At 57.2% G+C, this 69,301-nt stretch overlaps 2 protein-coding genes across 6 annotated transcripts; one reads left to right on the top strand and one right to left on the bottom strand.

The window, feature by feature from the left end:
• Positions 1 to 409: 409 nt before the first annotated feature.
• Positions 410 to 33,071, bottom strand: NDEL1 (nudE neurodevelopment protein 1 like 1). 2 transcript variants are annotated; one of them, XM_071573522.1, is made up of 10 exons: positions 33,001 to 33,071; positions 21,004 to 21,101; positions 19,449 to 19,602; positions 17,036 to 17,184; positions 15,749 to 15,885; positions 13,633 to 13,806; positions 12,770 to 12,861; positions 9,765 to 9,919; positions 5,938 to 5,972; positions 410 to 2,010 (listed from the first exon to the last, which is right to left on the bottom strand). In XM_071573522.1, the coding sequence occupies exons 2-10, from the start codon at positions 21,087 to 21,089 to the stop codon at positions 2,003 to 2,005; spliced, it is 990 nt and encodes a 329-aa protein (XP_071429623.1). In that variant the 5' UTR covers positions 21,090 to 21,101; positions 33,001 to 33,071; the 3' UTR covers positions 410 to 2,002. The 2 variants fall into 2 exon arrangements, with proteins under 2 accessions (XP_071429623.1, XP_071429622.1); XM_071573521.1 differs by lacking the exon at positions 5,938 to 5,972.
• A 9,880-nt stretch (positions 33,072 to 42,951) lies between these two features.
• On the top strand, positions 42,952 to 49,047 carry RNF222 (ring finger protein 222). Of its 4 annotated transcripts, none has more exons than XR_011699388.1 (3): positions 42,952 to 43,221; positions 45,567 to 48,234; positions 48,351 to 49,047. XR_011699388.1 is itself a non-coding variant. In XM_071573510.1 (2 exons), exons 1-2 carry the CDS (start codon positions 43,052 to 43,054, stop codon positions 46,258 to 46,260), a joined length of 864 nt encoding a protein of 287 aa, XP_071429611.1. In that variant the 5' UTR covers positions 42,952 to 43,051; the 3' UTR covers positions 46,261 to 49,047. The 4 variants fall into 4 exon arrangements, 1 of the variants encoding a protein (XP_071429611.1); XR_011699389.1 differs by having other exon boundaries at positions 45,567 to 48,041; positions 48,137 to 49,047; XR_011699390.1 differs by having other exon boundaries at positions 45,567 to 47,933; positions 48,137 to 49,047.
• The last annotated feature ends 20,254 nt before the right edge of the window (positions 49,048 to 69,301 follow it).

The following is a 69,301-nucleotide window of genomic DNA, read 5'->3' on the forward strand; positions in this document are numbered from 1 at the left end:
CGGGAGGGGCAGCCCCGGCCCGTGTCCGGAGGGGATGGAGCTCCCTGGGAAGGGCCCCAGCCCGGCTCCTCTGCAGAGCAGAATATCCTCCAGCTGCTCCAAGGAGACGAAAATCCCGGGCTGGCAGCTGGAGCTTCCAACACTCCCCCAGTGGGACACTGACCCCATTCCCCAGGTCAGGCCGTGCCAGGGGCACGTCCAGGGCAGCAGCAGAGGCCGGTGGGGGTCAGGAGTTTGCTCAGCCCCAGCTGTGGCTGTTCCCCCGTGCCCACATCGAGCCATAGAGCGACATTCCCAAGGGAAAGGGCACAGGATAACACGGGAGCACCTCAGCACTGGCCCCACTCTGGGGCTTGACAGAAAACCCTACAGGACAAAATAGAGCCACAGCCACCAGTTCTGCAAAATCCACTGATTCCACATTAAAAGAACTTTATTTTGGAAGATTAATCTCATTTGTTATCATTGTTTTGAAACCACACCATGTCTGTGGCACCAGGGTGGAACGGTACATCCTATGGAAACATGCCAGAGAGAGGCTGAATAAATAAAGCTACAAAGCCCAAGTTATGTACAAAGACCTCAGGCAAAGGTATTATGTTTACAAATCTATGTACAATAAAACAAATGTAAACAGTCAAATGCAGCAGAGGATGCACAGGAAGAAAGGACCATACAAACCCTAAGGGCAAAGGGGCACATCCCACCTCCCCTGCGGGGCCAGGGGGTTTCCTCAGGGCTTTAACGAAACCCCCCGCGAGCTGCAGAGCCACAGAATGTGCTGGACCAGCCCTGGGATGCCAGCGCTGCCCCACAGCTCAGCCCCGGGATGCCAGCGCTGCCCCCCAGCTCAGCCCCGGGATGCCAGCGCTGCCCCCCAGCTCAGCCCCGGGATGCCAGCGCTGCCCCCCAGCTCAGGCCCGGGATGCCAGTGCTGCCCCCCAGCTCAGCCCCGGGATGCCAGCGCTGCCCCCCAGCTCAGCCCCGGCTCCATCTGCCGGTGCAGTCCGGGAATCCACCGACTCCGAGGCACAAGGACAGAACCCACACGATGTGTTACAGCTCGAAAGACCCACAAGGTGCCACAGTCGCCCACAGGGCCACAGCGCCCGCAGGGGACACTGCACCGCCCAGTGCCACACTCGGGGGCAGCACAGCACGGGGTGGTGGGCACAGGGCCCGGGGGTCCATGGGCAGTGGGGCAGCTGGAGCAGGGGCTTCCTGATGCCCTCCAGGGGCTGCCGTGGAGCTGTGAGGGATGGAGGCTGGGGCAGGTAAGGGGACACCTGAGGGCACAACACCTGGACACGGCCCTGCCCAGGGGCAGGAGTGAGAACAGCTCAGTCCTGCCAGCTCCCACCGCAGCACTGGGGGAGCTTGTGACAGTCACCCCCTGTGCTGCCACCTCCCTGCCCTGCTGTGTGCCCACCTGTGCCAGCTGGGATGGCCCATCCAGGCCGGGCAGCTGGACCTGCTCATCCAGCCCTACCTGCTCCAACACGGTCACTGCAGCTGTGACTGGCACAGACCCGCGGCCGCTGCCCAAAGGGCCACTGCCCAACCTCCCCCGGCTCTTCCCAGAGGTCTGAGCCTTCCAGCAGGGCAGAGCTCAGGACGCTGCAGTGGGCAGGGAAGGGGGAGCCCGTCCCAGGAGCAGCCAGTGCTCGTGTCCAGCCTAAGTCAGAGACAGAAAGCAAAGGGCCGAGGGCTGTGCCCCACACAGAGCCCCGAGCAGCAGCTCGTGGGGCACAGAACGGCCACGACAGCGACAGAGAAAACAAACTGTATTGACAGCACGGGGAGGGCCGTGAGCTCAGCGTCTCCTCTCGGGGTCATGTTCCAGCGGGGTGGGAATGGGGACGAATTGGGAGCAGTTCTTCTCTGGGTGGGCTGAGAAAAGCAAAGGCAAGTCCCGGCGCTCCCTGCCGCGGTCACACGCTCAGGGGCAGCATTCCCGGCGCCGAGGACGGGCGGGAGCCGCCCAGGCCCTGGTCGAAGCCGTTCACTGCCCTGCGAACAAGAGAGAGGCGTCAGGAGAGGGGCAGCCCCGGGCACTGCCCAGCTGCTCCCAGCACCAGCGGCCAGAAAACTGACGCTCTCCTCCCCCCCAGCCCTGGCAGCCTGGCTGTGACCAGGACAGGGCCCTGCTCAGCCCGGAGCTGGATGTGCCCACCCCAGAGCTGGATGTGCCCTCCCTGGGGGGACAAGGGGCTCCTGCCAGAGCTGAAGCCTGTGGGGCTTCTGTGGGTCTGTGCAGCTCCTGGGCCAGGCCAGCTGCTCCCGGGCTTTGCTCCCACCAGCAACGACCTGTCCCTGTCCCTGTCCCCGTCCCCTCCCTGGTACTCCTGTGTCCAGAACGGGCAGAGGCCCCTGAGGAAGGTGCAGCCCCCCAAGGCATCAGTGCCACCCCTGTCCTCCTGTCCCTCAGGGTTGGGCACACAGACAGACAGACAGACAGACACACACACACAGACAGACACACACACACACAGAGACAGACGGACACATATAGACACACAGACACACACACACACACATACATAGACACACAGACAGATACACACACAGACACAGAATCACAGAGTGGTTGGGGTTGGAAGGGAACTTAAACTACCTCATTCCACCCCTCCCTGCCAGGGACACCTTCCACCAGCCCAGGGTACTCCAACCCCTGTCCAACTTGGCCTTGGACACTCCCAGGGATGGGGCAGCCACAGCCACCTGTGCCAGGGCCTGCCCACCCTCACAGCCATGAATTCCTTCCCACTATCCCATCCATCCCTGCCCTCTGGCAGTGGGAAGTCATTCCCTATGTCCTGTCCCTCCATCCCTTGTCCCCAGTCCCTCTCCAGCTCTCCTGGAGCCCCTTCAGGCCCTACCAGGGGCTCTCAGGTGTTCCTGGAGCCTTCTCTTCTCCAGGTGACCCCCCCAGCTCTCCCAGCCTGGCTCCAGAGCAAAGGGATCCAGAATCATGGAATGGGTTGGGTTGGGTTGGAAGGGACCTTAAAGCCCATCCAGTGCCACCTCAGCCATGGGCAGGGACACCTTCCACCAGCCCAGGCTGCTCCAAGCCCTGTCCAACCTGGCCTTGGACACTTCCAGGGATGGGGCAGCCACAGCTTCTCTGGGCACCTGTGCCAGGGCCTGCCCACCCTCACAGGGAAGGATTCTGCCCCAATATCCCATCTATCCCTGCCCTCTGGCAGTGGGAAGCCCACACTCCCTTTAGCCCAGCCCAGCATTCCCAGCAGCTGGAGCCCCTGGGCAGGGATGCAGAGCCCCTGCCAGCACAGCTGCTGCCCATGCAGGGCACCACCAAACCCTCCCAGAGCAGCAGCTGCAGAGCCAGGACCTCTCTGCCTGTTCAAGGACACCTCCCCCAGTGACAGCTCACACTGAGTCAGGCTGGCCTCCTCCCCCTCTGGCTGAACATCCACTCCAGCACAGCCTGAGACACGTCCCAGCACCAGGCCAGAGCAGGAGAAAACCCTTTTCTTTCCTTCTCCCCACTCAGCTGCAACTGCAGCTCCCACTGGAGTGTTGCTTTGCTACAATTCCAAGGCAAAGGCTGCTGGAGAGCTTGAGGGACAAATGTATTTCCCTGTTCCTGTTGGATGAGGGGCACAAAGCCAACCTGATCCCAACATTACTCTGCCAATCAGTTACCAACTGGAAAACCCTCTGCCAAGTAGGACAGGGAGAAAAAAAACCACCACAAAAAACCCATCACCAAACAGGATTAAATGTGGTCCTTTTGGAAAGGGTTGGAGAACAGTGACATTCACCCTCAGGAGCCTGGAAGTGTTTGAGGAGTCATGTTAAAGCTCTATGGATTTGCCACTTCTTGGGTGCTCCTTCCACCCCCCTGAGGCTCCCACACAAGCCATGGAGCCACCAGAGGCTCAGCACAGGCCCAGGCCCAGAATCCTGGACTGGGCTGGGTTGGAAGGGACCTTAAGGATCGTCTTGTTCCACCCCAAGCGTGGGCAGGGACACCTTCCACCAGCCCAGGCTGCCACAGAGGCAGGAGCAGAGGCCACAGAGGCAGGAGCAGAGGCCACAGAGGCAGGAGCAGAGGCCACACAGACATTCCAGGACCCTGCCTGAATGCCCTGGGTCACAAATAACCCCCTGGTGCCCCAAACAAGAAGGGGACTGGGCCCCAAAGCAGGGCCAGGGCAGCACAGGTGGGAGCACTGAATGTCCCCAGAGGCCCCAGCACTGCCCAAGGGGACCCTTTCTGCTGAAGATGGGAAAGAGAAAAACCCCATTTAGAAGCTTTTTGAGGCTTCCCCACTGTTTGCTAATGAAAATAGTGAAGCAGGGAGGCAGGTCCCCCCAGGATCAGCCCCTGGAATGAGCTGCCTGCCCTGCTCCTCACATCCCACCAGCCCAAACCTGCTCTCAGTGCAGAAACAAAGGGAAAGCAGCAGCTTGGATTTGCTGGGGCACAGGAAAAGGCACCAAAGGGCAGCAGCAACTGGGGGTACTGGAAGCTGGCACTAGGGCTGAGCTTAGGGAGGTCTTACCCAGCCTTGGATTTCTGGTGGCAACATGAAAATATACACAAAAAAGGGGAAAGAAATCAGCATTACTCCAGTGAGAACCAGAGTTAAGGGAAAATTAAATACCTTAAAACAGAACAACTGTTAAAAATAACCAACAAATTGTCCTGCCCAAGCTCCCAGAAGTGAGCTGGGAAGAGCTTTGTGCTCAGTCTCCAGGGGCTCAGATGGGAGCAGCACAGGGAGCTGCCCACAGGGACCGACCCAGCCTGGCCACTGTCCCTGCCCTGCCCCTCAGACACACCCTGAGGTGCCCATGCCATGCCCCTGCCCAAGAAACCAGGCTGCAGAGCTCCAGACAGAGCCAGGAGCAGCTGGAACTGCCCCTGCAGTGGTTCCTGATGGAGGGCTCTGACTCCTGGCCCTGCAGTGCCAGGGGCCTTGTGCCCATTTCCATCCTCTCTCTGCCCTGATTGCTAACAAGGGATTTGGACTCATTCAACTGCATTTCAAGCTGTATTTTGTACTTTGCACCTGATCTCCAGGACTCCCTCAACTCCAAGTATCCAACAGAACCTGAACAGAAGATTCTCCTGCAGCTGAACAGCCTGGCCTGAAGGGCAAATGGAGCTGCTCAGAGCACACCTGGAGACCAGACCCACAGGAAAACCAGAGGACAAGTGAGTTTTGAGGCAGGCCAGGGCTCCAACACACATCACTGCCCCTCCTGAGCAGCAGCAACAGCACCAGGAGGTTGAAGAACACCCAGCAGAGATGTGAGAGGATGAGAGGGGCAGGAACCTACAGTTCTCAGCAGCACAGGGGACCCTCCACAGCTCCTCCAGAGACCCTCTGTCACTGCAGGGGGAGCCCTGTGTGCAGGACCCCCATCCCAGAGCCTGAGCCCCCTGGGCCTGCCCAGCCCTGCTGGCACCTCTGTGCCACCCCAGGTGCTTCCAGCTGCCATGGCTGTGCTGGGCAGGGCTGGTGACACCCACACCCCTCAGCCACACTGCCCTGCCCTTGGGGGCCTTCCCCTCAGCCAGAGGCTCATCACCCACACACCAACAAGTCAAGAGCCCCAAAATGGCAAAGGCAAACCAGGACCAAAGGGCAGACTCGGAAGATGAACTCCATTAAGAGCACAACACTCCTCCTGTAGCCCTGCTGAGCTCCAGCAGAATCATGCACTTATTTGAAGTATTAATTAGCTGAAGAAAGCAAGCAGCACCCAGGCTTATCTTGGCAACAGGGCACAGCACCAGAGAGGTTTATTTAAAGGAAGGAGAAGGGATTAGAGCCTGAGGCTTTGACCAGGGCCTGTTAGTGTGGTGTGACACTCAGAACTACCTCGTGCAGGTCCCAGAGCCCCAGCCCTGCCCCAGCCCCATCCCAGCACATGCAGCAGAGCAGTGCAAATGAATTCATTTACCCAGGACCAAGGTGGGGAATGTGACCTTCTCACGCCTAGTGGAGAGAAAGGGAGAGTTTATGCACACACAAAAGACATTCCTGAGCACAACCCCTGAGGCAAGAACTGGGGCAAAGCAAAGGTGCTAAACTGAAGCTCACCAAACCTCTGAGCTCTGCAGAGGTCACCTTACAGGATCACTGCCCTGAGCTACCCACAGGTCTCTCTTTTCAGGAACCCTTTGATAAGGTGGCCCAAAAGAAGACCCAGATGGCACAGCCTGGTGTAGGATGACCATGTGCCACGTGCAGATACACCCCCTTCATAGAATCACAGAATCACAGAATGGATTGGGTTGGAAAAGACCTCCCAGATCATCAAGTCCAACCCTTGGTCCAACTCCAGTCCCTTTACCAGATCATGGCACTCAGTGCCACAGCCAAGCTCAGCTGAAAAACCTCCAGGGATGGGGAATCCACCCCCTCTCTGGACAGCCCATTCCAATCCCTGAGCACTCTCTCTGCAAAGAAGCTTTTTCTGCTCTCCAATTTCCCCTGGCAGAGCTTGAGCCCATCGTGCCCCCTTGTCCTATTGCTGAGTGCCTGGGAGAAGAGACCAACCCCCACCTGGCCAGAACTTCCCTTCATGGGACTGTAGGAAGAGTACAACAATCTCCTCCCATTCAAACTTCAGCTTGTTTTAATAAAACAAAGCCCAACTGATTCAGATAAATAACTAAGAATAACCATCACCTTCAAGGACTTTGGCATTCAAGAGTGCAGGAAGGGGAACAAGGAGTTACTGCCCTGAGGAACAAGCACCCAGACTGGCTGTCTCAGTGCCAGGCCCCTGCAGAGCCCATCAGGGCCAGAGCAACTTTGTCCCAACTGGACTGACTTTAGTAACCAATTAAGAGCAATTACAACAGCAAAAAACCCAAATATGTATCCAAGAACATCCCGGGGTGCTGTTCTGCCATTCCCTGGCATCTGGACAGAAGCAGCATGTTCCTGAAGGAACAAGTCTGCAGGAAAATCTTACACCAGACTCTGGGGAGTTGTAATAAAGTAGGGAAGCCCTGACTCTTCCAATTCTGCAGCAAAGAGAATGGTGTCCCCTCCAGGCCTGCCCTGGGCCAGCTCCTGCCTCCCACTGCCTCCAGCTGCACTGACAGCACCAGCTGGGCCTTCCCCACAGCTGGGGATCCTCCAACACTTTAACCAGCCAAGGGGCAGGGGGAGGAAAGTCAATGGGGCTGTGCAAGGCTGTGGCTGAGTTACCTTTGTCCCAGTCCCACCACTCAACAACCACCCGCTCTTGAGGCAGAGGCTGCAGACTGGGGGGTCAGATCTACACTCACACATGGGGCAGGGAGCAGCAGGGGCAGGGAGGAGAGGCTGGGGAGGGAGCAGGGAAGGGGACAGGCAAGGGGACAGGGAAGGGCAGGGCTCCCCTCGTGCCCAGCTGGCACGGCCGGAGCTCAGGCACTGCCCTCTGTGGGCACCACAGGCTGACCCCACCTGGGCACAGCTCAGTCCAGCCTCCAGTGGCACAGGTTCTACACAGTACCACAGCAGGCACTGCCAGCACCCCTGGGCACAGATGGGACACCAAGGTGAGCAGGACTTGGTGTGAGGGGCAGCCCTGGGCACTGACCCTGCTGGCACAGCACACGGGGTGCAGAGGGCAGGGACAGGACAGGGCTGTGCAAGACCTCCAGCAACCTGCAGGTGAGCCCAGCAGCCATTCCACCCCTTCTCCTCCTCACCAACACCCTCCAGCTCTGCTGCAGCTCCTTCAGGAGCCTGGGTTTCCAGGCCTTTGCCAGCCACAAGCTGCTCCTGCCCCCAGGCAGGCAGCCCAGGTACCAAGTGTGATGCCAATCTGGGTAATTAAGAGTGACCCCCACCCCAGAGAGCTATCAGCTCATTCCTCACACCACCACTCAACACAGCCCCCTCAGAGCTGCCCTAATCCCTCCCTCAGCCTTGCAGCACACACACCCCAAAGTCTCATCTGGACATCATGACGACTTTAAGTCTCCCACAGCAGGGGCCAGCAGTGGCTCTGAAACCTCTGCTGCCCCTTTCTGAGCTGCAGCTCTCCCAAAGCAGGGGCCAGCAGTGGCTCTGAAACCTCTGCCTGCCACTCTCTGAGCTGCAGCTCTCCCAAAGCAGGGGCCAGCAGTGGCTCTGAAACCTCTGCCTGCCACTCTGAGCTGCAGCTCTCCCAAAGCAGGGACGAGCAGTGGCTCTGAAACCTCTGCTGCCACTCTGAGCTGCAGCTCTCCCAAAGCAGGGGCCAGCAGTGGCTCTGAAACCTCTGCTGCCCCTTTCTGAGCTGCAGCTCTCCCAAAGCAGGGACCAGCAGTGGCTCTGAAACCTCTGCTGCCCCTTTCTGAGCTGCAGCTCTCCCAAAGCAGGGGCCAGCAGTGGCTCTGAAACCTCTGCTGCCCCTTTCTGAGCTGCAGCTCTCCCAAAGCAGGGGCCAGCAGTGGCTCTGAAACCTCTGCTGCCACTCTCTGAGCTGCAGCTCTCCCACAGCAGGGGCCAGCAGTGGCTCTGAAACCTCTGCTGCCACTCTGAGCTGCAGCTCTCCCACAGCAGGGGCCAGCAGTGGCTCTGAAACCTCTGCTGCCACTCTCTGAACTGCAGCTTGCTCTGCTCCCACCCAGCAGGGAGGGGCAGCCCTGAGGGAGGCTGAGGAAGCTCTGCTGCCTGCTCTGTGCATGGCTCTCCCCAGACTCCCAACAGCTCATTTCAGTCTCTAAAATAAGTGCAGGATTGAGCAGTAGGAGCATTAACCTGCCCTGGGCTGAACTCTGCCATGGAATGTCACCACTGCAGGGGGCAGGGATGGTGTTTGCCCAGTGAATCCAAGCCCCAGCAGCACTGTGCTCACACAGATCCCAGAGGAAGCTCTGCCCACTGGGGAAGATCCTCCTGTGGAAGCACTTCCCAGATCCCAGAGGAAGCTCTGCCCACTGGGGAAGATCCTCCTGTGGAAGCACTTCCCAGATCCCAGAGGAAGCTCTGCCCACGGGGGAAGATCCTCCTGTGGAAGCACTTCCCAGATCCCAGAGGAAGCTCTGCCCACAGGGGAAGATCCTCCTGTGGAAGCACTTCCCAGATCCCAGAGGAAGCTCTGCCTACAGGGGAAGATCCTCCTGTGGAAGCACTTGCCAGATCCCAGAGGAAGCTCTGCCCACAGGGGAAGATCCTCCTGTGGAAGCACTTGCCAGATCCCAGAGGAAGCTCTGCCCACAGGGGAAGATACTCCTGTGGAAGCACTTCCCAGATCCCAGAGGAAGCTCTGCCCACGGGCCACTCACATGGGGCAGTTTTTCCTGTGCAGGCAGTTCCTGGCTCCGGGGCTGGGGCAGAGCAGGGAGGTTGTGCCCCCCCAACAGCCAGAATTGCACCATCAGTGACATTTCTCTCTTCCCTAATGGAGAGGGAAGTGAGCACCCAGGGCCCCACCCTCCTGCCTGCACCCAGCTGCTCCAAGGGAACCTCCACAGCCCCAGAGCACACCAGGAGCTATGGCAACTCCGCCTCTGCTTCCCTGAGATCCTCAAAGGGCACATTCCTGCCTGTGGTTTGGTATTCCAGCCCCCAAGCATCAGGCAGCAGCAGGACAAAGCAGGCACTGCCACCCTACCAGTGAGACAGCCATGTGTGCTTTGCTCTTGGCTCTCCAGGAATCAGCACCATCACCTTCCCAGTGCCCTGGAGGCAGCTCCAGGAATTGTTAGTCCTAGAGCATCAAAGCTGTGGTGGGGTAGGGACCAGGCAAGGAAAGGTGCTGCCCCAGGGAGCACCCTGAAGGCAGAGCTGCCCCTCACTCACCCTTTGTCGAAGAAGGAGGTGTGCCCTGGGTGGGGGTACTTGGTGCTGCCGTTGCTGTTCATGACGGCGCTGCTGACGTTCCCTGAAATGTAGGATTTCCGTGATGCCTGGTCCTTTGCAAAGTTCCTGCAAGCAGCTAATTTGGATTCTAAGGCCTGGGAGAGGGCAGAGAAAAATAAGGTCAAAACAATAATGCCATGAAGAGGAGGTATTTTGCTGCTTGAGGTGAGGCTTCATCCTGAGCCCAGATTGCTACGGTCAGGACTCTGTGAGCACCTTTGGCAAAGAAATGGGAATAAAGCTGTCATTGCCACAAAGGACACACAGAGATGCTGATGCACACTGCCAGGAGTTACCCAGCTCCAATGTGAACCCTGAATTATTACCCAAGACAAGGAGCCAACTCCCAGCAGAAGTTACCCAAACTTCTGCCTTCAGCAGCTGCAGAGAGGCTGCCATGGCTAATCAGAGCACTAAGAGCCTAAAGCAGAACCCTCAGGTTTGGAGAGGGACTGTGTGTTTGGGAAGCTGACTCTTCCACCAGGACAATGCCTCCTGGCATTTCTTTCTCAATCTTGGCCTGCAAAATAAAGCCAGTTTATAAAGCCCCACTGGCACAGCTCGGAGCAGAGGTGTCAGGGCAAAGCAAGGGCAGCAGCTCCACCAGGTTGTACCTCATCTCTGGTACTGCCAAGCAATCCTGGGGACATCTTACAAAGTGAGAGTCCCTGCCTCAGCCACTGACTCCTGGAAGGAGGAGGAGCAACACCCTGATTCTCTCCTTCACTCCAGAACATCAGCTGTCCATTTAGCCACTATCCCAGACTGGGCTTATCCTGAATGTCCATCTGGTCTGGCACAAAGTCCTTCCTGTGCATGGGGGCATTCACACGCCTGCAAATGCACCTACTGGAGACTACAATTGATCTCAAACATGGGTTTGGACCTGTTGCCCACAGAAAATATTCCATTAACAGGTCACTGACAGGCTGTCACTGGTCAGTGAGCACCACACAGTCTCCCAGGAATCCATGGAAGCTTCCCTAGGGAATATGGACTGTCCAGGCAGCTACAGATAACCCTGTCTCTGGCACTCACAGCTCCTCCCACCTGGCAAGAGCCACTCTGATCTGGGCCAAGTGATTCCCTGTGCCTGCTGCAAGCAGGGAAGCCGAGGGGGAACTTCCTGCAGAGACAGGGAGTCTAAAGCTTGGGGTGAGGCACAACCCAAGCCCTGAGCATGCTGTAATTGCTGCTACCACGTGCCTGAGGGGGCCGGTGTGCCAGCGGGCAGCAGGGGCTGGCAGGAAGGACGCTCATGTGGCATTTCCTGTCCTTGCAGAGCAATCCCATGGGATTGTGGTTAAGCTCCCTAAATCCCCTGCAGACTCTTGCTCACAATGATCCCCTTTTAAACATGTCACTCCTAACCCAGAGCTGTCCTGCTGCCCTTTCAAACGCAGGCCAGGCTTGCTGGCTCCAAATGGCAGCAGCAGGGCAGCTTTTCATTCCCAACTTTGCTAAAACAACTGTCTGCACTGCAGCTGCTGCCCAGCTCAGGGTGGGTACACTCACAGGGAGCCAGCAGGGCCTGGCACTGAGGCTGTCCATGTGCCACCCAGGCACAGCCACTGAGGCTCATCAACATCAGCTCCTCTGAGCTCAAAACTCAGGTCCTTCTCCAGCAGAAAACCCTGAATAACACAGCACCAGATGTCTAAACCACTTCTTCCCTGCTTACAGAGGTAATCCCTTTAAAGGCTCACACATTTCACTTCCCTATCAACTACAGATGGGAACATTTGGCTTTCTCCTGATTTATTTTCTCACTTTCTTACAAAAACTTTCTAGACTTGTTTTAAATTTCAATATCTGTGAACAGCTCTGCCCAGGACAGGAGATCTCACACGAGGGCACCCTGATGTGCTCCTCTCTCAGGCACCCAGAGCCTGAGGTGCAGCTCAGCCTCAGGACAGAGGGAATCCTAGAATGGATTGGGTTGGAAAAGACCTCAGAGATCATCAAGTCCAACCCTTGGGCCAACTCCAGTCCCTTTACCAGATCATGGCACTCAGTGCCACGGCCAAGCTCAGTTGAAAAACCTCCAGGGATGGGGAATCCACCCCCTCTCTGGGCAGCCCATTCCAATGCCTGAGCACTCTCTCTGCAAAGAAGTTTTTTCTGCTCTCCAACTTCAATTTCCCCTGGCAGAGCTTGAGCCCATCGTGCCCCCTTGTCCTATTGCTGAGTGCCTGGGAGAAGAGACCAACCCCCACCTGGCCAGAACTTCCCTTCAGGCAGTTCCAGACAGTGCTGAGGTCACCTCTGAGCCTCCTCTTCTCCAGGCTGAACACCCTCAGCTCCCTCAGCCTCTCCCCACAGCACTTGTGCTCCAGTCCCTTCTCCAGCCTCGTTGCTCTTCTCAGTTGGGTTGGAAGAGACCTCTGTGATCATCAAATCCAACCCTTGATCCAATCCCACTGTGATCACCAGCCCAGGGCACTGCGTGCCCTGGGCTGGTGATCACAGTGGGGTTGGATCAAGACATGGTGGATTCTCTGTCCCAGTCCCTTCTCCAGCCTCGTTGCTCTTCTCTGGCCCCGCTCCAGCCCCTCAATCTCTTGCCTCAACTGAGGGGCCCAGAACTGAACACAACACTCAAGGTGTGGCCTTCCCAAGGCAGAGTCCAGGGGAAGGGTCACTGCCCTGGGCCTGCTGGCCACGCTGGTTTTCATCCTGCAGCCTCAGAGAAGGGAAGAACAAGGAACTGACAGTGTCCAACCTGAGAGACCTTTAGCCCCAAATACAAATTCCATCACCCCAAACTGGCATCAGCACTTTAGTACCAAGATTTACAAATCAAAATAACACAAAAAAAATACATTCCCACATCCTAAACAGTGAATGTGGGTGATTTGGAAGACCCAGCACAGGCCAAGGCTGTGACAGAGCACAAGGACAAAATCCCCAGGGAGAGCCAGAGCTGGAGAGTTCAGGGCACTCACCCCCACTTTCCGTAGCAGATCTCCCACAATGTTGAGTGCAGATATTCTGGCTGAAGGAGTCAGTGGGCTGGTACCAAACCCATTTGGTATAGCTGCAAACACACACACATGTTATTACATGATGTTATTACATGCTCCACTCCTCCACAGCTCAGGGGTTTTTAACATTTAAATAAATCAGCTTCTACAGAAAAGAAAGGTAAATCTCAGATCCTGCTGCAGACACTTGATACAGTCACCCCACAATAACTGCAGGAGCACCAGCCAAGGAGCAATGACAGAGCTTAATTCCTGCCCACTGCCTTCACTCCCATTAGCCCCACAGGCAGAGGTCATGCACTCCCCATCTGCAAGGCTGCTGCCCACAATCCATCTAACCCACCCAGGGCTCCCACTGGAATCTGCTCCTTCTCATCTGAAAAATAATGTGTTAATCTCTGTGACTGTCTCCAGCCTTCCAGATGGAGAAGGACTGGACTAAGATCCCATGGCTCATGGAGAAAACAGGAGCCCTGAAGAGCCAGAGTGGAAACAGAGCCTTGGGAGTGCCTGAATTGCTGACCCCTCACCCACCAGTGCTGCTCCACACCTGAGCAGGCACCTCAGGACTGCACCTCCCTGCAACCCCAGACACCCTCAGGGCTCTCCTGCAGGCACCCACTGCAGAGGGCAAACCCCTGCCCCAAAAAAACTTCATTATCCTTCTTTTTAATGCTATTTTCCCCTACCCCTCAAATGCCCCTGATGCTGCCCTGGGATTTACCCCCAGCTGTGGGACCCCCTGCAGCCACCCCCACATTCCCAGTGGAGCCCCTGGGCTGCCATGGCTGGGGACCAGCTGGGCACCCTGCCAGGAGTGGTACCTTTGGGGGAAGGAAAACTGTTCTCTGATCCTTTTCCCACGGGTGTGGCTGGCAAGGAGAGAGAGGCCTGCACAGCAGAGTCCATCTTCTCACAGTCCAGGGTGGGAGAGCTGGGAGCTGATTTCCTGGTCACCTCCTGCTGCCTCTCCCTCACTGCCAGCTCCTGCCGTAGGTCTGGGCATTGGGGGGAGGAAAAAACACAAAAACACACATTAGAGACTCAATTCTCTCCCAGACACTCTCTCTGTTCCCTTGGGAGGGAGGAAGAGGAGACACTTGGCAGCAATCCTGGGTTAACTGGACTCTGCAGCAGTGGGCACACCCCTGGGAGCAGGCACAGCCCAGTGCCAGCCCTACCCATTCCAGCTGGGAGCAGGGGGGCAACACCCAGCCCTGCCAGGCCCAGGGTGCTCCCTGGGATCCTGGCAGGTGCCTTTGCCCCAGGAATTCCCCCCATGTGCCTGGTGGGATCCATGGAAAGCGTGGCACAAATGCCTGGGCTGCACCCAGCAGGGGTGGGAAAAATGGGAATGACCTACTGCTGTGCTTCTCATTCCTGATGTTATTCTTCCAGTTAATACTCCACAGAATTCCACACCAGCCAAAGCCAGTCCAAGGGTTGCATCCAGCTTTTGGAGCAGGCTGGAGAGGTTGGGTGGTCCAAAGGACAGGGACAGACTGGAGACCTCCTCCCCATCCTGCAGCTTCTCCCTTCCCTTCCCTTCCCATTCCCACACCTTTTTGCTACAATGAGCACCCAGCACAGCTCAGCAATGGATCTGTAAATCCTCAGAAGGGCCCAGATGGAAGCAAACCCTACAAGGGAGATGTTCCTCTCTGGGCAGAGCAACTGACTTTTCACACACCTCTTATTCCTTGCCTTAACCTGCCACAAGCTGCAAGAGCAAAATGAATGGTACATTACAGCTTTTAAGCTGTCAGAAATGTTTAGAACTGATTTTAGGTAAAGCAGCAGAGCTGAAATGAAAATTTGTTTGGGCTCCCAGCAAAGGATCTGAGGCTGTTCAGTCAGAAATGTCAGACTTGAGTTTGGTATTATATCAGTTCTTTTAGTGGCTACTGTTCCTGCTTCTGTCAGGGGGAATAACAGGCAGCTCTGCTACACCAACAAATGCTAAAAATTTCCAAATGACTCATCTAAGAAACAAGATGTCTTTTTGGCTGATTATTCCAGTGTTCTAGAAAACAGTCCCTTGGGTTTCACTGTTTTTTCCAGTTATTATTGCCCCAAGCTCAAATGACAATACATATATTTCTGCTGAAATATTTACATATTGTAAAACTCCCCTCTTCATATTTATTACAAACCCCTTGTGCTTCCAACAAAGCTTTCCATTTCTGGGGCACAAACTTGGCTCAAAGAGGAGAACAAGAATAAAATATCCCAGTCTGCTCAGGTGAGTTTTCTTACACTCAGGAATTATTTTAGAAAGTCTCACTTGGGAAACAAAGTTGAACACCACTAATCTCTAAATGGCATTACTGGCTCTTCACGGGCTCGTGAGCAGATTCACCTCCACTGGCAGAGAAATGAGTTTCCCACAACCATTACAAATGTTTCCCCAGGATCCTCAGTGTGAAATCCACTGGGGAATTCCCAGCTCCTGCTCCTATCCCAGAACATCTCTGATCTCACAGGTTTAAACACAGCCTTTACTGGAATACCTTAAATCAACCAGGCAATTTCCAAGGGGTTTAGAAGGAACAAGGAGACAGGATTTTTCAAGCCAGTTACTCCATCATTTACCCTGTATTTCCCTGTCATTTCCTGTGCTTTCCCTTCCTACACAAGGCATAAAACCACCATAAAATGAAGCTTCTGAAGCACATTTCCTCAATTCTATGGTATCTGTGCAACAGACTATTTGTGCACTCATTTGTGTTAAAAATCCTCAATTAATCTGATATTAATTCTGCCCTACAGGAAGAATTTTTTCCTCTTGGCTACACAGAACATATAAAAAACATCCTGTTGGTAATTCCTAACACATCCAATGCAAGTTTTATCCTGTGAGGCTTTCCAGAAACATGAGCTTTGGTTGCTCCACACCCCTTTTAGCAAACCAAGCCCCAGAACCCCCCAAGCAAACCATACCTCTGGCTTCATCCTTTAACCTCTGCACAGAAACCAGCAGCGACTCCTTGTCATCCAGCTCACTTTCTAAAAATGCATTTCTCTCAATGGCTTGGTTCAGCCTCTGCTCAAAGTCTTCCAGAGAAACTATTGTTGCCCTAGAAACAAAATCCAGAATATTGGGTTCTTCAGCTCAGCCAACAGAAACATGATACAAGAAGAATGTTAGCAGGGCCTACAGTCACACTGAGCACTTGAGAGCCATGGAAATGCTGCTTAGAAAGGGCTGATCAAAGAAAAGATGGGAAGAACATGAGAGCATCTGGCTCTGAGATGTACCACAGGGTAGTAGTGCAGCCATGCCCATTTCCAGTCCTGCTCCAAAGCCCATTTCCAGTCCTGCCCAGTGCAGCCATGCCCATTTCCAGTCCTGCTCCAAAGCCCATTTCCAGTCCTGCTCCAAAGCCCATTTCCAGTCCTGCCCAGTGCAGCCATGCCCATTTCCAGTTCTGCTCCAAAGCCCATTTCCAGTCCTGCCCAGTGCAGCCATGCCCATTTCCAGTCCTGCTCCAAAGCCCATTTCCAGTCCTGCCCAGTGCAGCCATACCCATTTCCAGTTCTGCTCCAAAGCTGTACAGGGAATGAGCTCTGGGCAGGCAGAGCCAGCATGGAAAGCAGAGCACTGGGGTATTGCCTGAGCCAACTCCTTCCAAACTCAGTGTCAGAGGTTAGTCAGGAGCCTTGTGCAAACAGCACCTCAGCTCTCTTTTTCCCAGATAGCCAGAGGCTCATTCCTGCTCTGCCTGAGTCAAAGGCAGAATTCCCATTCAGCAGAAGGGAAGCAGGACCTCCTCCCACACTGGGTGTTCCCACAGCAGCCTCTTCCTTCAGGCCTCCCAGCTGCTCTGGAGGGGACAGCACACTCCTCTGGCCTGGCTTAAATTTAAAAGGGACTATGTAAAGCAAGAGCAGCTGACTGCAAAGGGGCCTGGAGCCACCAGGACACAAATCCAAGCCACTGAGCTGGGGGTTCCAGGGCAGTGGCCTGGCTGGCTGTGGCCCTGCTGGCACAACTTGCTCCTCACAGGAGCAGCAGCCACAGTGTCCCACTGCCTTCCCAGGAACAGCTGCTGGAGGTGGGATCCAAGGGCAGCTGCACTGCTCAAACAACCCAAAGCCTTGGGCTTGCTGGGTGATTTTTGAATGTGTGTGATTTTCCCTTTTAAGGAATAATCAAATGATCCCTCTGAGTGGCAAAGCAAGGCTGTAGCGCCAGCCTGGAGGGAAGCAGAGCCCTGCAGCCCTCACCTCTTGGCACGCTCCAGGTCATCGTTGGCCTGTTCCAGCTCCCTCACATACTTGTGCAGCTGGTCCTTGATGGCCCGGGTCTGGCTCAGGTCATCCTCCAACAGCGACACCTGCTTGTAGCTCTGGGCATACTGGTGCTCCAGCTTCTCCTGGGGAGGGTTAGGGGGAGAAACATCAGCCACATGCACTGCCCAAGGAGCAACATGGGACAAAGAAAGGCTCCCAGTCTTTGCAGGCTGCTGACTTGGGATTGCTGGTAATGCAGAGCACAAATTGGAGAGGAGAAGGAACAGGCTGTGAACATCATGAAATCACAACCATCTCTCCAGGACACAGCTGGCTCTCACATCCCTACACCTGCTCCCACAGTCTGCACTGAGAGCTGCTCCAGAGCCTCAGCAAGCAGGGAGAAATCCAACTGCACAGCCTCCCCTTTTCCCTCTGAGCCCAGAAACTGCCTGACGTGGCCACGAGCAAAAATGAGAGCCACTGGAATCTGCTACAAAACCTCCAGGCCCACCAACTCCCCTTTGTAAGAACTCACTGCCAAACACTCCCCAGCTCTGAGGGCACAACTACTGACCTCACAGAACATGTCCTGACCTTCCCAGTCCAGCTGGGGATGATACACACAGTAACCCCATGAAAAACCAAGGAGACCTTCTGGGCAAAAAGACTGGTTTGCAAAGAAAGATGACAAGGCAGTGGCCTCAGCAAACACATTGGTGTTGCCCCCTGTTGCTGTCCTGTAACCTGATCTCTTTCTACGATCAGGTGACCCACCTGGTGGATGAGGGGAAGGCTGTGGGTGTGTCTATCTGGACTTCAGCAAGGCCTTTGACACTGTCTCCCATAATATACTCCTGGAAAAGCTGGTAGCCCATGGCCTGGACAGGTGTACCCTCTGCTGGGTCAGGAGTGGCTGGAGGGCCGGGCCCAGAGAGTGCTGGTGAATGGAGCTGCATCCAGCTGGTCACCAGTGGTGTTCCCCAGGGGTCTGTGTGGGGTCCAGTCCTGTTTAACATCTTTATTGATGATTTAGATGAGGGGATTGAGTCCATCAGCAGCAAATTTGCTGATGACACCAAGTTGGGAGGGAGTGTCGACCTGCTGGAAGGCAGGAGGGCTCTGCAGAGGGATCTGGAGAGACTGGAGAGATGGGCTGATTGCAATGGGATGGAGTTCAACAAGGCCAAGTGCAGGTCCTGCCCTTTGGCCACCCCAACCCTCTGCAGTGCTCCAGGCTGGGCACAGAGTGGCTGGAGAGCAGCCAGGCAGAGGGACCTGGGGGGACTGAGGGACAGGAAGCTCAACAGGAGCCAATAGTGTGCCCAGGTGGCCAAGAAGGCCAAGGGGATCCTGGCCTGGATCCAAACTAGCGTGGCCAGCAGGCCCAGGGCAGTGACCCTTCCCCTGGACTCTGCCTTGGGGAGGCCACACCTTGAGTGTTGTGTTCAGTTCTGGGCCCCTCAGTTGAGGCAAGAGATTGAGGGGCTGGAGCGGGGCCAGAGAAGGGACTGGATGTGGCACTGAGTGTCCTCTGAAACACCTCCAGGGACAGAGAATCCACCATGTCTTGATCCAACCCCACTGTGATCACCAGCCCAGGGCACAGAGTGCCAGAGTGATCCCAGTGGGGTTGGATCAAGGGTTGGACTTGCTGATCTCAGAGGTCTCTTCCAACCCAACTGAGAAGAGAAGAGCAACGAGGCTGGAGAAGGGGCTGGAGCACAAGTGCTGTGGGGAGAGGCTGAGGGAGCTGGGGGTGTTCAGCCTGGAGAGGAGGAGGCTCAGAGGTGACCTCAGCACTGTCTGGAACTCCCTGAAGGGAAGTTCTGGCCAGATGGGGGTTGGTCTCTTCTCCCAGGCACTCAGCAATAGGACAAGGGGGCACGATGGGCTCAAGCTCTGCCAGGGGAAATTGGAGAGCAGAAAAAACTTCTCTGCAGAGAGAGTGCTCAGGCATTGGAATGGGCTGCCCAGAGAGGGGGTGGATTCCCCATCCCTGGAGATTTTTAAATGCAGATTGGCCGTGGCACTGAGTGCCATGATCTGGTAAAGGGACTGGAGTTGGCCCAAGGGTTGGACTTGATGATCTTGGAGGTCTTTTCCAACCCCATCCATTCTATCATTCTATGATTCTATGAAAGCTCCTGCTTGGCACAGCCTTGAGAACTCAGAGCACAAACTCCATGACAAGAGTTTCATGGTGTGAACAAGAAAAATTCTGCCAGGAATTTCCCTGCTAAGTCATTGGCCTTATATGCAGGACATTCCTCCAAACCTGGACCATAAACAGACAATCCCTTTACTGCACTTGGATATTCAGTGACCAAGAACAGAGCAGATGATCTGAAGGGAGATTCAAGACAGACCCCAACAAAGAAGCAACACCATTACAGAGCAGACCTACCTTTAATGTTTCCACTTCATACTTCAGTCTTTGGTTATCTGCCTGCAGATCCCTGTTCCTCTGCTCAGCTTGCACTAGCTGTGCCTCCAACTCTGCTTCCAGCTCCCTGCTGCCCTCCTGGAACTCAGCCAGCTCTTCACGAGCCTCCTGGAAGCTGCAAGGAGAGGATTTCAGCACTGGGAAAAGCCAACATCTCCCAAGTCAGAGCACAATCTGCAGCTCTTCTCAAATAAAAGCTGAAAAAGCAGGAGTTTTAATGCACTGAAGTGTCATTCACAGACTTCTAAGGGGAAAAAGAAAAATGGGGAAATGGAGAAGTTACATTAAGCTCAGCTATTAAAGGAAATTAATTCTCTCCTATCAAAACCAGCAGCAACCTTAAATGTCTGTGGGAAATCAAGGCTTTTTACAGGATTCATGGGAGCCTGGAACCACCTTGTACTCCATCAGCTTTCCCAGCTTTCAGAGACAGTGAATTAAGCAAACATTTCACCTGATCTGGGTTACAAACTGAAGAGACACCAACAGTTTCTGCATCTCTGCACTACCTGGAAGTTTAAAACCCATGAGGAGTCTGCAAGCCAGCACACACCCACCTCAGTCCACTGCAGTTATTAAATACTGGAAGTAGCCACTCCACATACTTTGCTTATTAAATTTGCATCTTCACCACAGGTAATTGCTCAGCCCTCAGCAAAGAGCAGAGAGAGCCAGCCAGGCTTTAGGAAACCACACACTGGTGTCTCAGAGAGAATTTCCTGACACCCCAGAACAGCTCAGGGTTCTCCACATGGACAGGCTCCTCCACATTCCCAACCCCTCCCTCCAAAACAAACCCCAAACCAAACTGAAGAAGCAACTTGCACCTTGGGCTCTCAGGGCTTGAGAGAGGTTTTCACTGGCACATGAGTTACACTGAGGGCACACAAAGCTTCCCAAAGAAAACAAACTGGGAGCCTCCTCCAATAACCCCCACTCCAAAACAACCCTCAAAAAGCACAGCATTACTCAAGACAACAGCCCCTCTTGCCACTTTTGGTACCCCGTGTCCCCCAGAAGATACAAACCATTGGTACAGGCAGGACTAGGAGGTACAAAACACTTCAATAAAATGCAGCAAACCCCAAATCAGCCACTTTTCATACCAGTAATTCCACCACAAGAAGCTGGAGGGAACAGTAACGACACAAGGCAAGCCCAAAGGTGCCTTCTCAGGATAAAACATCCAGATACCACTTAAGGCAGCACTTTAATTATCCCAAGGAGCACATGATCATGAAAGGGCTCTCTCTGCTCTTGCTCAAACATGCTCAAAACATAGCCTGGGGTTCCTGGCAGGGTGACACTGTGCAAGAAACACTCAGCTCCCACAAAGCTGGGAATATTAAAGCTGGGAATTTTAAAGCTGGAAATCCTTTACAGAGAATTCTCTTTTCACAGATTCTTTCTGAAATGTTTATTATAATATAATAGTCCTGGTGTGGCCTTGCAGAGAAAGAGATTAAACAATGTCCTGGTCATTAAGAATCAAATCCAGCCTATAAATCCACCATACCTTTGTTTGTACTTCAAGGAAAGCTCTTTCCAATATGCAGTTTCCTCCTTTGGACTCGAGAAAGTTGGGATTTCTTCACTGTCCATGATCAACACGACCTGCAGGGCACAAGCACAGGAACACACTCAGGATAAACACAGAGCCCTCCCAAGTCCTGGGCTGCTCTGCCACTTGGAACCTGCCTCAGGATGGTGATGATCCCCACCAGGAACCATCCAGCACACAGACCTGCCCCAACAAGCCATGGAATTTTACTCAGCTTCTGGAAGTGCAGCAAGGAACAGGACCAGAAATTTTGGCTGTACTTTGTGCCTGCCACCAAAACACCAGTTGATGCCATCTCGGACCACAGCTGGGACTACACTAAAATTTACAGCTATCCCTGTTCCCACTTGAGTTCATAAAATGTTCTTCAGAGATTTTTTTCCTCTGTCACCAACACTGCTGTCAGGGCTGCAAAGGTGAGCAGTGAACGAGGATGGACACTGAGATAACCACTAACAGTGTGTGTGTGGACCAAAATTCAACTTGAGTCGAGTCCTGGCTATCCCTGCTGGGTAAAACCTGCAGGTAACTGAGGTTATCCACAGGAATTTGCTCCCTCCAAGACACACACAAAAGAAGGATCAGCCTCTCATACAATGACATGGTCACACTACACAGCAGAGTTTCCATCCTGCGGGTGTTCAGAGGAGCCAAGGCAGGGATGGCACCCCTCCATGAGGACCACCTTTCCTAGACCTCTGGATGCCACTGGCACATCCCTGCTTGGTTCTCAGCCAGCACCAGAGACACAACCCAAGGTGGGCTTTTTATCCACTGCTCAGGAATGGAGCAACAGAGAAGAGCAACGAGGCTGGAGAAGGGACTGGAGCACAAGTGCTGTGGGGAGAGGCTGAGGGAGCTGGGGGTGTTCAGCCTGGAGAAGAGGAGGCTCAGAGGTGACCTCAGCACTGTCTGGAACTGCCTGAAGGGAAGTTCTGGCCAGGTGGGGGTTGGTCTCTTCTCCCAGGCACTCAGCAATAGGACAAGGGGGCACGATGGGCTCAAGCTCTGCCAGGGGAAATTGAAGTTGGAGATCAGGAAAAACTTCTTTGCAGAGAGAGTGCTCAGGGATTGGAATGGGCTGCCCAGAGAGGGGGTGGATTCCCCATCCCTGGAGGTTTTTCAGCTGAGCTTGGCCGTGGCACTGAGTGCCATGATCTGGTAAAGGGACTGGAGTTGTCCCAAGGGTTGGACTTGATGATCTTGGAGGTCTTTTCCAACCCAATCCATTCTGTGATTCTGTGATTCTAACACAGAGTGCAGGGGACGTGGGGCACTCAAGGCCACACAGCAGTCCCAGAGCTGGTGCAGGTGATGAGGTGGTGGCTGTGGCCCTGCCATGCACAGCAGGACCAGAAGGGCTCAGGTCACAGGAGATGGACCATTGCTGAGCAGTCCTCAGGCAATCCCACAACTCTTTTAGGCATCTTTTTTCCTCCCTGAAAAGCCAAGACTTAAATATTGTCATTGACACCCAGAAACAGAGTAAGGTGAAACCAACTCCTGTGCTTAAATCAGAGACTGCAAACAACATCAGCCTCATTGATCAGGAATAGCTGACCCAGAAGCCCTGACTTTCACACTCTAATGGGCATCACTGTCCTCTCTCAGCAAACTCTGTCCCTTCAGGCTAAAATTGTCACACTGATGTGTCCTGCATCTCAGTGACCCACATTTCTGACACCTCTAAGTGGGACAAAACAATCCCATGCTCCTGTCAGAGGGCAGCCAGGCTGGCACTGAGCTCCAGGCACAGCGGGGCAGGGCTGGCACGGGGCTCTCCAGCTGCCCCAACCCAAGGGCCCCCTTTCATCCAGGGGGTGCCAAGCACCTCAAAAACACCCCAACCCTCACACTGTGCTGATTTAACTTCACAGCTTTACTGGAAATGCAGATTGTCAGGAGTCACATCTCCACTCTGCCCCAGAGAACTGATGGGGTTCCCTTTCCTGCATTTCCCTGGGCTGAAAAACAAACACACCTGGGGAGCCATTCCAGCAACAAATTCCAGACACAGGTTTCTTTGGGAGCAGGTGCCTCAGCTGTTACCAGGGCAGCTCCATCACACCACAGGGCCAAATCCCAAGCCCTGTGCAGAGCCTGTTCCCAGTGGATGTGGAGCCCACGTGTCCCTGCCCAAGGGTGCATCCAGGAGGGCACACACCTGAGGCTCAGGAACTCCTGGACAGGGATTCCAGCTGCCAGGATAAGGCAGAGGTGACCAGCTCAGGCACTACTGCTGGGTCTGCCCACAGAACTGGTCCAGCACTGATCAAGCCCCTCCCTAAAAGCCTTTTCCCTTTCCCTGCACAGCACTCGGCTCTGAACTGGCACACTCAGGAGGGCTGGATCAGTAGCGAGCACATTCTTCCCAAAATAAATGAGCCAAAGCACAACACAGGCTCAGCTCCCACAGCTCCAGGGGTGAGCTGAGCTCAGGAGCTGAACAGCCAAGGCAGCTGTCAGCAAAACCCAGGATGTGGTTAGAAAAAGGCTTGTAGGAGGAAGCAGATTACATCATTTCCTAGAAGTGGCTGAGATGAACGCAGGACTCCTTCCTGTCTGCTGAGGGCACACCCTGAGACATCAACACCCACGGGATCCCTGCGAGCACAGCAGGCTCTGCCGGGGCAGGAAGGGCTGCTGGGCACTCACAAGGACAGGAGACACTTTCCCCCTCACTCCTTTGCCCAAAGACTCCTTCAGACCCAAGGGGGAGGAGATTCACCCTGTCATGGCTCAGGTTCCCCAGCAGAAACCCCTCCTTCACAAACCCACCCAGAAGGACCCAGCTGACCTTTTCCAGCCTGGTTAAACGGGGGATAATTCATGGTTGCCCCTGCTCCATGTCTCCCACCAAGCCTAATGCTCTGAGCAGGGATTTGGGATAAACTGCATCAACACCTGCCCCGATGCCAACACCAGTGTGCACTGCTGAGCTCCAGCAGCCACACAGCTGGATCACCTGTGTGCCCTTCCATGCATGAGGAGCAGGAGAAGGAGAGAACAGCTCACAGATCCTCACAGAACAAGGAGAGAAGAGCACACAAATACTCACAGAAGGAGAGAAGAGCACACAGATCCTCACAGAAGAAGCACAGAAGAGCACACAAATACTCACAGAAGGAGAGAAGAGCACACAGATCCTCACAGAAGAAGCAGAGAAGAGCACACAAATACTCACAGAAGGAGAGAAGAGCACACAGATCCTCACAGAAGAAGCAGAGAAGAGCACACAAATACTCACAGAAGGAGAGAAGAGCACACAGATCCTCACAGAAGAAGCAGAGAAGAGCACACAAATACTCACAGAAGGAGAGAAGAGCACACAGATCCTCACAGAAGAAGCAGAGAAGAGCACACAAATACAGAAGGAGAGAAGAGCACACAGATCCTCACAGAAGAAGCAGAGAAGAGCACACAAATACTCACAGAAGGAGAGAAGAGCACACAGATCCTCACAGAAGAAGCAGAGAAGAGCACACAAATACTCACAGGAGAGAAGAGCACACAGATACTCACAGAAGAAGCAGAGAAGAGCACAGAGATACAGAAGAAGGAGAGAAGAGCACACAGATACAGAAGAAGCAGAGAAGAACACACAGATATTCACAGAAGGAGAGAAGAGCAAACAGATCCTCAGAAGGAGAGAAGAGCACACAGATACAGGAGAGAAGAGCACACAGATACAGAAGGAGAGAAGAGCACACAGATATTCACAGAAGAAGCAGAGAAGAGCACACAGATCCTCACAGGAGAGGAGAGCACACAGACACAGAAGGAGAGAAGAGCACACAGACACAGAAGCCGAGAAGAGCACACAGATACAGAAGGAGAGAAGAGCATACAGATACAGAAGAAGCAGAGAAGAGCACACAGATACAGAAGAAGCAGAGAAGAGCACACAGATACAGAAGGAGAGAAGAGCACACAGATACAGAAGCCGAGAAGAGCATACAGATACAGAAGGAGAGAAGAGCATACAGATACAGAAGGAGAGAAGAGCACACAGACACAGAAGCCGAGAAGAGCACACAGATACAGAAGGAGAGAAGAGCACACAGATACAGAAGGAGAGAAGAGCACACAGATACAGAAGAAGAGCACACAGATACTCACAGAAGAAGGAGACAAGAGCACACAGATACTCACAGACAAGACACCAGCCTGAGAGCTGGCAGATGCCAGCAGCTTCCAACGCTGCCTCTGGCACACCCAGGGCCACAGGCAGACCCCTGGGCTCTGCCAAGCTCTGTCCATTCCCTTGGGATTATCTGAGCACAGGGATGTGCCTGCAGGGAGCGACTCCCAGGCCTTATCAGAACACAGCCAGCCCATTTCAAACATCTCACGTGTGGGAGAGAGGATGCCCACGGAATACCAAGGGTTTAACAAAAACTGCTTTGCTTCAGCCTGCTGCCAGTTGTGCCAGCTCCAGGCATTCCATGAGGAGCTGGGAACCAGCACAGCCAGTCCTTCCTATTCACAGGCTCCTTTGCATACGTGGCACTTGCAGAATTAGGCCTTTGACCAACAACACTGAGGCTTTCAGGACACAGACAAGACAATGCAGCAGCGTCTTCCAGGGAAAATGAGAGCAGTGCCCACTCAAATTCATTCCAACACAGCTTAGCATTCACACAGTGCCTGGGAAAACACAGCTCTGTGGGCACAGCTCCAGCTCCAGAGAGCTCCCAGACAGGAGGGACGTTCAAAGCACGGGGGCTCCTTTCGAGCCCCCCCTACGAAGTCAGTGGGAACAGGAAAGAACTTTTCTGCACTGAAATCACTCTAAAAAACCACAGTGTGTAGGTTAAGAACTTGTCTAAATGCAGTGGGGTTTGTCCAGGACCAATCTGTTTTGCCACCTCCAAAAGCATCCTCAGCACTGTCTGGAACTGCCTGAAGGGAAGTTCTGGCCAGGTGGGGGTTGGTCTCTTCTCCCAGGCACTCAGCAATAGGACAAGGGGGCACGATGGGCTCAAGCTCTGCCAGGGGAAATTGAAGTTGGAGAGCAGAAAGAAATTCTTTGCAGAGAGAGTGCTCAGGCATTGGAATGGGCTGCCCAGAGAGGGGGTGGATTCCCCATCCCTGGAGGTGTTTAAGATGAGACTGGATATGGCACTGAGTGCCTGATCTGGTAAAGGGACTGGAGTTGGCCCAAGGGTTGGACTTGATGATCTTTTCCAACCCAATCCATTCTATAATTCTGTGATTCTTACAAGTGAGAGGTGCAGATACCACAAGAGCCAAAGGCTGAATCCAACAGGCAGCAGAAACAACTAAACTAACACAGACAGGATTTTCCAAGTGACTTAAGGATTCTTGACCCGAACTCTCTGCAGAGCCACCTTCCAGCTAAGCCATGAAAACACAAACACAGCTTGAAGTGTAACAGTGTAACCTCAAAACAGCTTCCCCGGTGCTCCATGTGCCAGGAGGCTGCTGAGAACCTTGGGATGAAATCTGAGACCCAAACAAGGAGCTTGAAATGTAACACGATGTTTCAGCTCCCACCCACCCCTCCCACAGCCCAGATCCACTCCTGCCTGCTCCCGAAGTCAACTCAGTCCCTGAGGCAGCAGAGGAAGGAGAATTGGGAGCACTGCTCACTGTTGCAATTCACCTCTCTCCCATTTAAAACCAGCTTAGAAATATTGCCATGGAAAAGGAATGAATATTATTTACTGCTCATGAACAGGTTGTTTCTCTGCACATTTTCCTGCTTTCTTCCTCACCAACCCTGTTTGCCTGATATCTGCAGACACAAACATGAAAAACCAAGAGAGGCAAAGATGGCAAACCAGAGTGCTGAACTCCCCCATGAATGCTCTGCCATCCTTCCCTCCCCTCAGGGCAATGCCAATGTCCAGTGACCTTTGGAATTAAACAAGTAACCACCTCAAACAGGACTTCATCAAGCAGTTCTGCCAAGCTCACATGGGGCCTGCAGTTCCCAAGGTAACAACTCACTCTACCACAGAAGTGCCAAGTGCCTGTTTTGTGCCACAGTCACCGAGGGCTGGCACCATCCAAGCTGCCAGGAAGGACTGTCCCCAACAGCTCTTCTGCTGCCTCTTCCCCTCTTTTGCTGGTTCACAGGCAGAAAAGCAGAAGAAACCTTGTTTCCATCATCCTTCACCTTCTCAAACCGTGACAACCAACAGGTAACCCCCACACTCCTGGAGCTCTTGATTTTCCCCCCCAAACCCAGACAAGACTCAAAGCAAACACCCTGAGCCCTCTAGCAAAACTGAAAGCAAATGTGAATTGTCTGTCACTTATTAGAAGATGGAAAACAAACCAACCAACCAAAGCCACGGATTGGATTTCACCAATCAATCTGTGCTTGTTTTGCTCCCCCTGGAACAGGAGCTGGTGGATTTCCATACATTTTGGATGCCTGCCTGTTCAGAGACTCAGCCTGCCTGAACCCAACCTGCTCCTGCAATACTATTTTTGAACTGAATGTTCTCGAGTGAACCACAACAAATGCCTCCCTGCCTCTTGCAACAGCAGCACAGGAGCTATCAGGAAAGGAAGAAAAAGTCACAGAGCCCAGAGTCAGCAAACACACCTCCTGCTGCAATAATAAATCCTGCATTTCCAATCTGGACAGCACAGGAGGCAGGAGATAACCAACCTCCTGGAACTTTGTGCCAAGTTCAGCCTGAAAGCCTTTAAGACAACCAAGCAGCTCACAGCAAAGCCTTGTTATCTCAGCAGCCTCATTCATCAAATATAACAGGTCTGCTCTGCACCACAGGGCCAAGACTCCAACCCCTGGTGAATCTCTGATATCAAATCACAGGAAAAATCCCTGCCTGAGGGAGCCAACACTGGGGGGGAGCCTTAAAACCAGAAGAAATGCACTGGTGCAAGAAGACTCTTTGCAGAAATCAACTACCAAAGGGAGCAGAATTTAGTGCTGAAAATATATTAACAAACAGGGGAAGTTTAAGACATTCCACCTGTATTTGTTCCCAACTAACAGCACCAAAATGCCTTAAAAAGGAAACCTGAAGAGGCTGATGCAGGTTCAGTGTGTGCAGAGGTGAAGGAAAGGCCCCTGGAGAGAGGAGTGTCCCAGAACAACCTGGGCCTGACCATGAGAACAGTTTGCTCCCAGCTCCATTCCCAGGGACCCCAGAGGGATGAATCCACACAGAGCAGCAGGGTGTGGGATAAACAGCAAACTGAGAAGGCAATTCAGGCTGTGAAAAGGACACTCTTCATCCTGATTCAGTCTCTGCTCCCTGGAAAGCCACCCCTGGGAAGGTCTGTGAGCCAAGCTGAGCACCAGGAGCGCTGATCCCAACTCCCCAACAGGCTGGAAGTGGAGCTGCCCTGTCCCTGAACCCCCTCTGGAGACCATCCACCCACCCTGCCCCTTCCCCAACTCACAGGTTTCTCTACAAACCTTGAGGAATCCCAGAGCCCCCTCCCCAGAAGCCAGGAATTTCTGCCAGAGCTCAGAACCCCCAGACAGCCCCGGGCCTGCACCCAGTGACAGCACTCTGTGACCTCAGCAATTAACTCTATCCCCACGCCAACGTTTCCTGGCAAGGGAGGGGCAGAGGGGAAGATGCTTCTGGACACTGCAGCCTGCCCAGTGACCAAGGAATTCCAAGGGAAAAACACTCAGCTCAGCTCAGCTCCCTGCCAAGAGCAGTCCATTCTGCTGTTTGACATCCTCCCAGTGCCAGGGGAGGGGAAAACTGGTCAGATACTCCCCAAAAGGCTGGCACAGAGCAGCCCCCAGCAGAGAGGGCTCTGCAGAGAGCACTGGACAACAGCAATGGTGAAAATAAAACCCTGTGTGGAGAAGGAGAAGGAAGGGAAGCAGCACAATCTGCTCCTGAGCTGTGCTGGCACAAGAGCCCTGGATGGACACAGCACATCAGGAAAGGTCAGCTGTGGTGGGTGTGTGTGGCTGTGCCCACGGGGCAGTGCAGCACAGCACTGAACACACTCCTCTGTTTATCTTCATCGTGCTTGTGGCTTCACAAACATCAAGGACTGCAAAAATACACCATTTCCTTCCTCGGTCTGACCTTCCTGGCACTTCAAACCCAACTGTAACAGACTGAGGGAATAATCTGTACTTTGTTGCTGTACTTTTTGGCAGTTTGCTGCCAGCAGTGTCTCCAGAGACAAGACTCCTTGTGGCACCAAGGTCACAGACATCATCAGTCTCCTGCCTGCTCTCCACTTTCATCTTTTGCTTTTCCTTCTCCACCAAATGAGGAATTATCTTACATACCTGCAACCTCTAAAGAGTCAGGGAAGAAAAAAACACCTGAGGGCTTTCCCCTGAAGAGGGGGGAAGGCAAGTCAGTAACTCAAGCACTTTGTGTCTGAACACATCCTTCAAAAATCCAGCAATCTTGGGTTATAACCCTCTGGGACTCCAGTGACACGCTGGATTAAATCCCCACATGTGCAAACCAAAGGGCTCTGAGTATACAAAGGAAATACATAAACACAGCCCAGGAACAAAGCAGGACACAGGATCTGTCCCAGGGCAGACCTGGCACTATTAATCCAAAATCCACATTACCTGCCCACACCTGGCATGGCCTGAGCAGCCACGGTTAACTGGCACTGCCAACCAGCCTGTGTGTGGACTGACACTGCCAGCACACCAAATTTACCTATAAATGTATAAATAAATACAGACTCACAGAACCCCTGAGGCTGGCAAAGCTCTCCCAGCCCCTGGAGCCCACCCTGTGCCCGATGCCCACCGTGGCAAAGCCCTCCCAGCCCATGGAGCCCACCCTGTGCCCGATGCCCACCGTGGCAAAGCCCTCCCAGCCCATGGAGCCCACCCTGTGCCCGATGCCCACCTTGGCAAAGCCCTCCCAGCCCCTTGAGCCCACCCTGTGCCTGATGCCCACCTTGGCAAAGCCCTCCCAGCCCCTGCAGCCCACCCTGTGCCCGATGCCCACCTTGGCAAAGCCCTCCCAGCCCCTGGAGCCCACCCTGTGCCCGATGCCCACCTTGGCAAAGCCCTCCCAGCCCATGGAGCCCACCCTGTGCCCAATGCCCACCGTGGCAAAGCCCTCCCAGCCCATGGAGCCAACCCTGTGCCCGATGCCCACCTTGGCAGAGCCCTCCCAGCCCCTGCAGCCCACCCTGTGCCCGATGCCCACCTTGGCAAAGCCCTCCCAGCCCCTTGAGCCCACCCTGTGCCCGATGCCCACCTTGGCAAAGCCCTCCCAGCCCATGGAGCCCACCCTGTGCCCAATGACCACCGTGGCAAAGCCCTCCCAGCCCATGGAGCCCACCCTGTGCCCAATGACCACCGTGGCAAAGCCCTCCCAGCCCATGGAGCCCACCCTGTGCCCAATGACCACCGTGGCAAAGCCCTCCCAGCCCATGGAGCCCACCCTGTGCCCGATGACCACCGTGGCAAAGCCCTCCCAGCCCATGGAGCCCACCCTGTGCTCGATGCCCACCTTGGCAAAGCTCTGCCAGCCCATGGAGCCCACCCTGTGCCTAATGCCCACCGTGGCAAAGCCCTCCCAGCCCATGGAGCCCACCCTGTGCCCGATGCCCACCTTGGCAAAGCCCTCCAAGTCCCTGCATCCCACCCTGTGCCCGATGCCCACCTTGTCCCCCAGCCCAGAGCACTGAGTGCCACGGCCAGTCCTGCCTTGGGCACCTCCAGGGCTGGGCACTCCAAACCTCCCTGGGCAGCTCCTTCCAAAATACATAAAAGCCTCCCAGTCTCTTTTCTGCCCTTGGACAGCTCCTTCCTCTCACAGTCACTGGTATCTCTAACAAAACACTGACCTTGACAAGGCCACCAACACTCCTCAGTGTCCAGGAATTGCTTCTTGCAAGAGGAGGGGGAAGAAAAAACCAAAACCAAAAGGAAGATGAAACTAAAACTCCTCGAATATCCCGGGAGCTCCTGCACAGCTGCCTCACACATTTAAGCACCTCTGAGGGCAATACATGTCACAGGCAGCCCAAAGTGTGCCCTCCTCGGTGAAGCCAGGCGGGTTCCAGGGGGGCAGGGAGGGCCTGAGTCACCGTGGGAGGGAGGGACAGCTCTGTCCCCAGGGCAGGGACACTGTCACGGGAGTCCCTCGGGGGTGGAGCTGCTCCTCCCGCCCTGTCTGTGCCACTCGGGTCATGCTGGCACAGCAGGGCTCGGTGTCACACGGACCGAGGGGGCTGTCGGGGCTGAGAGGGGGGTGGCAACACCATGAGAACAACCACAGGGGATTGCTGAGAAACGCTCAACAGAGCTCACCGTGGTGGCAAAGCCCTCCCAGCCCATGGAGCCCACCCTGTGCCCGATGCCCACCTTGGAAAACCCCTCCCAGCCCATGGAGCCCACCCTGTCCCCGATGCCCATGGAGCCCACCCTGTGCCTGATGCTCACCTTGGCAAAGCCCTCCCAGCCCCTGGAGCCCACCCTGTGCCCGATGTCCACCTTGGCAAAGCCCTCCCAGCCCCTGGAGCCCACCCTGTGCCCGATGTCCACCTTGGCAAAGCCCTCCCAGCCCATGGAGCCCACCCTGTGCCCGATGTCCACCTTGGCAAAGCCCTCCCAGCCCATGGAGCCCACCCTGTGCCCGATGCCCACCTTGTCCCCCAGCCCAGAGCACTCAGTGCCACGGCCAGTCCTGCCTTGGGCACCTCCAGGGCTGGGCACTCCAAACCTCCCTGGGCAGCCCCTGCCAGTGCCTGCCCACCCTTTCAGGGAAGAAATTCTTCCTAAACTGACCCCACGCCGCGGGTCAGGGATGGCACAGGGATGGCACAGGGGTGGTCCAGGGATGGTTCAGGGGTGGCTCAGGATGGCCCAGTGGATGGCCCAGGGGTGGCCCAGGAGATGGCCCAGGAGATGGCCCAGGAGATGGCCCAGAGGATGGCCCAGATGATGGCCCAGGAGATGGCCCAGATGATGGCCTAGAGGATGGCCCAGGAGATGGCCCAGATGATGGCCTAGAGGATAGCCCAGATGATGGCCCAGGAGATGGCCCAGATGATGGCCTAGAGGATGGCCTAGAGGATGGCCCAGGGATGGCTCAGGGATGGCTCAAGGGATGGCTCAGGGATGGTGGCCCAGGGATATTACGGTCGGGATCCCGACGGTGACACTGCAGTGCCCACCCCAGTTCCACGCCGGTGACACCCCGGTGCCACTCCGGTGACACAGCCGGGACACCGCAATGACACCCCAGGGACACACCGGTGCCACTCCGGTGACACCCCAGGGACACACCGGTGCCACTCCGGTGACACCCCAGGGACACCGCAGTGACACCCCAGGGACACACCGGTGCCACTCCGGTGACACCCCAGGGACACACCGGTGCCACTCCGCGGGCCGGGCCGGGCCGGGGGGGGTCGGTCAGGCCCGCGCAGGGCGGTGGCCGGGCTGGGCCGGGCCGCGCGCTGACGGACACCCGCATTGGCCAATGGGAGGCGGCGGCGTTGAGCCGGCAGCCAATGGCGCGCGGGGGGCGGGCCGTGCCCCGTTGTCAGCCCGCAGCCAATCGCGGCGCGGGGCCCGCGGGGAGCCCGGACAGACACCGGACAGAGCCCGGACTGACCCCCGGACAGACAGACAGACCCCCCGGACAGACCCTCCGACCCCTGCACAGAGCCCCGGACAGACCCACGGACAGACCCGGGACAGACCCCGGCCAGAGCGCCGGACCCCCGGCCAGATCCCCAGAAAGACCTCCGGACAGAACTCAGACAGACCCCGGACAGACCTCCCGACCCCCGGACAGGCCGACAGACCCCCAGACAGACCTCCGGACAGACCCCCCGATCCCCGCACAGACCCGCAGACAGATCCCCCGACCCCCGGCCTGACAGCCCAGTCCGACCCAGCCCTGCCCAGTCCGGCCCAGCCCAGCCCAGCCCAGCCCGGCCCGGCCCGGCCCGGCCCGGCTCGGCCCGGCCCGGCCCCGCGGCCCCGCTCACCGGAGCGCATCCCCTGTCACCGCCGCCGCCGGGGCCGCCTCATCCGGGGACCGACGGGCGGGGCCGCGGCCTGATGCAAGAGCCGGGGCGGGGCGGGGCGGGGCGGCTGTGATGCCGGTTCCGATGCCGGTTCCTGTCCCTATCCTTGTCCCTATCCCTGTCCCCATCCCTGTCCCCGTCCCCGTCCCCGTCCCCGTGCCCGTCCCCGTCCCCGTCCCTGTCCCTGTCCCTGTCCCTGTCCCTGTCCCTGTCCCTGTCCCTGTCCCTATCCCTATCCCTATCCCTGTCCCTGTCCCTGTGCCTGTCCCTATCCCTGTCCCTATCCCTGTCCCTGTCCCTGTCCCTGTCCCTGTCCCTGTCCCTATCCCTATCCCTGTCCCTGTCCCTGTGCCTGTCCCTATCCCTCTCCCTATCCCTGTCCCTGTCCCTGTCCTTATCCCTGTCCCTGTCCCTGTCCCTGTCCCTGTCCCTATCCCTATCCCTATCCCTATCCCGGTCCGGCCTGTTCTTTCCTGTCGGTCTCAGGAACCGTCGGCGCCCCCCGCCTCGCCCAGCGGGTCCCCCCGCTCGCCCCGATCCCACCGGCGCCCCCGGCCCGAGGTGGTCCCGCCCCTCTCCCTGGGCCGTGCTCGGGATCTCCCCCTTCCCCATCCTCCGCCGCTCCGTTCCCGGTGCCCCCCGAGGGGCGGACCCAGGCACGGGCCGCTGGACACCACTCCTCGGGGCCTGGAACATCCATCCCTCGGGATCCGGGACATCCATCCTTTGGGTCTTTGGACATCCATCCCTCGGGGCTTTGGACATCCATCCCTCGGGTCCAGGAACATCCATCCTTTGGGGCTTTGGACATCCATCCCTCGGGTCCAGGGACACCCGTCCCTCGGGGCCCGGGACACTCATCCCTCGGGTCTTTGGACACCCATCCCTCGGGGCCCGGGACACTCATCCCTCGGGTCTTTGGACATTCATCTCTCGAGGCCCGGGACACCCATCCCTCGGGGCCCGGGACACCCGTCCCTCGGGGCCCGGGACACCCATCCCTCGGGGCCCGGGACACCCATCCCTCGGTGCTTTGGACACCCATCCCTCGGGGCCCGGGACACCCGTCCCTCGGGGCCCGAGACATCCATCCCTCGGTGCTTTGGACACCCATCTCTCGGGGCCCGGGACACCCGTCCCTCGGGGCGAGCGGCGGAGCGGGCACGGGCAGCTGCTCCTCCTTCCTCCCCATACCTCCCCACGCCGCTGCCTCTCTCCTCGCACGGCTCGTCTGTCCCAGGGAACTCGCTGTGGGCAGAGGCTTTTGGATGCCCCCAGAGCCCCCCGCTGGCCTTGAGCCAAGCCGGGCAGCCGACAGAGCCCCCGCGACCCCCGCCGTCCAGCCTGGCTGTCTCATTCCTTGCCTTCCCGCTCTGGCCCGGGCTCCTCAGCTGCCCCATCGCTGCCCTCGTGACCCCCCCGCGTGTCCCCGCAGTCCCCGGGCAGGGCAGGGCAGGGCAGGGCAGGGCAGTGTCCCCGCAGTGCCGGGGGGCGGGCCCTGCCCCGCAGCCCGCCCGCAGTCCCTGGCACTGCCCTGATACTGGAGCTTGGTTTGCGTGTTTCATTGCCTGTCCCTGTAATTAGCTGCCGGCCTGTCATTAGCGGCAGGCGGTGCTGTGGGCTGCCCTCGTGCTTCCCTCGCTGACGGCGGCTTGGCCGTGCCCGAAACAGCAGCCGTGCCAGCTGCCCCACCATGGCCACCTCTGTCCCCATACCTGTCCCCGCAGCCTCTCCTGTGCCACGTCCTGCCCGTGGGATTCTCCAGGGTGGATGCCCTGAAGCTTTTCCTGCCTTTCCCGTGGGTGCTTGCAGACAGCCTGAGGGATGGAGAGCACACCCCGCTCCCTCCCCAGCAGGGTGTCCAGCCAGCCCTGGCTGTCCCCTGGCACCTGCCCGGGCCGTTCTGGGTCACCCCGTGTGACCCGGGTGTCGCACAAGGCGACGTGCGGCACCGCACGGCCCCGAGACACCGCTCCTGGATTAGAGGCTGCCAGAGGTGGGGAAGCCACAGCGTCCTGTGAACACTCATCCTGGTGGCAAACTGCCCTTGGAGCTGCCTCATTCCTCCTGGAAACCCAGCCTTGCTCCCAGTATGCTTGTTCCCAGTGTGCTTGTTCCCAGTGTGCTTGTTCCCAGTGTGGTTTGCCCCGTGCTCAGTCACGCCTGGCTGGTGCTGGTGCTGCTCACAGCCTGGACCACCCCACACCCCCTCCACCTGAACATTCCCTTGGCTCTCTGAAACCCCCTCTGGAGGGCAGAGAGGGAGATCGAAGTGGCCATGCAGAATTTGGAGGATCTGAAGGATAGCTGGGAGAACATCTCCTTTCTCAGGATCCAGCCTTGTGCTGCTCCAGGTTGGGAGCAGCCAGTTGGTGTGCTGGGGGACTGCACAGCCCAGCTCTGGGCAGACTGGGTGGCACTGCCATGCTCTGGAGCAGGCTGGGCACCCGTTCCTGTGCTCTGAGGGAGGCTGATGCCCACCACTGCGATCTGCAGCAGGCAGAGTGCTTGGTTTTCCCACTGAACTTCAGAATCCATAAGGAAACGTTGCCTTGTGAATCCCACATGGTCTTGGTGCAGCTTTTTCCTCCCTACAGCTTTCAATGCCAGAGCAGCCCCTGTGGTGGGACAGAGGTGTGGCTCCAGGCTGGGAGGTTTGGGGGTACCTTGTTCTGCTGGATAGTGGTCCATGCTGGGTGTGCAGGGATCTGCCACTTTGCTTTAATGAGCACAGAGATCCTGCCTTGGGAGGCAGCTGGAACTGAGCTCTGAGAGCAAAGAGGGGTCTCCTTTATAGAAAGGCCAGGGCTGTACCTATTCAACCCTGAATTAATTCCTCAAGGGGCATCCATGGAGCAGCACAGCCCTGTTTTTTCTCTGGTGGGATCCTTTAAACCCCATCCTGTGCTTCTCAGTCCCTCCTTCCCAGCCTGGGTGCTTAGATTTGTGAAATAGCTGTGGCCTCTCCTCACACCCCTGTCCCATCCTGCTGCTGACACTGAGCAGCATCTCCACAACCAGAGATGGAGCCACCAGCTCCACCAACGGCCCTTTGACCAGCCGGCTCTGTCCCAGCCCCGTGACAAAGGCACAGCACCGGTGGGGGCCGTGTTTCCCAAGGGTCCCGGTGTTCCTGCCTGGTTAACAGCGATTTTAAGTCCCTGTTTGCGTTGAGGTGGCCCCCATTGTGTGCGGGGCTGTTCCCAGGCGCTGCCGACACAAAGCAGCAGTCACTCAGCATTAGGGATGCACAAAGGCTCCCGCTGCAGCGCCGGGGCTGTGTTTCCCCAGCAAAAACCCCTCTGAAAGGCCGGGGAGAGACACGGATTGGAGCAAAAGGGGGTCTCTCATAGGATGGGGGTCCCGGCGTGGGCAGCTCCCTGGGGCAGTGTGTGGCTGCCAGAGGTGATTTAATCACGGGATGGGTGGGGGGGATGTGGGGACCCGTGGGCAGCTCCCTGGGGCAGTGTGTGGCTGCCAGAGGTGATTTAATCACGGGATGGGTGGGGGGATGTGGGGACCCGGCGAGGGCAGGTCCCTGGGGCAGTGTGTGGCTGCCAGAGGTGATTTAATCACGGGATGGGTGGGGGGGATGTGGGGACCCGGCGAGGGCAGGTCCCTGGGGCAGTGTGTGGCTGCCAGAGGTGATTTAGTCACGGGATGGGTGGGGGGATGTGGGGACCCGAGGGCAGCTCCCTGGGGCAGTGTGTGGCTGCCAGAGGTGATTTAGTCACGGGATGGGTGGGGGGATGTGGGGCAGGGTGGGCTTTGCCCAAGGGGAGACAGGTGGGGCACAGGGCGGGGGTGTTTGCCCTGGGGGATCAGTTATGGGCTGGGAATTACTGACCCAGACACGGGGTCCCACAACGTGCAGGTGCATCTGAGTATCATCACCTTGGAGAGACACTGGAAAAGGTTCAAGAGGGAGAAATAACCACTGGGACGGGTGGTTGGAGAAGGGCAGGGATTTTCTCAGTAATTTCTGTCTTGGAGGGATGTTTGGGACCAGTAGATCTTACCATCTCCAGGAGCATCCAGGCTGGGGGGTCAGAGCTGGGAGCAGCCCAGCCAGAGAGGGGGACACAGCTCTGACTCTGGCAGCTCTAATCCTGTCTGTCTGGACATCCCGGCTGGTGCGACCACCTTCTCACCTTGGCACTCCCGGACTTTTCTCCATTGCATCCTGGACTTGGTTTTCCTGGTGTGCAAAGCTCATCCGAGAGCACCACCTCCTGGGCACGGCCGAGAGCGCCGAGGGGAAGCTGAGGGAAGAGCTTTTGTTACACATTTTGGGCAGTGTTGGCTAAACTGGCATCCTGCTGACGGGTCCCCATCCCTCCCGGTGCCCAATGGACACACCCAGAAGGAAAAAAACCACCAGTTTTCCCATTCTAATTCAAGCAAAGCAAGTGGCACGGGGGAAGATGGGTGAGCTCGAGGGCACCCCAGACCCTTTGAAGAGTTTGGGTGCTCCTGAAGTTGTCTCACTTTTCCAGCTGTGTGGGTTTGTTTTGACAGCATGAAGCTGGATGTAACTCAGACCTTGGACCCTCCATCTGCACAGTGCAATGTTGGGAAAGTCGTTCTTCTTCCCTGAGCTTCTTCCCCAGCTGGGAATATCTCCCTGGGCTGGCATCAGACATGGATTTCTATTTTTTTCTGCCTTCTCCTCATTCCCATCGATGCCAACCACGTGCTGTGTTTGAGCTGGGGCTGGGAAGGGGACAATGGGTTGAACAGAAATTCAGGTTTGGGAAAACCTGGGGGAGTTTGGGAGAACTGGCCCTGGCCTGGAAGGGGTGGGGTGGGTGCCAGGCTTTCCCAGGGGCATGGGCATGGGGAAAAGGTGCAACCAGTGTCACTAATCCAGCATGGAAAGGAGCTGCAGGAGAGAGGGCAGGGGCAGCCTCCCCCCTCACTGCCACCAGCCCTGCCCTGCAGCTTCCCTGGGGACATGGGAGGCCACTGGGCAGGGACACCAACCCATCAGAGCCACCATTCCATGGACCATTCATGGCATTGAGAGAGGACAACACAGACACGGCTCAGGGATCCCCCCCAGAAGGTTTTGGCTCATTTAGAGAGTTTCCAAGGCAGAGACTTCACTCAGCTCTGCCCTGGCAGGTGGCTGGGTTGTGCCTGCATGGCAAAGCTCCCTGAGCAGATCCTGCCACAGGAATTCATCCAGGATTGTCCCACCAGGATCCTGGCCCCAGCTGAGTGAAGGGTTGTGGGACATTGCTCATTGGTTATGGTCTGGGGAAGAGCAGTGTGGATTTGACATGGAAATACGGAGAGCAGCAGCCTCAGATAGAGAACAATCTTCTGGCTTCAAATAAAATATAATAAATACAATAGCATTGTCCCTCCTCCACACCTGGAGCTGTGAGGAGGAAGTTTGGGTGATGCTGTGGAACACAAGAGCTGTCTCTGCAGCACCCTCCTGATCTGGCGAAAGGCTGCAAAGCTCTGCCCAGATGCTGCTGTGGTTGCAGGAAAGGGACCTTGGCCACCCAAAATCCTGCAGCAAGGGCTCTCTGTCCTCCTCTGGGCCAGAAATTCCCTTCATTCACTGGCAGCCACAACCTCAGAACAGAGAAGGTCTCACCTGTGGTCTCTGGAGAGGAGCTGAACCTGGTGCCACCTTCTTGCTTGGATCAAAGCAGTAAGACAGGTGGCCCTCAAGACCACTGGCCTCTGGAGCTGGTGGACAGGGAGAGGGAGCTGAACAGCCCTCCTGTATTCCAGGAGGAAATAGTGACCGACTTACTGAGCCAGCTGGATCCTCACAAGTCTATGGGACCAGACGGGATCCATCCCAGGGGGATGAGGGAGCTGGCAGAAGAGCTTGCCAAGCTGCTCTCCATCATCTTCCAACAGTCCTGGCTCTCTGGGGAGGTCCCAGATGATTGGAGGTTGGCCAATGTCACCCCAATCCACAAAAAGGGCTGCAAGCAGGACCCTGGAAACTCCAGGCCTGTCAGCCTGACCTCCGTGCCTGGCAGGGTTATGGAGCAGTTCATCCTGAGTGCAATCACACAGCACCTTCAGGGTGGACAAGGGATCAGACCCAGCCAGCAGGGGTTTAGGAGGGGCAGGTCCTGTCTGACCAACCAGATCTCCTTTTACGATCAGGTGACCCACCTGGTGGATGAGGGGAAGGCTGTGGGTGTGTCTGTCTGGACTTCAGCAAGGCCTTTGACACTGTCTCCCATAATATACTCCTGGAAAAGCTGGTAGCCCATGGCTTGGACAGGTGTCCCCTCTCCTGGGTCAGGAGCTGGCTGGAGGGTCAGGCCCAGAGAGTGCTGGTGAATGGAGCTGCATCCAGCTGGTCACCAGTGGTGTTCCCCAGGGGTCTGTGTTGGGTCCAGTCCTGTTTAACATCTTTATTGATGATTTAGATGAGGGGATTGAGTCCATCATCAGCAAATTTGCTGATGACACCAAGTTGGGAGGGAGTGTCGACCTGCTGGAAGGCAGGAGGGCTCTGCAGAGGGATCTGGAGAGACTGGAGAGATGGGCTGATTGCAAAGGGATGAAGTTCAACAAGGCCAAGTGCAGGTCCTGCCCTTTGGCCACCCCAACCCCCTGCAGCGCTCCAGGCTGGGCACAGAGTGGCTGGAGAGCAGCCAGGCAGAGGGACCTGGGGGGACTGAGGGACAGGAAGCTCAACAGGAGCCACCAGTGTGCCCAGGTGGCCAAGAAGGCCAAGGGGATCCTGGCCTGGATCCAAACTAGCGTGGCCAGCAGGCCCAGGGCAGTGACCCTTCCCCTGGACTCTGCCTTGGGGAGGCCACACCTTGAGTGTTGTGTTCAGTTCTGGGCCCCTCAGTTGAGGCAAGAGATTGAGGGGCTGGAGCGGGGCCAGAGAAGAGCAACGAGGCTGGAGAAGGGACTGGAGCACAAGTGCTGTGGGGAGAGGCTGAGGGAGCTGGGGGTGTTCAGCCTGGAGAAGAGGAGGCTCAGAGGTGACCTCAGCACTGTCTGGAACTCCCTGAAGGGAAGTTGTGGCCAGGTGGGGGTTGGTCTCTTCTCCCAGGCACTCAGCAATAGGACAAGGGGGCACGATGGGCTCAAGCTCTGCCAGGGGAAATTGAAGTTGGAGAGCAGAAAAAACTTCTTTGCAGAGAGAGTGCTCAGGGATTGGAATGGGCTGCCCAGAGAGGGGGTGGATTCCCCATCCCTGGAGGTTTTTCAGCTGAGCTTGGCCGTGGCACTGAGTGCCATGATCTGGTAAAGGGACTGGAGTTGGACCAAGGGTTGGACTTGATGATCTGGGAGGTCTTTTCCAACCCAATCCATTCTATGATTAGGTGATCCTGGTGCCACCTTCTTGTTGGGATCAAAGGATCCTGGTACCACCTTGTTTGGATCAGAGGATCCTGGTGCCACCTTTTGCTTGGATCAAAGGATCCTGAAGCCCCTGTGCTGAGGGGTCTGAATCACTGGCCATGGGCTGGACTTCTTAAAGCCTTGGAAGAAAAGGTGACAGGCAGTGCTTAGGGACTCACTTGGCCCCTGAACTTGGTTCCTTGTCCTTCAGGCAGTGGCAGACCCAGTTCTGCCACTCAGGAAAGACACTGCCACATGTGAAAGTGGGACAAAGGCACCTGGAAAAGCCAGGCCTGGGAAAGAAGAAGGGGCTGGGGCTGTGATCTGCCAGAATCCTTTGAGTCTGGCGTGGCCAAAGCAGCAAGGGGAGGCAGACTCGTTTTTCCAGTGCCTATGTATAGAGCCATGAGCTCAGAGTTTCCGACTCAGAGAGCACTCCAAGTATGGGAAACAGGAATTTCCACCCCACCTCAGTGCCAGCAGAGAACAAATTGAGGTGGGGACATGCTTGGCTGCCCCAAAGCTGCTCTCACTGACCCAGATCATTGTTCAGCACTGGAGATCTGGGTGTCTGCAAGCAGCCCTGGCACCCCCAGCAGCTTCCAGGAGGCACCAGGCCAGGGGGATGCCCACTCCAGGGGAGTCAGTGCCACCCCTGCCTTGGCAGAATCTCTCTGGAGGGGTTTCAGCCTCAGTTTCTCATCTTCTCAATAAAACTGGGATAACAAGAGTGCCTTGGTCTCCGAGCCTAAGAGAGGTGTGGAAGGTGTTGATGTGCTCAAGGGCTCCTTCCAGTGAGAAGGGCTTCTTGGCTTGAGAGGTCACCCCTGGGTCACCAGGCTGCACTGGTGGGGCTGCACCCACCTTTCACCTTCCAGAAACCAGCCCTGTGTTGTAAGCACTGCAACTGCTGCACCCTCGAGAGGCTGATACTGCTGCCCACGCCTGAGCCTGGCCCTGGCACGGCACCGGCACGTGGAGCCACCCCTGCTGCCCACAGAGGCACTGCAGGCTGGGGTTTGGGTACCAGGGGGCATCTCCCCTCCTGCCTGCCCCACAGACCCTGCAGAACCCTGGGTACCTTGCTGGGGGAGCACAGGGTTGGGATTGTTTCTGCAGAGCCCCAGGGCAAAACCTTCCTGTATCACAGTCACAGCAGGGAGTGGGTTGGAAGGGACCTCAAAGATCATCCCATTCCACCCCCTGCCATGGGCAGGGACACCTTCCACCAGACTTCCACCGTCCAACTTCCACTGATGGGGCAGCCACAGCTTCTGTGGGCAACCTGTGCCAGGGCCTGCCCCCCCTCCCAGGGAGGAATTTCTTCCCAATATCCAATCTCAGCATACTCTCTGTCAGTTTGAAGCCATTCCCCCTTGTCCTCACTCCAGGGCCTTGGAAATAGTCCCTCTCCATATTTCCTCTTGGCTTCCTCTGGGCACTGGAAGGCCACAATTAAGTCACCCTGGAGCTTCCCTTCTCCAGGCTGGACAATCCCAGTTCTCCATCCTTCCCTCCCAGCAGAGCTGCTCCATCCTCTGCCCATCCTGGTGCCTCCTCTGGCCGCTCTCCAGCAGCTCCATGTCCTTCCTGTGCTGCCCCCAGGGCTGGAGCAGCTCTGCAGGGGAGGTCCTACATGTCTGGGTTTCTCCTGAAGGCTTTTCCTGATGAATACTCCAGGATTTCTGGGGCATTCAGACCACCTGACAGCTCCTGTGGGTTGATGGTCACATGTGGTGTCACCTCTGCTGTTCTGGGGACCTCCTGCAGATGTGGCAAACAGCAGATCCCTGTGGAGCCACTCACAAAAGAGAGTGTGGTTTGGCAGCCACGTGGCCACTGCCCAGGCTGGGGGGCACAGGGTGCCTGGGAGGGGTTGGCCTTGAGGCAGGAGCCATCCATCCTGCCAGCAGAAGCTGCCTCTTGGCTCCTTGCCCAGCATGGCAGCACCCTGGGACAGGTCTGGCTACTCTGGTTGGGTTTCCAGCCTGCACGTGGCCAGATGGTGACTCATGAGCCACCTGCAGCTGCTGAGATGTCCAGGCAGGGGCTCCTGCCCACCCTGAGGCCCCCGAGCTCCTGCTGTGACTGGACCGCAGTTCAGAGGGGCTGGGAGACCCCCAGGGCAGTGCCCCCCTGCCTGGCAGAGGGTCTTTGCTGGGCCATGCCCTGGCTGGTGGATGTCTGGAGCTGTGGAGCAGGGAGTGCAGGGCTGGGGGCTGAGTGTTTAGGGGATCAGGAGGGGAGGGAGCTTGGGGAGAAAGGTGTGGGCAGGGTGAGGGGTGGGAGGTGGGGGTGAGGAGCCTTTGGCAGGAGCCCAGGCTGGTGCAGGATGGTCCTGCTCAGCCAGCTCTGCAGCAGCAGAGGGGTTTGGGGTCCCAGCACCCCCTTCAGTGCCAGTTTCCCCGGGTTTGACCCCAAGGAGGAGCCTGGGATGGCTTCCCTTCAGAGGAGGGAAGGCAGGACAGTGCTGCAGTCCCTGCCCTGCCTGACGCCAGCTCCTCGCCCACTCCCTGCCCCATGTGGGCCCTTTAAAACCCAAACGGGTTCCTCCACATTCACTCCCTGGGAGCTGTCCCTGTCCCTGTCCCTGTCCCTGTCCCTGTCCCTGTCCCTGTCCCTGGGCCGGCACTTGTACAACACCCTCAGGAGGCAACACAGCCAACCCCTGCGACTTATGCCCTGGTGCCCAACACCTGGCTGTTATCAGGTGCCCAGGTGCCCAACCCCTGGGTGTTATTCAGGTGCCCTGGTGCTCTCCTGGCTGGTGCTTGCTGGGGCACAGCCAGCCCTGCATCTGGGGACAGCAGCGCATGGAGGGGCCCCTGCCCTGGGGTCCTACAGCAGGTAAGGGGACTTTGGGGCATGGAGGAGAAGCTGTGTGGGGTTGGGATCTCCTTCTGCAGCACTTTGGGGGAGCATCGACTCTCTGATCCCTCCTAAAGCAGGGCAGAACCATGAAACTTTCTTCTCTTGGAACTTTCTTGGGAGGGGTTGGCTCGTTGTGCTCCTGTGACCATTCCAGGGCATGGGTTGACTCTCCTTCAAGAGGAGACAGGAGTCCAGGAAGGAATGGCAAACCCTCCAGAATCGTTTGGGAGGATGTCCATGGCACAGTCATGTGTGAGAAAAGGGGTGCAGGTTGGGTGGGGTCTGAAAATGCAACAAGGTCTGGAAAAACCTGCAGGTTTTATGACGCTCTAGTTTCTGAACTAGTCTAGGAGAAGGGAGCTGAGCTGAGCTGAGCTGAGCTGAGCTGAGCTGAGCTGAGCTGAGCATCCCTCCTCTCCCCTCTGCCCTCTCTGCTCCCCCCTGCCACCTCTGAGGCACCACGGGAGTGCTCCCTGTGCCAGGGGATGCAGGGCAGAGCCTCAGCCTCAGCCTCAGCCCCTGCCCTTGGGGCACTCAGCAGCCCCACACTGCCCCTGCCCTTGGGGCACTCAGCAGCCCCACACTGCCCCTGCACTGGGGGCACTCAGCAGCCCCACACTGCCCCTGCACTGGGGGCACTCAGCAGCCCCACACTGTCCTGCATTGGGGGCACTCAGCAGCCCCACACTGCCCTGCCCTTGGGGCACTCAGCAGCCCCACACTGCCCCTGCACTGGGGGCACTCAGCAGCCCCACAGTGCCCTGCATTGGGGGCACTCAGCAGGGGCACTCAGCAGCCCCACAGTGCCCTGCATTGGGGGCACTCAGCAGCCCCACAGTGCCCCTGCATTGGGGGCACTCAGCAGCCCCACACTGCCCCTGCATTGGGGGCACTCAGCAGCCCCACACTGCCCTGCCCTTGGGGCACTCAGCAGCCCCACACTGCTCTGCCCTTGGGGCACTCAGCAGCCCCACACTGCCCCTGCATTGGGGGCACTCAGCAGCCCCACACTGCCCCTGCATTTGGGGCACTCAGCAGCCCGACACTGCCCCTGCACTGGGGGCACTCAGCAGCCCCACACTGCCCCTGCACTGGGGGCACTCAGCAGCCTCACAGTGCCCTGCATTGGGGGCACTCAGCAGCCCCACAGTGCCCTGCATTGGGGGCACTCAGCAGCCCCACACTGCCCCTGCATTTGGGGCACTCAGCAGCCCGACACTGCCCCTGCACTGGGGGCACTCAGCAGCCCCACACTGCCCCTGCACTGGGGGCACTCAGCAGCCCCACACTGCCCCTGCACTGGGGGCACTCAGCAGCCCCACACTGCCCTGCATTGGGGGCACTCAGCAGCCCCACACTGCCCCTGCATTTGGGGCACTCAGCAGCCCCACACTGCCCTGCATTGGGGGCACTCAGCAGCCCCACACTGCCCTGCATTGGGGGCACTCAGCAGCCCCACACTGCCCCTGCCCTCAGGCACTCAGCAGCCCCACACTGCCCCTGCACTGGGGGCACTCAGCACCTCCACACTGCCTCTGTACTGGGGGCACTCAGCAGCCCCACAGTGCCCTGCATTGGACAGCTTCATCCAGGGGCTCATCCCTCTTCCTGTGTGATTTTACAGCCAGGGATTACTGTCCCTGAGGGCTCTGGAGCTGAGATCTTCCCATCCTCTCTCTCTTGACCCAAGGGCCACGCTGAGAGGATTAATGTTCCTGGGAATGACTTGGCAGGGGCAACAGGCAATGGCAAGAGAGCAGGAGGAGGAAGGAGGAGAGATGAAGAGATGGATCGTGCTAATCATTGCCACCAAGACCCTGATTTGTGTGCACTTTTGGGCACTGCAATATAAGAAAGATATGAAGCCATTGGAGAGGAGGCAACAAAGATGGTTGAGGGCCTGGAGGGGCAGCGTGTGAGGACACTGAGGGCACTTGGTGTGTTCAGCTGCACAAGAGGAGACTGAGGGGAGACCTCAGTGCAGGGACAACTTCCTGGGCAGGGGCAGAGGAGGGGCAGGCCCTGAGCTCTGCTCTGTGGGGACCAGGGACAGCACCCAGGGAATGGCTGGAGCTGTGCCAGGGCAGGGTCAGGTTGGATCTCAGGGAAAGGTTCTTCCCCCAGAGGGTGGTGGGCACTGAGCAGGCTCCCCAGGGCAGTGGGCACAGCCCCGAGGCTGCCAGAGCTGCAGGAGTGCTGGATGATGCTCTGGGGCACAGGGGGTGACTCTTAGGGCTGAGCCTGTGCAGGGCTGAGGGTTGGACTGGATGATCCCTGTGGGTCCCTTCCAGCTCAGCACATTCTGTGCCTCTCCCTCGCAGCTGGGCAGTGCCCGTGGCCGCACCAGGGATGTCCGAGACTTCTCCCAGCAAGGAGGGGCCCCCGGCCGAGTGCCCCGTGTGCTACGAGAAGTTCCACCCCCTGGAGGCCACGCACCGGCAGCTCAGCTGCGGGCACAGCTTCTGCCACGACTGCCTGGTGAAGTGCCTGCTCTCTGCCAAGCTGGACGGGCACATCCAGAGCAGCATCATCTGCCCCGTGTGCCGCTACGTCACCTTCCTCAGCAGGACCAAAGCTCTGTGGCCGCCCAGGGCAGGCACCAATGCCTGGGCACTGGAGATGCCTCTGTCACCCTCCTCCTTGTCCCAGCTCACCAAAACCGAGGCCAGCAACACCCTGGTGGTGCCCAGTCACTTTGTGATGCCGGTGCAGAGCTTTGCCCAGTGCTGCAGCACTGGCACCGGCCCCACGGCCTCGCCGGGGCTGCCGGGGGCGCTGGCACGGGAGGCTCACATCTTCATCATCAGCGACCACGGCATGCCCCTGGTGGACACGGACTGCAGCTCCCTGGGCAGGAGGAGCAGGGCAGACACGGGCAGCTTGGTGTCATCCAGCTCAGCCCTGGGGCTGAAGTGCTGCCAGTCCCCCATGGCCCTCGCCGTCCTCCTCATCCTCACCGTGGCCATGCTGACGGCTGTGCTCCCTTGGCTGCTGCTGGTGAAGAGGGACTCGTAGCAGGGGTGGGATCTGCTTGGGTACCTGAGAGCTGTCACTGATGCTGGGACAGAGCCAGGCCTGGAAGCTCTCTGAACACTCCAGGAAAAAGCCCAGAAGCTGCTTCAGGGGAAGCTCTCTGTGGCTGGGGACTGAATGGACTTTCAGCCCTTCCTGCAGATCTCCAGGTGCTCTCAGTGTCACCGCAGGCATTTGCAGCCTCTTTTCGTTAAAATATGGCAGGACAAACCCTGCTAGTGGGTTCCTCAAACCCTGCTAGTGGGTTCCTCAAACCCTGCTGGTGGACTCCTCCAGTGTCTTAGTGGAGAGGATCCCCCTGCACCCTGTGACAGCGTGGGCAGGGATTGGGGGGTGCCACATCCTCTCTATGCCAGCTCCAGGCAGGCTGTGGCTGTGGCACCCAGGTGGTACTCAGAGCCTGGGCAGAGCCAAGGGGTTGTGTGTTGGAGGATCAGGGCTGCCAGGTTCTGGGGCTGTTGGAAGTGCCCAGGCTCACAGGCTGTAGGGGCTGTTGGGGTATGTGGTGCCAGAGTTTCAGGCTGGAGAAGAATCTCATGGCTTTTCACCCCAGAGATGGATAAATCGCTCCCCAGCCCCTGGGCACAAGGGCAGTGAAACCAGAGGGTGGAGAGAGTGCTCCTGGCCCCTGTGAGCTCCCCCTCCCTCTGCCAGCCAGTGCTCCCCTCCCTGCAGTGCCAGGGGGAGGGAAGGGATGCCAGCTCATCCCCCAGGCAGTCCCAGCTTTGCCCTCCCTCACCTCTCTCTGAGCTCCCCTCCCTCACCTCTCTCTGAGCTCCCCAGGACTGTGCCCATGCCCCTGGTGTCAGGGCACCCCTCCTGCCATGGGGGTCCAGGGGCAGCTGCTGCGCTGTGGGGTGGGGAGTGAACCAAAGTTCTGAACTTGGGATCCCACCCTGCTCTCCTTGCTGGAGTGCTGTGCCCTGGCAGAGTGACAGTTCCTTGTCCCCATATCCCAAACCTGAGAGTTCACACCCACTGGCTCAGTTTGTCCTGAGCCAAACAGGTCTGGCACTGCCCAGGACCCTCCACACCTCCTGGCTGTGCCCCTTTTGGGACTGGCCCCAGCTGAAAGAGCCTCATCCCCTCAGCCCGGGTTTGGGAGGGCAGTGACCATTAGGGATGCACGGCTGAGACCCAGAGGGCACCGTGGCTGCTCTCAGGGCAGGGGGAGAGGGGGCTGCTGGGCACCCCTGTGCCAGAGTTGCCTGCTGGTGCTGGACACCCCTGTGCTAGAGCTGCCCACTGGTGCTGGGCACGTCTGTCTCAGAGCTGCCCGCTGGTGCTGGGCACCCCTGTGCTAGAGCTGCCCCCTGGTGCTGGGCACCCCTGTGCCAGAGCTGTCCCCTGGTGCTGGGCACGTCTGTGCCAGAGCTGTCCCCTGGTGCTGGGCACGTCTGTACCAGAGCTCTCCCCTGGTGCTGGGCACGTCTGTACCAGAGCTCTCCCCTGGTGCTGGGCCCCTCCTCACATCTGTCCCCAGTGCCTGCAGCACCATCCCCTTTGGCCTCCTGACCCAGCCCCTGGTCCCGGGGGTGCTGCTCCTGCCGCCTCATCCAGGAACGGGTGCCCAGAGCGGGCACTGCCACGGGCACCCCAACGTGAGCAGCACAGCCCGTGGGAGGTGACAGTGGGTGTAGGGCTGGCAGTGGGAGGTGACAGTGGAGCAGTGGGAGGTGACAATGGGTGGAAGGCTGGCAGTGGGAGGTGACAGCGGGTGGAGCAGTGGGAGATGACAGTGGGTGTAAGGCTGGCAGTGGGAGGTGACAGTGGGTGCAGGGCTGGCAGTGGGGGTGACAGTGGGGTTGGAGGGCTGGCAGTGGGGGGTGACACCAGGTTGGAGGGCTGGCAGTGGGAGGTGACAGTGGGGTTGGAGGGCTGGCAGTGGGAGGTGACAGTGGGGTTGGAGGGCTGGCAGTGGGGGGTGACACCAGGTTGGAGGGCTGGCAGTGGGAGGTGACAGTGGGTGCAGGGCAGGCAGTGGGGGGTGACAGCAGGTTGGAGGGCTGGCAGTGGGAGGTGACAGTGGGGTTGGAGGGGTGACAGTGGGGTTGGAGGGCTGGCAGTGGGAGGTGACAGTGGGGTTGGAGGGCTGGCAGTGGGAGGTGACAGTGGGTGTAGGGCTGGCAGTGGGAGGTGACAGTGGGTGTAGGGCTGGCAGTGGGGGGTGACAGCAGGTTGGAGGGCTGGCAGTGGGAGGTGACAGTGGAGTTGGAGGGCTGGCAGTGGGGGGTGACAGCAGGTTGGAGGGCTGGCAGGGGGAGGTGACAGTGGGTGTAGGGCTGGCAGTGGGAGGTGACAGTGGATGGAGGGCTGGCAGGGGGAGGTGACAGTGGGTGTAGGGCTGGCAGTGGGAGGTGACAGTGGGGTTGGAGGGCTGGCAGTGGGGAGTGACAGTATGTTGGAGGGCGGCCACAGAGGTCCCATGCTCCCAAGGAGAGGTTCTTGTTCAGGGTGGGACAAACACGGACAGAAGTGTCACCAGCTTTGGGATAAGCCAGAACATTCCAGGGCAACGAATAAGAACCTCTTGAGGCTGGAAAGCAGGGAGCAGTTTGGGCAGAGGAGCTGATGGTGGCCCACCCGACCCTCTGGGGTTCATGCCAGGGCACACTGCCCTGATGTGCTGCTGGCCCTCCCTGGGTGTCACTGCTCTCACCCCTGTGCCCCAGTTTCCCCACCCAGTCCTGACCCTCAGCCCTGCACTGGGCAAAAGTGTTTGAGACACCACACTGGAATGGAAACCCTGTTTCATAAGAATTGATGACCTGAGAGTGACGTGTCTATGCCTCATTATTTAATAATAACCCCTGTTATTAGTCTGTCTAGGGAACTGGTGCACCGTGCCAGGGCAGCAGCCCCTTGCAGATCTGCTGGGAGGGGCAGAGGAGTCCCCTGGGGCAAGGCAGCCCTGGAGAGGTTTGGGCAAGGCAGAGGGCACAGGGAAGAGCTGGGTTGGGATGGGATGGGTTGGGATGGGGTGGGATGGGATGGGTTGGGATGGGATGGGGTGGGATGGGATGGGATGAGATGGGATGGGATGGGATGGGGTGGGGTGGGATGGGATGGGATGGGGTGGGATGGAGAGGGATGGGATGGGATGGGATGGGATGGGTTGGGATGGGGTGGGATGCGGAGGGATGGGATGGGTTGGGATGGGATGGGGTGGGATGGGATGGGATGGGATGGGATGGGATGAGATGGGATGGGATGGGATGAGATGGGATTGGATGGGATGGGGTGGGGTGGGATGGGATGGGGTGGGGTGGGATGGAGAGGGATGGGATGGGATGGGATGGGATGGGATGGGATGGGATGGGATGGGATGGGATGGGATGGGATGGAATGGGATGGGATGGGATGGGTTTGGATGGGATGGGGTGGGATGGGATGGGATGGGATGGGATGGGATGGGATGGGATGGGATGGGATGGGATGGGATGAGATGGGATGAGATGGGATGGGATGGGATGGGATGAGATGGGATTGGATGGGATGAAATGGGATGGGAAGGGAAGAGAAAGGGATGGGATGTAGGTGTCTTGTGCTGTGTCAGGATCATGAAGAGGGGACCAGGGATGGAGGAGGGGATGTCAGCTGTGGACTGGAGCCCCGGGGGTTGGGTTCAGGGGCATCACTCCCTTTGGAGGCATGGAGAGTGTATTCCACAGGGTGGCACTGCTTGGCCAGGGATGGCTGTCAGGGCTGGCACGGGCTAGGGACAGGCAGCAGGAGGCTGGAGATACCCTTGGAATGCCGTGCTGAGCATCCCCTCGCTGTTCTAGGGGAGGCATCTCCTGTGCCATGGGCACGACCCAGGGCCTGTTCACAGCAGCATCTGTCACGTCTGGTGCTCAGGAACAGCTGTGACCCACAGACTCCGAGCCCTCCCCAGCCTCACCTCAGCCCCGGGCACTCCCCATCCCCGCCTCAGCCCCGGGCAGTGCCCCCCGAGCCCTCCCCATTCCCGCCTCAGCCCCGGGCAGTGCCCCCCGAGCCCTCCCCATCCCCGCCTCAGCCCCGGGCAGTGCCCCCCGAGCCCTCCCCATCCCCGCCTCAGCCCCGGGCAGTGCCCCCCGAGCCCTCCCCATCCCCGCCTCAGCCCCGGGCAGTGCCCCCCGAGCCCTTCCCAGCCTCACCTCAGCCCCGGGTAGTGCCCCCCGAGCCCTCCCCATCCCCGCCTCAGCCCCGGGCAGTGCCCCCCGAGCCCTCCCCAGCCTCATCTCAGCCCTGGGCAGTGCCTCTCATGGGTGCTGCTCCCAGAGGGGCATGTGCCTGCTGTTTTAGGTTGGAATCTGCCTGCATTTGGGAAAGCTGCTCCCAGAGCCTTCCTGTGCAGATGGAAATGCTGCCATCATCCTATTTGATTGCTGTTAAAGCCTTTCTGAGCCCTTTTCTGCTGAAAGTCCCTGGGGTGTGTTTGGGTCTCCCCAGATGCTGCACAGCTCATCCTCTCACCAGGCATGTGCCAATTAGAGGACACTGGGGCCACTTCCAGCTCAGTCCTGAGGAACTCAGTGATTTGGTTTGTCATGGTGACCTGATGTCCCAAGGATAATCCATGGCTGCAGCTCTGGGACATGGATTTCATAGGATGACAGAATGGTCTGGTCTGGAAGGGACCTTCAAGACCATCCAGTCCCACCTCCTGCCATGGGCAGGGACACCTCCCACCAGCCCAGGGTGCTCCAAGCCCTGTCCAGCCTGGCCTTGGACACTTCCAGGGATGGGGCAGCCACAGCTTCTCTGGGCACCTGTGCCAGGGCCTTCCCACCCTTATAGGGAAGAATTCCTTCCCAATATCCCATCTAATCCTGCCCTCTGGCAGTGGGAAAACATTCCCTGTTGTCCTGTCACTCCAGACCCTTGGAAATTGTCCCTCTCCATCTCTCTTGCTGACTCCCTTTCCAGCACTGCAAGGCCACAATGAGGTCACCCCAAAGCTTCTCTTCTCCAGGCTGAACAATCCAATCTCTCCCAGCCTTCCCCTCCAGCAAAGCTGCTCCACCCTCTGCCCATCCTGGTGCCTCCTCTGGCCTCTCTCCAGCAGCTCCATGTCCTTCCTGTGCTGCCCCCAGGGCTGGGGCAGCTCTTCAGGGGGGTCTCACCTGAGGGGCAGAGGGGCAGAACCCCCCCTGTCCTGCTGCCCACACTGTGGGACCAGCCCAGGGCACGGGGGGTTCTGGGCTGGGGCAGGTCCAGCTTCTCCCCCACCAGCAACCCCAGGTCCTTCGTCAGAGCTCTCTGCAAATGTCCACCCTGTGCATCCTCCACTCCCACAGTCCTGCCTTGGCTCTGCTGGTCCCTCAGAGATTCCAGCACGGGCCTGTGGGCAGCTGACCACTCACTTATGGCCAAACTGGTGAACAGCCCCGTGCAGTGCCTGGCACAGTGCCCACTGCCTGTGTGCTCCCAACACAAGCATCTGCTTGGGATCTCAGCTGGGAGCTGCTGGTGGTCTGTGCCCACAGCCCGGGTGCCCTGGCTCCATTGTGCCAGCATGTCACTGGTGCACAAAGTCCCCCTGGCTCACGGCCCATCCTGTGGCTCCCAGGAGTCCCCTCCAAGCCGGCTGACCTGGCCCAGCACTGTTCCCCCCTCTTCCCTTCCCATCACTGGAAAGGTCTGGAGTGTTCCATCCTCTGTCTCATGGGAGTCTCAGGTGACACTGGAGCCGTGTCCCCCTGCCCACAGCAGGACCCCAATGTCCAGGCTCTGTTCACCAACAGTCAAAGGCCACCCAAGGCCATGACCTGTGGAGATCATGGGCCAGGTGACCCACAGAGCCCATCATGGCAAGTATTTCCAGTGTGCATGTGGGGGAAGCCAATGGCTCTCTCCTGAGGATGAGGAAGGCCAGTGTGTGTGCACACAAAAACGAGTCTCAGCTGGTGGTATTGGCACAGCTACAGGGCCAGGGACACACTCTGCAGGCAGCCCCAGAGGAGGGGACCTGTCCCGGGGGGACAGGGACTCTGTAGGACTCAGGGATGAAGACAAAGGACTCTCTGATGGAGCAAGATGCTCTGTGAGCCTGGTGTTGGTGTGGGACTGCTCTGCAAGCACATGGCAAGAAATAAAGTCCAGCCTGGGCTGGTGGTGGGTGTTGGTGTGGCTCTGTGTGTCCTGGTGAGTCCTGGGGTGTCCCCATGCCAGCCAGGGAGCTGCCTCTGTGCAGGGGGCACGTGTGTGACTCCTGAGGTGTGCCCCATGCACGTTTTCATGCCCATGTGTTTTGCTTCAAGCAGGTGCCAAGGCACATCTCTGTCTCAGGGAGCATTTGCCAAAGAGACACTTGGGCTGCAGGGAGACACTGGGCATGTCCCACCCCACAGCTCAGCCTGGGGGCTGCAGCACCAGCTGCCCCAGGGAGGGAACTGGTGACACGGCCCTCTGCTGGCCAGCACAGCCCTGCTGTGACCCTGCCTGTGCTCTGCTCTTAAAGCAAACCATAATCCCCTGTCCTGCATGGGTTGGTTTGGAGACACCCCATCCCTCTGAACCCTGCAGTGCCCACACCTTCACTTCTCCATGATAGTGGGGCTGGAGCTCTCCCATTGCTAGGGCAGTTGCTATGGGGAAGGGCCTGTTGCTGGTGCAGTTGCTATGGGGGGCCATTGCTAATGTGGTTCCTATGGGGGATCATTGCTGAGGTGGTTGCTATGGGATGGCCATTGCTATGGCTGTTGCTGTGGGGTGGCCATTACTATGGCGGTTGCTATGGGGTGGCCGTTGCTAGGGCAGTTGCTATGGGGTGGCCATTGCTAAGGTGGTTGCTATGGGGGCCATTGCTAGGGTGGTTGCTCTGGGGGCCGTTGCTAGGGTGGTTGCTATGGGGTGGCTGTTGCTAAGACAGTTGCTATGGGAGGCCGTTGCTAGGGAGGTTGCTATGGAGTCCATTGCTAGGGTGGTTGCTATGGGGGCTGTTGCTAGGGCAGTTGCTATGGGGAAGGGCCTGTTGCTGGGGCAGTTCCTGTGGGGTGGCATGAGGGGGCCGTTGCTAGGACGGTTGGTATGAGGGGGCCATTGCTAGGGTGGTTGCTATGGGGGGCTGTTGCCAGGGAGGTTGCTATGTGGGCCATTGCTAGGGCAGTTGGTATGAGGGGGCCGTTGCTAGGGTGGTTGCTATGGGGGGCTGTTGCCAGGGAGGTTGCTATGGGGGCCATTGCTAGGGCAGTTGCTATGGGGAAGGGCCTGTTTCTGGGGCAGTTGCTATGGGGGGCTGTTTCTAGGGTGGTTGCTATGGGTCCTGTTGCTAGGGCAGTTGGTACAAGGGGACCATTGCTAGTGTGGTTGCTATGGGGGGCCGTTGCTAGGGGAGTTGCTATGGGGGGCCATTGCTAGGGCAGTTGCTATGGGGGCCATTGCTAGGGCAGTTGCCATGGGGGGCCATTGCTAGGGGGATTGCTATGGGGGCAGTTGCTATGGGAGGCCATTGCTAGGGGGGTTGCTGTGGGGGGCAGTTGCCATGGGGGGCCATTGCTAGGGCAGTTGCTATGCGGGGCAGTTGCTATAGAAGGCCATTGCTAGGGCAGTTGCTTTGGGGGGCAGTTGCTATGGGGGGCCATTGCTAGGGGGGTTGCTATGGGGGGCAGTTGCTATGGGGGGCCGTTGCTAGGGCAGTTGCTATGGGGGGCAGTTGCTATGGGGGGTCATTGCTAGGGGGGTTGCTTTGAGGGGGCCTCCACCCCTCTGCCTGCTGGGCACAGCCCTGTGCCAGGCATGGCCATTGGGATGGAGGTTCCAGAGGACTCCAGGCACATCCTGGGGATGTTTTCCCCTTGGTAGGAAGGTTTGCCCATACAGAGCCTTCTGGGGGTCTTCTCCTCCCATGAGAAGGAGGGGTACAGAACCTCCCCATCAATGTGTTCTCTCCCTCCTGGAAGAGGAGTCTCCTGCACTCCTGCAGCCTCCACAGGAACCCCATCTCCACCATGGTCACAAGGGTTTCATAGTCTCCTTTGAGCAGAGGGCACCAAACCCACTCCAGGTTTGAGCTTAAGTGGTGGAGCACCAGTTTGAGCTGGGAGAAGAGCTGGGTGACAAGTGTGTGGGATGGATGGATGGATGGATGGATGGATGGATGGATGGATGGATGGATGGATGGATGGATGGAGAGTCAGGTCAGAATGGGTGTTAGATGGAGTTGCCTCTGCAAGGATGAAAGGCTGTGAGGTGAATGGATCAATGGGAGGATCTCCACAGCTCTCCATGTGGGAAAGGCAGAAGGTACAGTGGACGTGGGGAAGATACAGAGGATTATTCAAGGCCACCTTGCCATGACACTGTGACCTTCCTGAACCTCCTCCTTGAGCTGTGAAAACACCAAAGTTATGCTTCCAGTTCTGGGATGTGCACAAGGACAGGAAGGGGCTCAGGAAGGCCTGGCCAGTGTTGTAAAGGGACACAACCCGACCATCTGAGAGGCTGGCAGGTGTTCTGCTGCAGCCTTTAACAGCTTCTCCTGCAAAGTGTCCTACCAGCAGCTGAGTCATCATCCACCGCTGTCCCCACCCATTACCCAAGGCAACCTCCTCTGCAGAGGAGCTGTCCTGCCGACAGTGAGCACATCCTGCTGCCTGGGCTGCACTCCCAGGTGTCCCTGTTCCCTCCTTCCCTTCCTCTGCCTGGAAGAGCTGGGGAGGTCTGTCTGCAGGCCATGCTGTGCTCCAGCTATGCCAGTTGGTCCCTCTTCTTCTCCCTGTGCCAGCTGATCTCAGCTGGGCTGGTGTCCCTCCACCAGCACGGACAGGCCTCCTGGCACACCCCAGCGTGTGCCATTTCCCTGGCTGCAGAGCCCACCCTGCCCTTCCCACACTAACAGACCTTTCCATGATGGCAGCAGGGCTCTGAGCCCTGGGTAATGGCTGCATAATGCATCATTAGCAGGAGAAGGTGGCATTTTTATGGCATGGGGATGGGAGAAGTGGGAATTACGCAGGGCCCAGGAGTGCTTCCTGGCCAGAGATCATCAGCAGGATCCATTAGGAACCAGGCTCAGAGAGCCCCAGCTCCATCAGCAGAGATCTCTCCATCAATAATTGAGCAGGAGGCTTCTCCAAGCTGCCTCCCCTCCCTGCCCCCAGCCTGGCTCCAGTCAGGGGCTGGGGTGGGGCTGGGCTGGCTCCTCCAGTGTGGCCAGTGTGGGACATGGTGGGATGGGAGGTGACACCGACCCAGTTGGGTGTCCCTTGTTGGCTCCACCTCTAGGACGTGGCAACCACCCTTTTCCACCAGGGACATCCCATCCCTTTGGCTCAGTAGTGCCCACACCTTCACCTCCTCCACCATGGTGGGGTCTCCTCTGCCATCCATGCCCAGTGGGCACAGCCCAGTCCAGGCAGGGCCTTTGGGATGGAAGTGACACAGGACCCTTTCCCCTGTGCCAACACACAGGGCATGGGCCTGGGCTGGGCTCTTCTCCTGGGGCTTTGCAGGAGAGGGAGTTTTCTGAGCCTCCAATGAGACCAGAGCTCTGGCAGTGCCCGAGTGGCTCAGCCAGTGCCCCCCTGTGAGATCAGTGCCCATGGCAGGGAGGGCTCTCCAGGATGAGATCCCCAAACCCTCAGCTGAGGCATCCTGGGGACAGGAAGGGGCTGGAGCCGGTCCCTTGGTGAGGGGCTGATTTCTCTGCCCTGTGCTGTTGGCAGCACAGCACTCAGACCTGCAATTCTCAGCATTGCCTGGCACCAGCACCAGGGGACTCATCCTGCTCAGCTACCCAGGAGGTTTTACACTTCCCTGTGTCATTCTCCCAGATTTTTTTGTAAAAAACTCAGTGATCTACCTCAAAAAAACCCCCTGGAATATTATCAAAGATCTGCACTCTCCTTCCAGTAATGGCTGGCAAAGACCAGCAAATGCATTTTCTGGGAAGAGCTTCTTTTGAGCAGGTTTTGCCTTAAATGGTGTCCCATTTTGCAGCACCAAACTGAGCTGGGAAAACCATTTTCCCTGTGTGCAGTGTGATTTCTGTGCTGGCTGATGGTGAGTGTCCCCCATGGCCACCGGTGGCAGGGCTGTGCCAGGCAGGGCTCAGAGGGGCTGGGGTGGGGGTGCCCTGGGGTGCTGTGGGGCCAGCCCTGGGCACCAACACTCTGTCAGATCCTGGTCCAGGAGCCCTGACGTGTCTTTTCTGCAGCCAAGCTGAAGACACTCAGGGTTTGGAGTCCACCATGGAATGCCCGAGGGTTGGAGACAGGGGTTTAGTGAGGAGTTACATGCTGAGAAACATTCCCATGGGATTGGAAAGCCTGGGATTACTTTATTGTACTGGATTTCCCCTCCTGCCTTGTTAGATGCCCCGGGTGGTTGGAGCTGCCACCCCCTGAGGCAATCCAGGATTGTAGGGGGCTGTTGAGACATCAGGTCCTTGTGGGAGCACCTCCTTGGGGACAGCTGATGATGCAACTCATGGAGTGAGATGTCACCCCCGGCCAGACCTGGGCACTGCCTGGTGTGGAAGGGTTTCATCCCAAGGGTTTCTTTCCCTGTGGGCTCGTTGTGTTGGTGGAGAGCAGCAGGAAGCCCTGCTGAGCATCACTGGTGGAAGGGAGGAATTAGTTGGTGGCCACTCAGAGAAAGCAGTAGCCACGTGTGACCAATGACAGCAACTGAACTGCAGACATTGCATGGGGACATAACAAGTACCAAATGTCAGTTCCCAGGGAGTGTAAGAGATGGTCTGAGGGTGAAGCCAGTGCTGGCACAGTGTGCAGAGGGTGCAGGGGCTGCTCCTCCTGCTGCCTCCCACCCCACCCAACCCCCCCTGGCATCCCTGGGGCTGGGCAGCTGCAGCAGGCAGGGCTGGCAAGGGTTAAATCCCCGTGCAGAGCCCACTCCCTCCAGCTGGGCAGCTGTGCTGGAACCAGCTGGAACCAGGCACTGTCCACAGGACCCCCCAGGCATCCCACCCCTCCAGCCTGGGCAGGCTGGATGCAGCTGTGCAGGGAGGGACAGAGGGGTTTGTGCAGAGGGGTTTGTGCAGTCTGGGAGAACCAGTTCATCCAGGATGTGCAAATCCTGCTTGTTCCCCCCATCCCCAGCTCAGGGGGACGAGCTGCTGGGCAGGTCCCACGTGCAGGAGGAGTTGGTGGCCTCTGGCAGGTCAGGGGGTGCTGGTTCCTCTCCACCCCCAGCCAGGCTGAAGTGCAAGGCTGAGCAGTGGGGTCAGCTCAGGATTTTTCCAAACGCTGTATCTGACACCATTCCTGGCTGCAGGCTGTCTCCTCCCCTGACAGCTGGGGATGGATGTGGCAGGAAGGTTGCCCTGTGGAAGGCTGGCTCTTGCCTGGGCAGAGGGCACTCATTGGCAGAGATAGTTCAGTTGTGTATCTCAGGGTTATTGCTTGTGATCTTCTGACCCTGCTTCTGGAGTAATGGGAATTTGCAAAAATCTTGGAGATCCTCCTAACAGGGTTTTATCTTCGAAGGAAAAAGATGTCCCACTGCTGCCCTTACTGCAAGTGCAGAAGAGCCAAAGTGCCTGTATTTTTTAAAGCTTCTTTTCTAAAAGCTTGCTTGCCCTGGAGAAGCTTCTCTGCATTGCCAGAGAGGGGTTAACGATGCTGATGTTTCCCACTGATGTTCTGACGGGTTCATCCCACACGTGCTCTCACATTTTCCAGCTCCCCTGTGAAGAGCTGCTCCTCCACAGAGTTCCTGCACCCCGGGGTTCCTGCTTCACCCCACCACCTCCTGCCAGGAGACAACCAGCTTTGGAAAAGGAAGGCAGCAACTTTAATGGAACAATCCCAGAGAGGTGACACCAAACTGGTCCCCTCAGACCAGAACAGGACACTGCAAACACCCTGGCACAGGCTCTGCCCTGCTTTGCATCCTCAGCCTTGGATCTGCTCAATGTGTTTGGAGCCATCCCTTAGCAGGACATCCCCCTGATGGATGTTCTGGGGAACTGGGAGGTGGGACAGGATTAGGGCACAAACATGCTTTGGTTTCAGCCCTCAGTGATTTTGGGACCTGCCCAGCAGAGCTGTTGGGTTGAGCAGGGAACCCTCCTCCCCAGGCTGGGGACACAGTGTGGTCACAGGGGACAGCAGTTTCCTCCTCATGGCAGGGGCTGAGATCCAGCCCTGCCACCAGCCTCCTGTCCTTGGAACCAGAGACAGAGAAGAGCTGCTGGTTTCCTCCCCAGACAGGAGTTCCCACACTGAACAACCCTCCCACAAACCCCCCTGCCCTTGCTATTGGTGAAAAATGCCAACATCGGGGACAGCAAGGACACCAAAGGCCTGATGTCACCCATAAGTCTCACATGGCCCGTGCTGTGGTCTGGGCAGCAGGAAGGTGGGTGTCCCCAGCTCTGCCCTCCCTCTGGAGCCCCAGGGGTGGTTTCTGTGCTCATGACATGCCTGATGCAGCTGGTGATGCAGACTGAATGCAAAGGAATGTGCACACTGGGCCCAAAGCACATCTCCAGCACCTCAGCACAAGTTGGGGAGGTCTTTCTGGTGTGATGGGGAGGTCTCTCCTTCATCAGGTCAATGCATTCCCTCATGGAACCTGTTTACAGAGTGTGCCTGGGCTAACAGACACCCCTGAGGGCCACTGTCCTGTCAGCTGGTCTGCAGGGAAGCTCTGAGGGCAGCACCAAAATCCACCAAGATGTAGGTTCTCCAGAACACCAAATCACAAAGAAATACTTTTTGGCAACGTTTTAAACAACTGAGAAGAGGTGCCTGTAAAGGAAAGTGCTGAACTCTTTGGCAGGTGTTATGTATTTGGTAGGTGTTATACCTGTTTCCATCCCACACAAGTGTCTTCTTGGTCAGCTGAACACAAGGGAATGGAGACATGGGAGAGCAACACATCTCCTCTCCTCTCCCCTGAGATCTGTATTTTGAGTCAGGCAGGAGTTTTGTTCCCATGTTGAGCCTCCACAGTTTGGCAGCTGAGGCACTAAATCCTTTCTTGGCCTTTGCAGCTCCCCTTGGCTCCAGCAGCTCTTTGAACCAAGGCCTTCAGTATTTCATTAAGAGCCACTCAGAAAGGTCCTGAGAGCTCAGTGAGATGAGGTAAAACTCACCTAAGACTCCTCTACCCAGCCAGCAGCTGGATCTGGTTAGGAGCTCCCCTGTGCTGTCTGGCTTTGCTGTGTCTCTCCCTGAGGAATGCACCAAAGCACAGAGCAGGTCCCCAGCCAGGACACTCCAGGTGTGAGCCCTGAGCAACCACACCCTCTGGTGAGGTCTGCAGAGCTGCTCCAGGCTGTCAGCTGGACCCTGTGGGTCAGTGGCCCTTGGTCAGGACAGCGGGCAGAGGCTCTGCTGCCACCAGGGAGCTCGTGTTGTGCCTTCTGAGAGAAGAGCAGAGGGCAGGAGGTGAGAGCAAAGTGCTTGGGCAGGATGTAAAAGAGGTATTGATGCTTCAAGGGGCATCTTCAGTGCCCAGAGCAGTGACAGGGTGCCCAGCAGGGCAGGGTGGCACAGCTCCTGCTGTGTTCTCAGTGCTGGTTTTGCAAGAGTAGCACAACAGAGTCCTCGTACTGTGCTGTTCCTCTTCATCTGCTCACTCCTCACGTTCACACTCATCCTTTCCTGTTTCCCTACAAACAGACAGTGAAAAGGGATGTGAATACTTTAAAAGACCCTGATAACAGCTTAGAGTTTCAAGATCTCTCCAATAAAGGCATCTGAAATCAAAACACTGGGACTCAGGGGACTGTTTTCCACAAGCCAGATCTGATACAGAAGCACCAGCAGACTTTTGTTTGCCAAGGGCTTATCCAGGATGGCCACGATGGCCAGGATGGCCAGGATGTCCAGGATGGCCACGATGGCCAGGATGGCCAGGATGGCCAGGATGGCCACGGTGTCCAGGATGGCCAGGATGGCCATGATGGCCACGATGGCCAGGATGTCCAGGATGGCCACGATGGCCAGGATGGCCAGGATGGCCAGGATGGCCAGGATGGCCACAACGGCCAGGATGTCCAGGATGGCCACGATGGCCACAACGGCCACGATGTCCAGGATGGCCACGATGGCCACGGTGTCCAGGATGGCCAGGATGGCCATGATGTCCAGAATGGCCACGATGGCCACGGTGTCCAGGATGGCCAGGATGGCCATGATGTCCAGAATGGCCACGATGGCCACGGTGTCCAGGATGGCCAGGATGGCCAGGATGGCCACGATGGCCAGGATGGCCACGATGGCCACGGTGTCCAGGATGGCCACGATGGCCACGATGGCCATGATGTCCAGGATGGCCACGATGGCCACGATGGCCATGATGTCCAGGATGGCCACGATGGCCAGGATGGCCAGAATGGCCAGGATGGCCAGGATGCCCATATGTGCAGCCATCACCTCCTGAGCTGGGCACTGTGGGCTGCCCAGTGATCTTCAGGATCAGCCCAGGTGAAGGCCCTGGTAACATTTGGTGACAAAAGGAGGACCTTTTCCTCCCTGGAGGATTCAGACACATGAGTTGATGTCGTTGGGGTTGATATTCCCTCCCCAAATGCCAAGTGGGAGATGCCATGGCTGCAAAGAGGACTAGAGAGGATTCTGGAGTGCCCTTCCACAGCATTTTGGGGCTGAAGAATCAGGGCAGGCAGCACTGGAAGGTGCTGGGTTTGGGTCGTTCAGGTGAGGGGGAAGCTCAGACTGGTCAGGGGGCAGAGGGAGGCTGCTGGTTCCCAGTGCCCTGCACACACGGGCTCGGTGCCACGGCCACTGGGCTGTGCCATGCCTGTGGCTGGGAACACCCCCAGCAGCCTGGAGCAAACTGGCTGAGTACAAACCACAAAAACCCAGCGGGGAAAGATAAGCCCTTGAGTGAACACCAGCCTGGGCTTGGGCCAGCTCTGCTGGTGCTGCTGTCCAGGACTGAGGGCCAGGCACCCACAGGGGCCTCACTCACACCCCTCCTGCTGCTCTGTAGCCACTGGGCTCTGGGACAGCAGCAAAAAGGACTGTGAGGATTAGGAAGATTTCTTGAATTATGAAGGTTTTGAAGCTGCAGGCAGCTTCAGGCCTAGGGTAGAGTGGTACCTCTGGGAAGGGTGAAAGGTAATTAAAACTGTGAGAAAAATGGCAAGATGACTAAAATAAAGTGAGATAAGAAGGGATTTGAGAGGAGCAAGCTATGGGAATGGAATGTGTGTAGATAATTTCTCATGAAACAAAAAGTGCATCTGGACAGTGAGTAACATCCAATTAAAAGCTGTAATAAAATCTATAGACACTGTCATAAACTTATGAAAACTGACCATGGGTAGGATTTAGAATATACATAGTGTAACTTGTAATTTGTAAGGGCTTTTTAGTTCCTTTAGTTCTTTAGTTTCTTTCTTTAAGTGTGTTCTACATAGTTTAATAAATTAGCTGGTGTGTGACACCTGCCACCTGTGTCCCTTTGTCTGCCACAACAGATTGTGACCACAGAGGACCCATAGCCCTGGGATGGAAAGGACATTGGAGACCACCAGAGCTGGTGCTGGGAGGTGCTGGGGTGTGGGTGCTCCCCATGGGACATGGGGGGACAGGGAGACAGGAGGAATCTCTCAGTGCCTGTCAGGACCACACGTGGGAGGTTTTCCCCCCTGTTCCTGCCTGTGCAGGAGGCAAGTTGAGGTCCCCACGTCCTGCCTGTGCCCATGTCCCCCTGTGCCAGCTGCCTGGAAGGGGTGAAGGATGCTGAAGGCTCCTTGCACACACTCCCACAGAGCAAGAGACACGTTGGGTTTGATTTGTGCACCACGTGCCCACAGGTTGGGGAGTGGCCCTGCCTGGAGCCAGGTGAGCTGGGTGACTGTCACAGGCCACAGCTGGACCACAGGGGGGATTGTGCAGCAGGGGCAGGGCACAGGGAATGCAGGATCCTGGGGGCTGCCTCCCCAGCTAGTGTGTGGTGGGAACACTGGAGGCCTCTGCTCCTCCATGGAGCTGGCTGTGGGCTCACCAGTGCCCTCCAGGAGCTCTGGCACGGGGCTGGCAGAACTGCCCTCTGTGTGTGTGACCATCACCCTCCAGCCCTCACCATCCCCAAACTTTCCCCTGCCGCGTCTTGCTGATGTGATGGATCATCCAATGGCTTTGCTCCCCAACAAGTTTCATCCAGGAGTGTCTGCCCCACCAGCCCAGGAGTCAGGAGGGCCCAGTGGGAGCAGGGACCTCACACCATCTCCCGCTGGGTTCCCTTGGAGACACCAACAGCTCTGTGGGTGACACACCCAGGCACGCACCCAACAAGAGACAGACTTTGCATGGTGACAAAGTCCCCAGCCAAGCTTTACAGGCTGGATTGACAGGCTCAGAACCAGCAATTAAAAATCCCAGAGCAAATAAAGGAGGGTGTTGGTTGCTGCTGCCCTTCCTTTCTCTACAGCTGCAGTAACATACTGATGCTTGTTACAGGCTCTTATCCCGAGCCACATCAAGGAAATTCTTCCAGGAGGTTGTCCCGAGGGCACACGGGTGAAAAAGCACCCTGAGGCAGAGGGCACACTTGGTGGAGGGCAAAGCTGAGCTCCTGGCCTGGGCATCCTGGCACAGGAGGGCTGTAAAACACCACCGCTCACCCTGCAGCTTCCACCCTCCTGGGGGAGTCAGGAAAACTTCTTGTCTGTCTTATGGTCACTGCCAACAGGACAGGAAATAAAGAGAAATCTGTAAATGATAAAAAGGATGTTTCTCATTGGTTGTTGGAGGCTTTAGAAAAATGTGTCCAAGGAAATCTCCCTCTCATGACTGGAGAGTGGGGATCGTGTCCCTGGCAGGTTCCTGTGGGGGGAGGAACATGTCAGGGGGCACTGGGCTGGCTGAGATACCAAAGGGAAAGAGGGGGAAGCCTGGGCTCTGCTCTGACACTCACCCAACTGCCAGTGGGGCACATCTCCCCCATCTCTGCCTCCTCTTTGTCTCATGCACTGTTACAAAATCATCAGGTCCTTGGGTGAGGTTTGGCTCCTGGTTGGGGCATCCTCCCACTGCCATCCCCATCTTGCCATGGACCACAATGCTCCAAGCACTGTGGGGTTGCTCCTTCTTTAACTTGGGCTAACTGGCTCCCCAAGCCCTGCCAACACAGGAGGAACATCCCCCTGGGATGCTGGCAGGGAGGTGGGTGCTGTCCTTGCAGTGGTGCTCTCCCACACACAGACATTCCCACCCTTTCAGCTTTGCAGTGGTGTTTCTGCCCATAGGTGGGGACAGAACTGAGCCCTTTGAGGCAGCTCTTGACTGAACTGGCTGTTTCCAGGTCAGCACCAGCCCCTGCATGCAATGCTGATGCTCAGCTTGTGGGTTTCTCCTGCTCCCTGTAGGACCAGCCAAGGCCCATCTGCCTGATCATTCTGCCCTTGGGTGACTGCCAAGCAAATCTGGACCAGCCTGAGATTAAGAAGGCATAGTCTCAAAGCCAAGGGTCAGACATGGCACTTTGTACCCAGTTTCTGTGTGTTCAGCCTTTGTCACCAGCTGTGCCCAGCACATCACATGGTGCCTGGGTGGCACAACTTTCACTTGGTTTTCCCCATTGCTTTGCTGGAAAACCATTCCCTGTTGGCAAGACCCTGCCAGCAGTGCCCAGGATGTGATGGGGGTACACCAGTGAATAGCTGGGTTTGCTCACACCATTTAACAGAGGGTTTGGTGCTAAACCCAGCCTGGATGTGGATGGTTCTTGTTGACTTTCCCTGTTTGCCCAGGGTGTCCTGCCAGGGGACACAGTCCCTGTCCCTCTGCCACACAAAGCTGTCACGAGAGAGCAGCAGCTCCCCAGGACCCTCAACTCCCACCAAGATCTGAGGGGAATAAACCCTGGGTGCCAGCAACCTCCTATTCCACCAAAATCTCCCTCCCCAGATTCATTCAGAGACTCACCCCATTCAAACCCAGTTCCTGGCCATCATTAATCCATTCCAGAGCATTTTAAACTCTAATGTTACTGCTGGAAGTGCCTGTCACCAGCAGGAAGGTCTGACTGCCCTGCCAAGCCCTCTGCATTCCCCAACACCAGCAAAGCATCCCTGTGCACACTGAGCTGTGGGTACCTTTCCCTTGGAGGTCCACCTGGCTGGTTGATGCTGTGAGGACCATCTGGCCCTTCCCTTTGGTCTGTTTTGGATGCTCTTCTCCAGCTGGCTGATGTGTTGGATCTTCCCTGAGTGTGATGTTGCTGCTCCGAGTTCCCCTTCTGGTGTTGTTGGAGCCCAGAGTCAGCTGAAGTCCAGCTCCCTGAAGGGCACCTCGATGTTGAAGGTGTACCAGAAGACCCAGAAGAGGAGGCTGAAGGCCAGCAGCAGCGCTCCCAGGTAGACAAAGAAGTCCCAGGAGCTTAGAGGAGCCAAAAGCCCCACGAGGAGGATGATAAGCCCCACAGCATCACAGAGCAGAGCCACGAGGGCCACCACAGCACAGCGACCCACCAGCCTGGGGAGGCCCATGGTGGACCCCCGTGGGGACCCTCAGGGTGGGGGCACCGGGGCTGGCAGCATCCCTGCCCTCCCTGCCGCTGCCTCAGCTCCAGGGCTGCCAAGAGGAAGTACAAATGTCAAAACACACCTTGCAGAACAATCGGGAGGGAGCACAGACACAGCTTTAACCGTTTCATGGCCCTGCCCCTGCCTGCCCAGGGGCACATCCCACTCCACGTGAGCCCTTTGGAGAAGGGACCCACCCCCAGGGCACCCTGTGAGCAGCCCAGTCTGTCTGAATGGTCCAACTCTGGTCCCACAGCAGGGCTGTGCTCCTGCCATCTGAGATCCAGGGCACCTTGTGCCACTTTTGGGCAGCATCTTCCATGCAAAGATCACAGGGACACTGCAGGACACTGGCTCTGATATCCCAGTGGCAGCCTGGAAACCCTTTCCTTACAGCTAAACTGAGGATGGGAATTTGTCCAGGATGCCAGAAATGCATCACCCTCACTACACCTCCAAAAAGCAGGTCCTGCTGGAGAGCTCCACATCAGACAACCTGTGGCACTGCCCATCCCAAAACAGGACCCAAGCAAGGCAGGGATGAATCCTCAACCAAGACAAAGATCCCCAGAGCTCCTGGTTTGTCTCTGAACATCCAGCATGGCTTTGTGCTGCCACTTTCTGCTCCAGGTCGTGGTGTGCCACTGGGCACATCTTTCCTCCCCTGCCTCTCTGGTCTGGGTGTGTTTGACAGACAGGGAAGGTCTGGGGCAGGCTCTGGGAAAGGCATCCTGAGACACCAGCAGTGGCTGTGGGGTGGCAGCTGCTTGTCCCACCTCTTGGCCAGGCAGAGGATGTTGGGCACGAGGTCATTGTTGGGGACTGGAGCGGTGCCAGCTGCAGGTACCTCTGGAGGTGGCCTTGGCCCCAGGGCATGTCTCACACCAGGAATGTCCTCCCCCAACTCCTTGCCAAACCAGGGCATCCAGAGCCTGTTTGCCACCTGAGCAGCCCCACCACTGCTCAGCCATGAGAGAGGTGATGTCTGGAGGGGATGTGGGACATTCCCTGCCTCCTCTGCTGCCCAGGGAATCCCAGGTGTCAAAAGTCACCTTATTCCAGTCTGCCACCTCCACTGGGCATCTCCCAAAGGGTGAGCACAGGGCAGAGGCTGCCCAGCACAGCCCTGGTCCTGTCTCCCAGCCTCACCCATCCCACACAGACAGTGCTGGGAACACCCTCTATTCCTGTGTGTGCTGCTCCCTCCCAAAGGAAAAGGTCTGCCTGGTCCACGAGATTGATTTTTCCTCTTGGTTGAACAATGAAGGCCTCATGTAGACAAATAAAAAACTTATCTCTTATTCAGGCTTTATCACCCTGTCAGGCTTAGTGGAGGATCTGCTCTTTGCCAGCCCAGGATTCAGCTCCTTTTGGGATCTGATCTCATTTGCAGGAAACGTGACCTGAAATTTGCCTCTGTGGGTGCTCAGACAGAAAAATCCCTGGCTGTCAACTCCAGCCTTCAGTTCCTGGTGGTCTTCTCAGCACCTTCAGCTCAGCTTGACCTGCTGGATGAGGTTTCTTGGCTTTTGGTTGTGTGGAGGAGAACCTGCAAACCTTTTCACCCCCCAGTGGGATCAGACAGGTGAACCCACCACCCACTGGGGTCAGTTCTCATTTTAACCAGTGAGCTCATTTTGCTCTCTTGCCTCTGAAAGGCTCATCAGTTGTCCTGCATGTGCCAGGGACTGTGGTTGGAGACAGAGCTGGAGGTGCCTAAACCACAATTTTTGGCATTAACAGGTGTCAAGAGAGGGCCTGGAGCATTAGGTGACTGACTGCAAAATGACCACCTTAGGTCTACAGAGCAGATGCTGGTTGCAGCCAACCTGCCCCAAAATGGACCTGTAATGAAGGAGTACCTGAGCAAAGGCCCTCAGCTTATTGACAGCTCCTTCCCTCTGTTGTTTTGTAGGTATTTTGTTTGATTCAGCACATGCTTAATGAATTCAAGATAAACCCATTCCAGTTTTCATTAGGATGTGTCGTTGCAGGGGAGGAAGAACCCCAAAGGACAAGGGATGGGCTGCCAGGAGGAACCACAGCAGTTCTCAGCCTTAAGACTCTCCTCCCAAGGCACATTGCCCCAGTGTGTGTGGACCTGACATACCTCTGCCCTGCTGGACTTCACCACTGCACCTTCCTCATCCTCTCTGAGGACATCCAGCAGAGAGGGAGAAGCATCTGAAGGGCTTTTACCTGGTGGGGCTTGACTGCAGTGCCTGCAGGGCCACTTTGCTCTCAGGAACTGACACCTGGCAGTGGCTGTGTCTGGTTCTGTCCCCCTTGTTTTCTCTGTGTCTTTATCTTCCATTCACTGAATTCCAGGAATTCTTCCAGCTGATCACAAGAAAGATGTGGAGAGATTTTTTGAAAGGGCATGTGGTGACAGGACACAGGGAATGGGTTCACACTGACAGAAAGTAGGTTTGGATGGGATATTGGGAAGGAATTCCTGGCTGTGAGGGTGGGCAGGCCCTGGCACAGGTGCCCAGAGAAGCTGTGGCTGCCCCATTCCTGGGAGTGTCCAAGGTCAGGTTGGATGGGGCTTGGAGCACCCTGGGCTAGTGGGAGGTGTCCCTGCCCATGGCAAGGGGTGGGATGAGATGATCTTTAAGGTCCCTTCAACTCAAACCATTCTGTGATTCCCTGATCAAAGACTCAGTTTTTATTGTAGTGGGAGAGCTGCAGAAGAAGCCCCAGTGCTCTTCTGCCCTTTCCAGCCTGATCTCTGGTTCTAACAGGCATTACCCACATGGGGCAGAGTGGGCAGCACCCCACTTTTAATCCCACCCACACCCCTGGCACTCTGCAGAAGCAAACAGTGGGCAGGAAGATGGGTCTGGTGGCAGGACCTTGGCTCAGTGCAGGTGTGTACAGATCCAGGCTGCTAAAGGCTTGTGCCACCTGGATGTCACCAGAGCGAGCCAAGAAGCTCCTCCCAGGCTGCATCCCATGCCTGAGGCAGCCCAGGAATGAAAAGCAGAGCAAGGGAACTCATGGAGGTTGTTGCAATGCAGAGACTGGGAATCACTAACCCCACTCTCGAGGGCAGAACGACTCTGGCAGCTCCTGCCCCTCCAGAGCAGACACTGGGTGGTGGGATGGACATCCCAGGAGAGTCCTGGGACTTGGGCAGTTCCATCACTGCAGACCAGGCTTTCTTCAGGCTCCTGCACTGCAGCCTCTGGATTTTGGGAGCCAGCTGAGGAGGGTGAGGCCCTGCACTGCCCTTCAGCAGGGCATCAGCAGCCCAGGGTGGCTTTGCCCTGCAGCAGGCAGGGTTTGCCTCTGGATGCATTTCAGTGGTGCTGAGCCCTCCAAGCAGGTCAGCAGGGCTGGGATTGGCCCATGGTGGCATGAAGGGAAATGTGAATCAATGGAGGGAGTCACCCCCTGGCTTGGACAGGGACCCAAAGCTTTCCAGAAGTTCATTCATCTCCAGTTAATGGCTCAGAAGATGAAAAAAGCTGCATTTTGCTCCAGAAATACTTGAAAAGTATCAGAAAGCTCCGTGTACCTCTTCTGCCTTTTCCCAGCCCAGTTCTGCCATAGCTGGGAAGACGATGGGAGTGGGAAATGCTGGTTCCTGGGGCTGGCCCAGAACAGGTTTGCAGAAGAATGTGACAAGAGTGAACCAGTTCTTCCCAGGGAAGAGTGAAGTTGCTTCCCAAGTATGGGAGCAGGAAACGTTTGAGAGGACAGAGGGAAACATCTCTGGCTAATGGGACCCAGCCCATCTGTGCTTAACTGCAGGATGTGGAGACAAACCCAGGGAGGAGCCTTCAAAAAGTGTGTCCTGTAGTGAAACGCAACTGAATCCCATGGCATGGACTGGGATGTTCTGGAATATCTCCCTGAGGATGAGGAGAAAGAGGATGGAGCAGCCCAGGGGTGGTTCCTGTATGGTGCTCCTCAGCCACAGCTCCACAGGGGCTGCACAGCTCAGCCTGGGCAGGGCTGGGCAAACTCCCTCCTCTGGCATAAGGGCACTGCTTTCCTTCAAGGCCAGCAGGTCCCTGCAGGGTTGGAGCATTTGGGGATTGTGTCTCAGCTGCAGGACTTGTGTCTTCAGGAGACAAGCTGCTCCCTGAGCACTCACCCCTCGAGTGTGGGTGTGGGAAGAGCTTCCTGGATCAATGAAAGTAGCTCAGAGCAATTTATATTGGACTCTCAGGGCTTGTCTGTGGGGAGGAATGGCAGACCCAGCGCCACCCCCTGAAGGTACTGACTGAGATACTGAGGGATTGTCCCTCTTCATACCCCTGGGAGAGGAGCTCAGGCACTGTGGCTGGACAGGAATAGCACCGAGCTGGGAAAGGCTCCTTTCCCCAGCACACAGTTGGCACAGCAGGAGCACCCTGGCATCCTCTCCTCAGGGGAGCAGAGGGTCCAGCTGAGCCTGCTGAGCCTTGGCAGGGCTGTCAGTGATGCAGAAACCCCTTGGAAAACCCTGTGAGCACCAGAGGAAGGAGGAGAAGCTGAATTTCTCTGCCTGCCTTCACAGAGCCCTGCAGATGCAGACTGGCACGTGCTGGAAAGGACATCGTTGGACCAGAGAGGGGTTGAACCATC

This window comes from Pithys albifrons, chromosome 19, assembly GCF_047495875.1.
Source record: "Pithys albifrons albifrons isolate INPA30051 chromosome 19, PitAlb_v1, whole genome shotgun sequence".
Classification (NCBI taxonomy): Eukaryota; Metazoa; Chordata; class Aves; order Passeriformes; family Thamnophilidae; genus Pithys; species Pithys albifrons.

Coding starts and splice junctions, on each gene's coding strand:
- NDEL1 (XM_071573521.1), bottom strand. CDS start 21,089: ATGGACAGTGAAGAAATCCCAACTTTCTCGAGTCCAAAGGAGGAAACT. Junction 12,862..13,632: donor CAGTTTTCCTTCCCCCAAAG/GTACCACTCCTG, acceptor GTGTGTTTGCAG/CTATACCAAATGGGTTTGGT. Junction 9,920..12,769: donor ATCTGCTACGGAAAGTGGGG/GTGAGTGCCCTG, acceptor GCCCTCTCCCAG/GCCTTAGAATCCAAATTAGC.
- RNF222 (XM_071573510.1), top strand. CDS start 43,052: ATGCCCTGGTGCCCAACACCTGGCTGTTATCAGGTGCCCAGGTGCCCA. Junction 43,222..45,566: donor GCCCTGGGGTCCTACAGCAG/GTAAGGGGACTT, acceptor TCTCCCTCGCAG/CTGGGCAGTGCCCGTGGCCG.